General features: G+C 44.7%; 1 protein-coding gene across 7 annotated transcripts; it reads right to left on the bottom strand.

Moving 5' to 3' along the window:
- Nucleotides 1-11,669: 11,669 nt before the first annotated feature.
- Nucleotides 11,670-51,585, bottom strand: KIAA0040 (KIAA0040 ortholog). 7 transcript variants are annotated; one of them, XM_010590993.3, is made up of 4 exons: nt 51,353-51,585; nt 51,129-51,210; nt 34,823-34,892; nt 11,670-12,469 (listed from the first exon to the last, which is right to left on the bottom strand). In XM_010590993.3, the coding sequence occupies exon 4, from the start codon at nt 12,334-12,336 to the stop codon at nt 12,037-12,039; it is 300 nt and encodes a 99-aa protein (XP_010589295.1). In that variant the 5' UTR covers nt 12,337-12,469; nt 34,823-34,892; nt 51,129-51,210; nt 51,353-51,585; the 3' UTR covers nt 11,670-12,036. The 7 variants fall into 7 exon arrangements, with proteins under 7 accessions (XP_010589295.1, XP_064132678.1, XP_023405018.1 ...); XM_064276608.1 differs by lacking the exon at nt 51,129-51,210 and adding an exon at nt 21,565-21,645; XM_023549250.2 differs by lacking the exon at nt 51,353-51,585 and adding an exon at nt 21,565-21,645 and having other exon boundaries at nt 51,129-51,317.
- Nucleotides 51,586-71,670: the final 20,085 nt, after the last annotated feature.

Genomic DNA, 71,670 nt, shown 5'->3' with positions numbered 1-71,670 from the left:
CCATGAGTCTGGGGCTGACTCGATAGCAGTGAACAACGACAACACGGTTTTCAGCTCTCTGTCCCCTCTCCCCAGCACATATACGGGGAGCAATGCCACAATAACTGCTGGATCTGATAATCAGTGATCTGAATGAATATGGTCTCAGTGTTGGGACTGAGCATTGAAAGCACATGCTTGAATCGTGTCCACTGATTCCACAAGAGTGTATGGTCTGCCTGCTCCGTACCAGGTCGTGTGTAGGCACTGGGGAAACAAGTCACAGAGGTGAACTCACAGGGGTGAGCAAGCCAGACCTTGTCTTGTGCTTTCATTCATTTACTCACTCACTCATTCATTCAACAAATACTGATTATGCCATATTCTGTGCTGGTTTCTAAATTTAACCACTGGTGCTGTAGAAAAAGAACAAAACAATATTCCTGCCCTTCTGCTTACACTCTAGTGCTGGAGACGGACAATAAACAAGTAAACAAACATAATTTCAAGGAGTGATAAGTGCAGAGGAAGAAATATAAAGTCGGGTGAAGGGATGGAGGGTGTTGACTGGCGGTGGAAGTGGGGTACAGTGTTTTATAAAGGGGGGCTTACAAAGATCTCTCTGAGGAGGGGATATTTATGCAGAGACCCACCAGGTTTCTTCTAGTCGTGCTCCAACTTCCCTCCAGGACCCTCTTCCCTTCTGCTGTGTTCCTTGACCCTGTTGGCATGTTGAGTACTCACCTTGCTGACTCAAGCCTTGTGCCTCCTTTGCAAAATGGATCAAAACCGAAAGTGTGATTCAGAGCCAGGCATGGTGGATGGTGGGCAATGCTTTTCAATTTATAATCTGCTGGTTAAACGTGCTGGTTAAAACCAGATTGCTGGGTCGCACCCCCAGACCAGCTGATTGAGTAGGTCTGGGCTGGGGGCTGCTGCCAGACTGCAAGCTACTATTTGAGTAGCTCTGGTGTATTCAGGGGTAGAATTCTTGCCTTCCATTCTGGAGACCTGGGTTCTATTCCCAGCCAGTGCTCCTCATGTGCAGCCAACCAGCCATCCATCAGTGGAGGCTTGTGTGTTGCTGTGATGCTGAACAGGTTTCAGTGGAGCTTCCAGACTAAGACAGACTAGGAAGAAAGGCCTGGTAGTCTACTTCCAAAAATCAGCCAATGAAAACCCTGTGGATCACAGTGGTCTGATCTGCAACCAGTCATGGGGAGAGTGCATTTTGTTTTGTTGCACATGGGATCGCCATGAATAGGGGGCCATCTCAACGGCAGCTAACAACAACAACATAACAACAACAACAGCTCTGGTGTAGAGGGCCATGGTAGGCCTTTTAGCTCTGGGTGAGTCCGTTATGGCAGCAGTTTATAAAGTACATCCTGCTGCGTTCACAGACCCTGGCATTTTTCTACCGCTGGCCAAGAAGCGGACTTGTGGGAAACTGGAGCTATTCCTCACATTCTTTTGCCTGTAGGACCAGTTCTGCCCTGAAGGTGGCGGAGACAACCTTAGCTGACCCTTCAAGGATTCTATTGGAGGCAGTGCAGAGGCTGGGGAAGCTCGTTTTTAAAGAGTGTTTGTCTGAGGAAAACATTCCAGCCCTAAACTCCGTGCCTAACCTCATTTTAACGTGACCAGGGCTGACGGCTACCACTCTGGTAGCTGAATATAGGCTCAAGGAATGGGGTTTCTGGGTAGACCTGCTTTTGAGAGAGGGCCAAACATTTTTCTTGGAGCCAGGCTAGGAGCCATCAGACTTTTGAAGCTTACAGGGGCAATTCAAAATTCATACCCTTTAGGACAAACCAAACAAAAGCCATCATAGGCGGGCAGGCTGTGTGCCAGGCACTAGGGGTGGAAGGGAGAAGTAGCTCAAGAATTTGATAAAGTTCCCAAGGCTTTGCCTGTTATGTGCAAGACACTAGCAACTAGTAATGGAACAGAACACAGCCCTGGCCCTTGGGAAGCACAGTGTGGTGGGGAGACAGTGTGGGAACCAACCATGACAGCACACGGGGAGAGGGAGCCCATGCGGTGTGGACTGAGTGTTGGGAACAGAGCGGGGTGACTAATCCTGCCTGGGGGCCTGGAAGCGTCAGTGGGATAAGACTGGCGTTAGGTCTGGAAGGATAAGTCTGAGTTTGCCAGGGGAGGAACACAAGGCATAGGGTGAGGGTAGGACATCTCGGGTCAAGTAAGCTCCAGGGCCATGGTGCGGAAGTGTGGAACGTGGTGTATTTGAGGGAGAGACAGTGCTTGCTTAGTGAGGTGAGGTATGCATGATGGCAGTCAAGTTGGAGCATGTGGCTCCCAGGCCTCACTATCCATCAGACACAACTAGAAGCTTTATGTGGTTGCCTGGCTCCACCGCCAGAGACTGATTTAATTGGCCTCAGCTGGGTCCTGTGTGGCCATGGTTTTTAAAGCTCCCTGGTGATTCTAATTCAGGTGATGCAGCCGGGGTTGAGAAGCACTGCTAAGATGGAAGAACTTGGACAGTGAACACACAGAAGCTTTTAGACTTGGAGAGACATGGTGTGGCTAGAATTCTGGGAACACTAGTCTGGTAGCAGTACAGACAATGGGAGGGCGCTGGGGGAAGTTTGGGGGAAAGAATAGAAATTCACAAAGTTAAGGTCTATTTTGATAGTTCAAGACAAAGTGACTTCCTTGGCTTGTCGTGGGGAAGGGGAGGAGGGCACAGACTAAAGAGATATTTAGGAGGAAGAATTGACAGACGTGGAGGAGGATGCATGGTGAAAGCAAGGAGAGTCCTTTTATGGCAGGGTACAACTGCTTGTTTTTGATTACAGCTTCCCCAGGGAATAAAACCAACAAAAACAAACTCCTTGCCATCGTCAATTCCACCTCATAGTGACCCTATAGGACAGGGTAGAACTACCCTATCAGGTTTCCAAAGAGCGCCTGGTGGATTCAAACTGCTGACCTTTCGGTTAGCAGCTGTAGCTCTTAACCGCTATGCCACCAGGGTTTCCTCTCGGGGAATAAGGCCCCAGATTTATGTTTGCCAGATGAAGTCAAGAGCTCTGCTTTTTAATCTGGAATCTCAGGGACTCAAGGATTATCAAAGTTAGACAAGTTGAAGAAGCCAGAGAGAAAACAAAGAATGACTCAAAGAATTGTGATCGAGAATTTGCCATAAAAGAAAAGGACCATGTGTGGTGTGTGGAAAGAGTGCGGGTGGACAGGGAAACGTGCCAAGAGAGGTGCAACAAGGCAGAAGGAAAAGTAAATATAAACACTGAAAAGTTCTTGGCAAGCTTAGTCATTAGCTGGAGAAAGTTCTTTGCTACAAAAAATTTCCAAGTCATTACCTTAAGCCAAGAGAGGATCAGGAGCTCAAAGGAGTGCCAGAGGCCCCGCTGTACCCATCCAGGCCAGCAGATGGCAGTGTTGTCCTACCAGGAACCTCTCACTGCAACCCCACTTTTCTCTCCTCCACTAGGGGGGAGTTCTGCAGAGCCCGCACTTGTCGTCCTTGCTGCGTAACATTGTCTGGAAGGTCAGCCGGTGGGGTTCAGCTCATCACCCAGCCTGTGCTTGGTGGGTGTTCAGGCAGTTGTTGCTGGAGGAATGCACCATCCCCAGACCTGGTGTACAGGGCTGGATGGTGAGATGCGGGGTGGTGGGAGATGCTGGCAGGAGGAAATGTGAAGGGGCACCCCTGGAAGGGATTTCAGGTAGCTTCTGATTTGCAACTGAATTCTCTTCCCAAAGTCCTTCTGCTAGTTGGTTGTTTCCATGGGGGAACCAGAGAGAAGTTGGGATCCAAGGATAGCCCATAAAAGCCTGTTTATTCTATAACTCACTGCTGTCAAGTTGATTACGACTCACTGCGACCCTATAGGACAGAGGAGCCCATAGGGTTTCCAAGGCTGTAATGTTTGTGGAAACAGACTGCCACACCCGCCACATCTTCCTCTCACGGAGCAGCTGGTGAGTTTTAACCACTGACCTTTAGGTTAGCAGAGGAGTGCTTAACCACTGCACCACAAGGGCTCCTTGTTTATTCTATAATATAAAGTGAAGTGCACTTATAATGACAAAAATAGAAAACGATATTGCAAAACTGTAATTAAAATGAGGCTACAAAATGGAATGAAAACAGTTCTGTATTTTGGTAAGTGAGAAAAATTAGGTTTAATTAGAGATCTAAGGAGTATGAGTTGGAATCGACTCTACAGCAGCAGTTACAGGTTTCAGGAGGCAAAGTAAACCCTGGTGGCGTAGTGGTTAAGTGTTATGGCTGCTAATCAAAGGGTCGGCAGTTCGAATCTGCCTGGTGCTCCTTGGAAACTCTGCCCTATAGGGTCACTATGAGTCAGGGTCAACTCGATGGCACTGGGTTTGGTTTTCAGTTTTTTTAAGGAGGCAAAGGAGGCTTGCCGTGGGGCATCCAAAGAAGCCATCTGGGCATTTTAAAGGCTTATTGGCAGAGCCCTTGATTGTGTTCAACACGTTTCCGACTCAAAGGAAGTGCTCCTGCAAGTTCAACAGTCTTTGAGGAGCCAAAATCAGCCGATTGGCCTGCGTCAGGATGGCTTGTGAGTACAAGGAGCACTGGAGTAAGAGTCTGAGACTTCGGTTTCTGGGTAAGCTGGCTTAACCTCTCTGGCCTTCATTTTCTTCATTTATAAAATAGGATTGACATTAATCTCTGATTTACTCACTGTACCGATTGTGCAAGAATCAAATGAAGTAATGAAAGATACTGCTCAAACTTTTTGGTTTTTTTCCCTCGATAGAGGTGTATCTCTAGCCAACTCTAAGGTATATTTGCTACGACTGGCCACCAACAAGGACCCCTGGTCAATTAAGTTTGGAAAAATCCCGATTTAAGCAGAGCTCAGCTAGTTTCTTTATAATAGTACCTTTTAAAACCTGTAGAGTGATACAAGCGTTGTGGAACCCAAGGGGGAGAGGGGAGTCCTGGACATATTGCCCAATAAGCCAGGTAAGCACAGGCTTAATTGTGGCAAAACCCAGGTGAACATGCGCACTACAGATTAGTAAGCAAACACAATTAAGCCCTCGCCTACCTTGCTTGCCGTAAACTGGTGCCTACCGTACTCACTGGTTAATCTACTCTGAGGGGAGCCATATGCAGTGAATCACTGATTTTCAAACTCGTTTGACCACAGGACACTTTCGTTTTCTGAGTATCTACACAGCATTTGTAAACGGCTGGTTCAGGGATCATGTACATCTGCTTAGCATATGTTGGGAGAGCAAGCTGTCAGCCCCACCCTAGACTTCACACGTCAGACAGGGTAAGGGAGAGGACCTGGGACTCTGCACTTTTAAGAAACACTCTAATGATTCTTTTTTCCCTCTCTTTTTAAAACACATTTATTTAACATATAGTATGTGCCAGGGGGAAGCCCTGATGACACAGTGGTTAAAGCGCTCGGCTGCTAACCACAAGGTCGATAGTTCGAATCCACCAGCCCGCTCCATGGGAGAAAGATGTGGCAGTCTGCTTCTGCACAGATTACAGTCTTGGAAACCATACGGGGGTAGTTCTACTTTATAGGGTCTCCATGAGCTGGAATCGACCCAACGGCAATGGGTTTGGTTTTTTTGGTTTGGATATGCCAGACTCCATGCTAGGTACCAGAAGACAGAGTGGTGGGTAAGGCAGTTACAGTTCTAGCCTCATAAAGGCTAATTCCCGTGGAGGTGGAGGTGGGGGTGGAGTGCTGTTAATACAGGAAAATCAGGAATTACAATATGGTCTGATCTGGCTGCGATGGGGAAGACTTGTTGTTAGGGAACCTTTCCCGTGGGCAATGATGCAAACTATGGAACACTTCACCCAAAACACGTAACAACAATTACAACTTAGATTCCTCCTCTGTCAAATAAGCACAGGAATCCTGCTTCTGACAGATTTGTGAGTATCACGTAAAACTCAGTGATTCTTGTGTACACTTAGAGAACCAGTGATCTAGCTGGATTGGTGTTCTAAGGAAATTATTATTCTAAGGGGAAAAAGATGTTGACTAAAAGCTGTCTTTCCTGATTTGGCCACCTGGTGGCACTGTACCAAACCCCTTGCCTTTGAGTCAGTTCTGACTCATGGCAACCCCACGTGTTACAGAGTAAACTGAGCTCTGTAAGGTTTTCTTGGCTGTAATCTTTATGGAAGCAAATCACCAGACACATTGGATTCATACTTTGTATGTGACCTTTCTAGCCATAGTCTTGTAACTCTCACCCAGGTGGTTAGGTGGGACTGTGTGGTAATTGTGGCCCACCAAGGGGGTTGGTCAGTTTTGCCTTAAAAGAGAGCCAACTCCGGAGCACAGAGGAGAAGCCCAACACCAAGAAAGGACAGACCAGTGAGAGAGACCCTGTAACAGACCCTGCAGCAGGAGACAATGTGTTGGGCTTTCAGCCCATGGAGAAAGCAAGCTAGTGCTTCTGGGCAGAGACTGAGGGCCAAGGAGAGGCATGCCTGCGAGCATGGCTGGGAAGAGGCTATCCTGTTGGAAGAAGAGTATCTTGAGTGTTCCTAAGCCTGAATTGTAACTGTGATTTCTCTAATAAACCCTGTAATTATGAGTGTGGCCTGTGAGTTCTGTGTGGCCATTGCAATGAATTATCGAACTCAGCAGAGAAGTAGAGAGTGCTGTGGGAGAGACGGTTGGCGTCAGAATTGGTAAAGATGACGGAGAGAGGAGGCATGTCAGACCCCCGCCTCATAGGAATCAGCCTTGGGCTGTTGATTTTGAGTCTCCTTCCCCCTCGTGATTTGGAGGTCAGACACTGCCCCTACGCTGTTTATATACCAGATCTTTCTTCCCAGAAGCCCTGGGTGGATTCTAACTTCCAACTTTTCAGTTAGCAGCCGAGAGCATTAACTGCACCACTCAAGGACTCCTTTTACCTTGTAGGCTGTACAGCATCCCTGAGTGGTGCCTGCCAGCAGCCCTGTCCACGTTCTCCAGCCTCTGCTTTTCCAGTTTCTTCCCTCTGTGCACAGCTCCCAGGTCTGCCCTGGTGCCAGCCTCCCACACTTGCAGCAACCTCTGAGGAAGCAATGACCACACCATATTGTGTTTGCTTGTCTGTCCCACATCCAGGCTGAGTCCCTCCAGGACAATTTTTTGTCCTTGGCATCCAGGGGGAAAAAAATCCACTGCCATTGAGTCTTTTCCAACTCATAGTGACCCTATAGGACAGAGGAGAAATGCCCCGTTGGGTTTCCAAAGAGTAGCTAGTAGATTCAAACTGCCAACCTTTTGGTTAGCAGCCAAGCTCTTAACCATTGTACCACCCGGGCACATAGTAGGTAGTAAATGTTTGTGGGAAAAATAGCTTTAAGAAGGGGTTAGATGCATGCATGGCCCTTCCTGAATGAAGCATCACTGTCGGGTTACCTTGGTGTTTGAAAACATCCCCTTGAACCTTAGACAGAGACAGAAAGTGGTGTTAAAGGGACTTTTTTTTTTTTTTTTTTTCAGTTTTGTAACCCTGTGACTGAACTTGGGAATAATAAGAAGGGCAAAGGGCAAGGGGGCCAGCACAGAGTGCCCTGGTGAGTTGAGAATGTTGGTGGTGTCGTTCAAATCCATGTTCAAACTCTAAGGTCAGGTCGAGGCTGGGCGGGTAGGGCTGACAGCGCTTAGCCCTGGCTTCCCCGCAGGTGTGCAGCAGCTGCTCCTTCCAGATGGTTTCCTAGGCAACAGTCCCTCCTCTGTACTGGAAAGTTTGGGAATGACCTGGAGGAATGAACAGGGAGCTGAATGAAGAGTCTCTGCTCTCTGGTTGTGTGGTGATGGGAGCAAGGAATAAACTGAAACTACTGAAGCAGCAGCCTGTCTTGGGCGAGACAAAGACAAAGGGTGAGTCTGTGCTACAGGCCTCTCTTTCCAAGCCCTGGTTAAACCTCTTGCCATGGAGTCTCTTCCAACTCATGGCAACCCACGTGGGTCAGAGCAGAACTGCACTCCACAGGGTTGTCAGCAGCTGATTTTTTAAAAAGTAGATTTTCAAGTGCCTGTGTGGACTCAAACCTTCAACCTTTTGGTTAACAGCTGAGAGCGTTAGTTGTCTGCACCACCCTGGGACTCCTAAGTCCTGATTAAAATGCAGTGAACACAGTGTTTTGCTAATGTGTTTGACCACTCCCCGCCATAAGCTTCTAGATCTATTTTGTTGAGTATGGTAGCCAGTAACCACATGGGGCTATTAAGTACTTGGAATATGGTGTAACTGAGCTATCGGACCTTTTAATTTAATTTAAACGGCTACATGTGGCTAATGGTACCATATTGGACAGTGCTGATAGAGCACTGCACTTCTATCCTCCAAGTTCTAGTGGACGGCGCCGCTCTCCAGTTCCTGCTTTAATAGAAAACATGGCCTCCTCAAGGGAGGAAGCAGGAGTATCCACCATGTTTCATTTCATAATCAATGCAAAGCTATGGCAGACTTGCAAAAAGAGCCACCCTTACTTACACACACACACACACACGTATATGTGTATCTACAGCCATCCCTGGTGGCCACTACTGAGGCCTTTGATCCCTCCCCTTCCCAGCCACAGATTTAACTCAGAGGTCTATTTTTATTTAGTTTTTGCTAATTTTCTCCTTTTTCCTTTAAGGACACATTGATTGACCTCATTGAAAGGAAAGTTCTCTAAGTGTTGCCAAGGAACATCAGTGTGTTTTCCTGCAGCTGGGACCTCTGCGGGTGTCTGGTCTCTGAGGGTGTCTGTTCCAGGCAGTAGAGAGCTGCATTTTGCTCCTCTGGCCTGTGGCTTGGCCAGGGTAAAGGTGGTGACTGAGCAGGGCTGGGCCTTTATGTCCTGCAGGGAGCCACTTCGTCTGTTATTTGTGAGTGACATCCAAGAGGGTAATACCTAAAGTCACAAAAGTAACTGTTGGACCCCTGTAAGTAAGAAGACCAAGCATGGCTTTTCATTTTATTTAAATAAGTTTTTCTTTTGAAAGTGTTTGAATTTTACAGAAAAAGAAAAATACTGACAAATACTATACAACTTTGACCATTTATATTCTTGAAAAGTTGACTTTCCTTTTTCTATATTGCTTGTCCTCCAACCCCTTCCCCCCTCCCCCCCCCAAAAAAAAACTAACCCATTGAGCAATGGGGAAGACCTCCGCTGGCCCTGTCTGCTGAGTGTGGCTGAATCTGTTCAGAAGAGACCCTGGCCTGGGAGGCCTCAGCCCCACATCTGTGCTGGCTTAGGAGGCCCCTTTTCAACGAATCCCCCTTTTGCCCCCATCAGATTAGACCCTTCCTGATGAGCTAAGGCAGTATCCAGTCCTGAGGGGGCAGGGGCTGGAAAGGAGGAATAAAAATGGTGAGGAATAAAGGGATGGAATTGGGGTGAGGCAGAGAGAAGAGGGAATAAGAGAAGAATAAAGCACAAGGGGAGAGAGATGAGAATTAAGTGAGAAGGAGGCAGTGGGCACCAATAGTTACTGCCTTAGGCTCCATTCATGCATCCATTTATTCAACCAAAACTTGAGAGAGCTCATCAAGTGCCTGGCACTGTTCGAGGTGCTTCAGTAGCGGTCATAGGGGAGGTTGGGGTGGGGAAGAGATAAGCCCTATCCAGGCTTTGGGTCTTCTGGGTCCCAAGCTATGGAAGCAACGGAGAAGGGGGTTTTTGGGTGTTTCATGCCTGGAGCTAGAACAAGACCAAGGAGACAGCAGGGACACTGTATCAGGAGACAGAGGCCTTGTCATGGCAGTGACAACTGACTGCTGTCTTAATTCAAACTAGCAGCCAGTTGCCATGGCAACTGTGTTCCTTGTGCAGTCCCTGATCCCGGTGATCCACTCTCCTAGATCACGTCTGACATCCAGTCTCAGCTGTCAGCCTCCACATCTCCCCCAAGTCATCCATTTCAGGGAGGCTGAGGGCTGGAGACAGAAGGACAGCTCATTCTGGTGGGCAGGGTAGAGGGTGGGGAGGTACGTGTGTTTGGTGTGGGAGACAACTAGCCACCCACTGGCGTGAAGGGGACACCCAGCTGCTCCATGACAACTCTATGTGACAAGGGTACAGAGAATCAGAGAGTGCTTCTTTCTCTGTCTGAGGGGTCTATGGATGAGGGACCTGAGTGCTCAGGGAATTTAGGGCCACTTAGGGTTTGAGAGTGAATGGTGACTGGTTCTAAAACATATCTAGGCCTGAACTATCATTTACAGGGTCACCTGTTGGAAGACTCTGGTACAACCACCACCATCAGGTACCCACCCTCCGCAGGCCTGGAGGACACCTGGAGGGCAGATGGGTACCAGGTGGTCCAATTTAGCAAACACAATGCATCCTTCCATTAAAACAACCTTATAAAATTTCATTTTTTGTGTTACTATAAATATCATAGGTTAGCTATATTATTAATTAAATACCAATTTAGCCACCATTTATAACAGCTTCCACTGGAAAATATTTCGAGAGAGTGACCCAGCAGATTTGCAAATGAACTTTCTGAGCACAAACCGCTCCCAAGCTGGGAACTGTCCATCTTTTATAATATTGTCAATACAATCAAAATACCAACCAGCTCATCATATAAGCAGATTAACCCCATCTCCCAACCTCAGCCCCGTGGAGAGAAGCTCTCCTCAACTCACTGCAGACCTAGTTTATATGTCCTTGCATACCTTAGTACACACCTGCCAACTTGAACCTTGGTACTGTGTGCACTCGTTTGCATAATTTAATACCTAAGTCTCATCCATTGCAGCAATTCTTGGGCTCACTGAGAAGGAGAAGGTCACTTGGGGGAACCGGCAAGATATTATAAGTTTACCTTTGACATCATTTCATACCCAACGGAATCCATAGACAGTTATGAGTACCTACTGTGTACAAGGCAGTGGCCTGAGCTTCAAGATAAATATCAGTAGGCCTCCATATAGCTTCACGCTACTTTCACTTAAACTGTTACGCCTGCATGCCACCTACAACATACTCTGCACCCGTTACGTCCTCATGAGAACATTTCCAGTGTGCCTTCTGTGACCTTTACCAGTGATTGTCTGAATTCCTTCCCCCTGAAACCCTTTGATTATACAGGAGATACCCAGCTCAGGTGTAGCACCTTCTTATTCTTTCCATCTGTAAAACATACATGACACACGTTCACAATTGCTATCTGCTGAAGTCAATGAGTGGGTTTCCATAGCTCTCTAGCAGTTACTACCAAAAGCTGTTGATTACTTCCTGATTACTTCTTAGGGCAGGATCTCAAAGACAGGTTCTAGACTATGTGAGATACCTATCGGTGGTAATGAGGACCTTGTCATGAGATGCAAGAAAAATAGCTTTCAATTAATTTTGATCCATCAGACTTTAAGCTTTTTGGCACAAGTGAGGGGGTGAGAAGCACAGGAACTTTGTGTGTCTGTATAAATATACCCAGAGGTGGGGACTGTACTAGGTGGCTGAAATGTCCAAATAAGAGTTTTTCCAGTAAAATGTTATGTACGGAAGGAATAGGAAAGCACACATTTCTAACCTGAGTGGTGTATAGAACTGACAGTGCACAGAGGCCTTGCCTGTTTTTATAATTGTGTTTATGTGCCCGGATCTGGCCAGGCCTTCCCATGAAACATTTTTTGCAAGAGTGGATAATGTATTGTCTTACACAGTGCCTTGCACAAAGTAGACAAGTAGACATTCAATGACAATTTGGTGAGCAGAATATACTTGCCCATGTACCTGTTACCTGAATGTGTATGTGCACATATGCACACACACTTGGGAGCCATATCAAGACCCATGGATGGATGTTCTTTGTGCTTTTGCATATGGGGTATGCTGGAGGCAGATAGAAGGCATACCTGGAACTGCTGTAAAGAGCATTGCCATCGGACATATAGCTGCCAAGACAGTGCCCAAGAATTGTCCATGTGCTCCTCTGGGAGTGCTACTCAGTCTGAGTTTTGTTCCTTGGTTTAATAGTAACTCTGTGGGCATGAGAGTGTCACTTCAAGGACTCCTTCTTCCTACCCTGTGTGGTTGGAAGGAGGCTTAGCCTCTAGCTAGACAGGCAGTGATGGCCTCTTCTCCATCTGGAGAAGCTTGGGCTGAGCAGAGATCCAGAGGTCTTCTTCATCCTTCTTCTTCTTCTTCTTTTTCTTCTTCTTGTTCTGCTCTGGCTGTTGTCCCCTCTTGCCTGGCCGGCTCCAGCAGCAATGGCAACAAATAAAGATGAGTGTGAGGACCACCAATAATGGCAGTCCCAGGAGGACCCCCAGGCAGATGGTGTTGAAAATACCCTCTTGGTGTTTGGTAGAAATGATGTCCCAGATGGCGCTGAAGAAGGAGCTAATTTTCTCCATGTTGCTTGGCTAGACTGGAGCTAGAGGACCCTCTCAGCTCACCAGCAAGTTCTGGGCTCAAGAGGGCACAGTCTTGACCACTTGTAACTTATTCCTCTTCTGACTTTGGGTTTGGACATGCCACTGATAACACCTGAAGAGACCAAAACAGACAATGTAAGAGAAATGCAGTGGGAATGGTCTATAACTTTTAGTAACATTATAGATTTTAGGCTTAGGAAAGGGGAAAGGAGTTGAAGATTTTCACAGAGTTCACTGATATTATATTGAGCTCAATACATAAGACAAATGCATATATTTAGTCAATAAGCCTTAACTAATTCTTACTATGCACACAAACCATATTAGGCTCAGTATATAAAGATTATAGTATATCTGATCTGGCACATAGTAGGTGCTCAGTAATTACTGGATAGATGAGTCAACATGTGTAGTCAAGTTTCTGGTCAGGGCTGGCTCCCTGGACACTCTGTAACAGCAGTTCTCAATCTTTGCTGCAGTTCACTTGACAGATGTTGAACACCCAGTCCCCACAGGATAGCTCTGTACCTACCCTTCTATGAACACAACTGGCCACTATCAACACTTATTAAAGCCTAAACACAAGATTTATATTCCCCCATGCATCTGTCAGTTTGTTGTACTGTGGGGGCTTGCGTGTTACTGTGATGCTGGAAGCTATGCCACCAGTATTCAAATACCAGCAGGGTAACCCCAGTTTCAGCTGAGCTGCCAGACTAAGACAGACTAGGAAGAAGGACCCAGTGGTCTATTTCTGTAAAGAATTAGCCAGTAAAAACCTCAGGAAAGGTGTGTATCAGGGTTGTATCCTTTAACCATACTTATTCAATCTGTTTGCTAAGCAAATCTGGGAAGCTGGACTACACAAAGAAGAATGGGGCATTAGGATTGAAGGAAGACTCATTAACAACCTGTGATATGCAGATGACACAACCTTTCAGTGTGGATTACACCTTAACACGAAGAAAACAAAAATCCTCACAGCTGGACCAACAAGCAACATCATGATAAATGTTTCAAAGACTGAAGTTGTCAAGAATTTCATTTTACTTGGATCCACAATCAACACCCATGGAAGCAGCAGTCCAGAAATCAAAAGACACATTGCATTGGGCAAACCTGCTGCGAAAGACCTCTTTAAATAAAGTGTTGAAAAACAAAGATGTCACATTGAAGACCCAAGCCTGACCCAAGCCGTGGTATTTTCTGTTTTTAATTGCCTCATATGCATGTGAAGGCTGGATGATGAATAAGAAAGGCCGAAAAAGAACTGATGCCTTTGAATTGTGGTGTTGGAGAAGCATATTGAATATATTATGGACTGCCTAAAGAAAGAACAAATCTGTCTTGGAAGAAGTATGACCAGAATGTTCCTTAGAAGCAAGGACGGCGAGACTTCATCTCACATACTTTGGACATGTTGTCAAGAGGGATCAGACCCTGGAGAAGGACATCAAGCTTGGTAAAGTAGAAGGTCAGTGAAAAAGAAGAAGACCCTTAATGAAATGGATTGACACAGTGGCTGCCAACAATGGGCTTAAGCATGACAATGATTGTGAGGATGGCGCAGGACTGGGCAGTGTTTCGTTCTGTTGTACATAGGATTGCTGAGTTGGAACTGACTTGACAGCACCTAACAACAAGATGAATGTCTTTCTGCCTTTGGTAGGGGACCTGGATCTCTCCCAGTCTAAGAGGTCATCAGTCCTTATCCTGCCCCCCCTCCTGCCTTCTTTAATGACTTCATGCTCTCTTCCCTGGTCCATATCTCCTCCCCTCCTTGCACCCCACTCCTGTGCCTAGTGCTTTGGCAAGACCTCCTAGGCCTTGAGGTGTCCCATCCTCCTGAGGCTGGGGCACCAGGGAAGATCATTTTTGCTGATTATGTCTGCCTTCTACCTTCCTTTCCCTGATCACCCTCATCTCCGCTTTCCATCTCCCCATCAAATACTCCCAAATCTCCTTCCCTGCCTGTTCCCTCACCCATCCTTTCTTCTCAGTGGGAAAAGAGTCTTGTAGGCTGCTCAGCGATGGAGCTTCAGAACTACTGGGCTGGGATCCCTGGGTGCCGCGCTCATCCTATCTTGAGCTCAGATTATCTCTGGGGCCATTTTCCTGTTTTCTTATACAGAGAGGCGCCTCTCTCTCTTGGTACTCCTCAACCTTTTCACATATATCCGAAGACTCAGCTTTCAGGCAGAAAGGTCTGAGAGGCCGAGTTCAGTTCTAGAATCCACAGTGTCTTGCATCTGAATAAGAATTTGAGGACAGGGTGGTTCAGGGAAATTTAGGAGACCTTCCTGGTACAAGACATTGCCCTGGACCCAGAGATCAAGGAGTCATTGATTTTCATACTGGGGACTTTCAAGATCACTCCATCCAACTCTCTCACTTAAAGATGAAGAATCTGAGGCTCAGAGCAGTGAAGTGACATATCTACGGTGACACCGAACTATGATAAAACCAGATCTCTGGACAAAGGTCCAGTGCTCTTCCAAGGCTGTTGAGCAACTGGAGGTTGATAATGATGTTACTTTGTATTCATATTGCACTTGATACTTTCCTAATCACTTACCTGTGCATTATATCTTATAAATGAGCAATAGGATGGTGCAGTGTCTATGGAGGGGGGCACTGGAGGAGCTGATCCCAAATTCAAGGTTAGCTCAGGATTTGTTCTGCTGCTTTGCACTGGAATGCAAAAGTGGAGCTCCTCTAGGTGGTATGTTATACATGATACCTGTCATGGATTGAATTGAGTCCTCCAAATATGTGTCGTAAATCCTAACCTCTATGCCTGTGGTTATAATCCCATCTGGGAATGGTTTGTCTTTGTTATGTTAACAAGGTAGGATGAGTGTAGGGTGTATATTGAGTCAGTCTTTTGGGGATATCAAAGAGATTAAACAAGTCAGCAGAGCAGAGATGGGGGAAGAGAGATGCCAAGCCACATGAAGATTGCCCAGGAGCAGAAACTGAAGAGACAAGGAACTTCCCCCAGGAGATGAAAGAGAGGGAAAGCCTTCCCCTAGAGCCCCCGAATTCAGACTTCTAGCCTCCTAAACTGTGAGATAATAAATTTCTGTTTGTTAAAGCCATCTACTTGTGGTATTTCTGTTATAGTAGCACTAGATAACTAAGGGAGTACCCCAGGAGTACTGTCCTTGGAGATCTAGGTCCTTGGATATCACACGTTATAAATGTCTCATGTATCGAATGTCCATGGGCCTATCCAAGCCTTACCTTACCTCACCTCAGTCCTGATCCACTGGTATGCCTAGAAGTCGTGGGCCCCACCTCCTAGGAAATTATTTATATAATTTGTGCAATTATATAAATTGTCACCTACTACTATGCCATTTGGCCCATGGAACATGAATTAATACTACAGGATGACAATAATAATTTTTAGCTAACTTTTGCTATGTACTTATCATATGCCAGGCACCGTTCTAGGCACTTTATATATAGTAATACATTTAATCTTCATTACAATTTTGGGAAGTAGGGGCAGTTATTCCACCCCGCCTTCTATAGCTAAATTAGGCACAGGCCACAAGGTGAGTGAGTGGCAGGCCCAGTCCTACTGATTCTGGGGAGTCTGGCCCCAGCTCCCCAAGGGCTGATTGAGCCCTTTGCTGGTGTTGCTCTGTGGCCTCCTATTCCTTTGTCTGGAATGAACCTATCTTTGGCAAGTAGCCTAAGATTTACAGAATCTTAACAATACTTGGCTATTCCCCAGATTGACTTAAGCGTTACCTAGTCTACTATAGCAAAGGAGTGCCTGGGTGGTAGGAATGGTTAAGTACTCAGCTGCTAACCCAAAAGTTAGAGGTTGGAGTCTATCCAGAAACATGGAAGAAAGGTGTGGTGCTCTACTTTCAAAAAATCGGCCATTGAAAACCCTATGCAGCACAGTTCTACTCTGACACACGTGGGGTTGCTATGAGTTGGGATCAACTCAATGGCAATCGGTTTACTGTAGCAAAGACTGGAAAGAGATTTATTTCTCATTGTTAGATACTTCAGAAATGCATGAAGATACACAAAATGAAAACCGAGTTCTGCCTAAGTGGAGGTTTATAGAAAGCATATAACTGCCCGGACTTAAATTCAACATGCTACAAAGAAAACATTTGGAGAAGTCACATGCCCTGGTGGAACCCTCTCAGGACCTGGGAACGTGGCACGACATAGACCTTCCCATCTGCGTCAAGCTCACCTGTGTCTTTAGAGAGAAAAACAACTCTTCGGCCCACCATTAGTCCCCAGCCTGGCCACACCACTGCCTGTCTCCTGCTCACACCACTCCTCTCATTTCTGGATTTTCTTTCTCCCTTTGCCATGGTTTTTGCTTTCACTGCAGCTTTGTGTGGCCCAGTATTTTTCTGGCCCAATTAGAGGGATTTTTCTGCCCTACTGTGGGAAGACTGTTGATTTTCTCTAATTTGATTCTGTTGTTAGTTGCTGCCGAAACGGCTCCAACTCGTGGCGACATTATGTATAACAGAATGAAACACTGCCCAGTCCTGCACCATCTTTGTGATTGTTGGTATGTCTGAGTCCACTGCTGTGGCTATTGTGTTCATCTGTCTCATTGGGGGCTACCCTCATTTTCTCTGACCCACTACTTTACCAAGCATGATATCTTTTTCTAGTGATTGTTCTTTACTGACGACATGTCCAAAGTAAGAGAGTAATTTCATCTACCAGAAACTTTCCTGGGGCCAAATGCTCCTTACACAGTATTTCTGTGATTCAAATTCACCGCCACATTTGCTGACAAACTATTCTGTGCCAGGTGCTGTGCTGGTCCCTGTGGGGAGCAGAAGTGCATTAGGCACCTCCATGTGAGGCCAGTCAGGGAGGGAGAGGAAAGACATCAGGCCCTTGGAGGGTATTAGAGCAGTTTTCATGAGGTAGGCCGCTTGAGGGGGATCTCAAAAGATGAGTAGCGTTTTGATAGAGAAACATGGGTAACAAGGATGTTCAGAAGAGACAAACAAACAAAAAAATAAACTAAAACAAAACAAAGTGACTTTCATTAAAAAAAAAAAAATTTAGACATTCCAGAGAAACTTCTAGAACATGTGTGGGGAACAGGGGTTCCTCTGGTGAGCCTGGGGCTCAGGGTGGGAGAGGCAAGCACTGAAAGAAAAGCTAGAAAGGTAGATTGTGGCCAGGGTAGAAAGAACCTTCATAGGGTTTGTGTTTTTATTTGGGGGTTTTATGAATAGGAGAATGTTGTGATCAGAGCTGCTCTTTAGGAAGAGATAACAGGATATGAAAATTCTGTGAGTTGTTTTAAGTGTTGTTCATCCATTTAACAAACACTTATTGAGCACCTAATATATGCCATGCACTGACATGGTCACTGACATCATGGAGCCTCCTACATTCCAGAAGAGTTATTTTTACTGAGGGATCATGTCATAAAAGACAAATATGCTGAGCAATTCCAATTCAGATTGCTTAGTTGGCTGAAATAGAAGCAAGCATTTGAATTACGTGTTTATCTCAATGTTCCAGGCCCCCCTGATCCTCCCAATTTTTGTCTCAAACTTGTCCATCCCATGGCACCTAAAATAGCCTTTGAATAAAGAGATTGCTCTTCAAACTAAAGCTAAGTTAATAATTTACTTCTGGATTCCTACAAGTACCTGTTTCAGTCTGCTCTCCCTACAGCCAAAAAGAATGTTCATTAACATTTGGGAGCCCAATCTGGGGAAAATTCGATTAAAATGTATTCTTTATATGTTTTTTTAATCTAAGAATTCTCTTCTAGGCCCCCTAGGTTACTTGCTGAGCTCTGTTAATCCATAGCATTTCATTAGTATTTATGAGCCTTGCATCGTTAGCATTTCCAGGAAACAATCAAATATCTCCTTGGTGGTAGGAATTAAAAGTCAGGGCTTCCATAGAATGTTTTACAGAAGGACCTACAATTCATGCCCTAGAAATGTACTCTGGGGGACCCTATCTTTTGTTGGCTCTCAAAGTATTGCTGACACTCTGAAAAATAATTCATCTATTCTTATAAAACGAACAATAGGTGATTCTTGCCTTCCATGAGGGAGACTCAGGTTCGATTCCTGGCCAATGCGCCTCATGCGCTGCTACCACCTGTCCATCAGTGAAGGCAAGTGCGTTGCTGTGATGCTGAACAGGTTTCAGTGGAGCGTCCAGCTAAGACAGACTAAGAAGAAAAGTCTGGTGATCCGCTTCAAAAAACCAGCCAATGAAAGCCCTATGAATCACAACGGTCCAATCTGTGACTGGGTAGGTACTATCTCATGCTCTTGTGCACAAGTTGTCACGAGTTGGGGGCTAACTCCACGGCAGCTAACAGCAGCAGCCTTGACTGACTGTGGTTGTGGGGGTGGGTGGGAGGAGAGAGAAGAGGGGAAAGAGTTGCTTTCAATTTCCTTGAAATCAAATATTTTTCATCTTTATACCCTTTATAGTATCCAGTGGGGGGGAGAGTCACTCATGCATTCTCATGCATTCTTCCTTTCAACACAGTTCTATCTGTCAGTGTACTTAGTGTTGACAGGGGACAGTGATCCTGGAGCCAGAAGACCTGCGTTTGAGCCCTGGCTCCACCACTCAAAGCCATGTGACCTCGGGTGAGTTCTTGAACCTCAGCTACGAAAGTGAAGTTAATAAATATCCCTCAAAATGATGTTGTGAGGATTAAAAGAGCTCAATATATTTAATGCATTTTATAAACTGCAAAATACTATACAAACATAATCTATAAGAAATAGTGATTTATCTCCAAATAACAACAGACTAATTTTAGCCTTGGGCTTTTTTTCCCTATCCCTTACCTCCAAGACCAAACCTCACTGCCAAAAACCATACTACCCCATTAAAATTAAAAGGGCTTCACTTCTGTTATTTTGGCTGGTCTACAGGACTATGGCTTTAATTCTAGACTCTGACATCTGGCAACACTGATGGGGAACATCAGATGGTATCTGGAAGACTGTTGAGCTATCAGGTGAGACCTGAAGAGAGAGACTGGTCGTCTGTCAGCTCCCCTCCAGGCTTTGGGGCCCCTGCAAATGTATAAGGACAGGCCAGTCTACAAGGAGATCTGGTCCACTTCCTGAGAGCCAATACGATTGCTCCAAGAGTGCCCCAAGAAGGTGTGGGGGATTCCACTTTGCATCAGCTTCACATCGTTCCTGCTTATTAGATAAAATAATCATGTAAAGCCTTTAGCGCAGTGCCCGCCAGATAGTAAATGCCTTCAAGAAATGTTAATGATAACGATCATGATGGCACCCAATTAAAACCCTTGAGAACAACCCCACAATGACCTTCAAATCTATAGCCATCTCATGGGGAGTGAGGTGAGGTAGGAGTTTCAGGTCTCTGTCAGAACCTTGAAAAGAGTCCTCTGCTGCAGCCTCAGACTCCTGCATGTATGTGTAGGGGAGAAGGCCTCCCCTCCGGGTCTTGCCTCAAATGCTTCAATTAAGGTTTCTACCTTGTGTTGTGGTTATCACTGTGTTCAATTTACCTCTTCTACCCAAGGTTCCTGGAGTCCCTGGCTGGTGCAAATGGTTAATGTGCTTGGCTGCTGTCATGGATTAACTTCTGTCCCCCGCAAATGTCTGTCAACCTGGTTAGGCCATGATTCCCAGTACTGTGTGGTTGTCCTCCATTTTGTGATTGGAATTTTATGTTAAAGAAGATTAAGGTTGGATTGTAACACCCTTACTAAAGTTGGATCCTGATCCAATGTAAAGGGAGTTTCCCTAGGGTGTGGCCTGCACCATCTTTTATCTTACAAGAGATAAAAGGAAAGGGAAGCAAGCAGAGAGGTGGGACCTCATACCATCAAGAAAGTAGTGCTGGGAGCAGAGCATGTCCTTTGGACCTGAGGTTGCTGCAGGGAGAAGCTCCTAGGCCAAGGGAAGATTGATGACAAGGACCTTCCTCCAGAGCCACTAGAGAAAGCCTTTCCCTGGAGCTGACACCCTGATTTTGGACTTGTAGCCTACTAGACTGTGAGAGAATAAATTTGTCTTTGTAACAAAATCCATCCACTTGTGGTATTTCTGTTACAGCAGCACTAGATGACCAAGACAGCTGCTAACCGAAAGGTTGGAGGTTTGAGTCCATACAGAACATCTCTAAGAAAGGCCTGACAGTCAACCTCCAAAAAGTCAGCCATTGAAAACCCTATGGAGCACAGTTCTACTCTGACACACATGGGATTGCCATGAGTTGGAATTGATTCAATGGCCACTGGTTTTGGAGTCCCTGTATGGTGTAAGTGGTAAATGTGCCCAGCTGCTAACCAAAAGGTTGGTTGTTTGAGTCCACCAAGAGGAGTCTTGGAAGAAAAGCCTAGAGATCTACTTCCAAAAAAAAATCAACTGTTGAAAATCCTATGGAGCACAGTTCTGCTCTGACACACATGGGGTCATCATAAGTTGGAATCAACTCAACAGCAACTAGTACCTGGCTTCCCAAGTGACAGCAGGACAGAGAGCTGGCCAGAGTGGCTGCTTGAGAGTTGCCCATGGAGTTGGTTAAAGACAGGTACCTGGGTCCCTCCCTTGTAAATCCCGATTCAGTAGGTCTGGTGTGAGGGGGAGGACAGGCATCTATGTTTTTAACAAACAGTACAAGTGTTTCTGGACAAGTGTCAGGTTTGAGAACTACTGTATAAAGATGTTGAGCAGTGACCCTTATCTGGTGCATCTCTGTGTCCCCCACTTCTAGGAGCACAGGAACCGTGTATTGAATGAAGGATTGCCTTGTGGGGGAGGGAGGTGGAGGAGCTTATCTGCGTGCACAGCAGCATGCAGCCTGCTGTGGGGGACCTCTTTGGTTACTTCTTGCTCTTTGGGGTTACTTCTTGCTGTTGTTGTATAGTCAGGGCATCTGGGCTAGAACTGTTTTCCTCGCAGTCACAATTCAATGTAATAAGCATTCACTGAGCACCCACCAAGTATGCAGCCCCGTGCATTCAGACTTTAATGTGGCTCAGAAGTCTAGTGAGGAGGAGAGACAAACATGTCCGAAGTACAGTGTGATGAATCCTGTGGGTCTAGTTCTGCATAAAGAGATAGGGGAGCAACACGGAGGAAGGAGCGAGATGCTGCCTGGAGAGGATGAAGGGAGAGTGAGTAAAAGGAAATGGCAATCAAGATGGGCGTCTGCTCAGTCATTTGCTCAATGTCTACTTACTGAGCACCTATTACTGGTTGAAGGAGTCCTACTGGAGCAACAGTTAAGGGCTTGGTGGTGGTTCGAATCCATCCAGTGGTTCTGCAGGAGAAAGAGCCGGTGATCTGCTTCCGTAAAGATTATAGCCTAGGAATCTCCGTGGGGCAGCTCTTATTCTGTCGCATGGAGTCGCTATGAGTCAGAATTGGCTCGATAGCACCTAACTACAATCACTGGTCGGGAGCTGTGCTGGGCTCTGGGCATTCAGTGGAAACACAGCAGACCAGATCCCTGTCCTTGTGGTGCTCAAAGTCTATCTAGTGTGGGAAGCCAGTGTTCATCAGAGAACCACACAGACCGGGTAAAGGTACAATTACGGTGAATGCTATCAATGAGAGGCCTGTGATGCTGGGACAGTGGGCAAGAGGCAAAGGTGACCCATCAGGAGCACAGGGCAGGCCCTGAGGTAAGGTTGACTTAGCCAAGAGTTAAAGCAGAACAGTGAACACAGTCAGGGTGTCTGAAAGTCCTGAAACATAGGCTATACTTATTTTAATGCATTTTTGAGGAATGCACTTGATGTGCTCTTCTTTAACTCTTACTTTTTCAGGTGAAGTATCTTTAAATGTAAAGCAATGAGTTCAGTTGTTATTATACAAACCAAACCAAACCAAACCAAACCCGCTGCTGTCGAGTCAATTCCGACTCATAGCGACCCTATAGAGCAGAGTAGAACTTCCCCATAGAGTTTCCAAGGAGCGCCTGGCAGATTCGAACTGCTGACCTTTTGGTTAGCAGCTGTCGCACTTAACCATTATGCCACCAGCGTTTCCGTTATCATACAATGTCTCCCAAAAGTCTGGAAACACGAGAGAATGATGCACTTATTTTCCTGTTTTTCAGATGAACAACTGGACCCGTTGATTCTGAAAAGAACCTGAAAGGACAGTGTGACTGAACACAGCAGCAGCTGCTACCAGTGGGGTGACAGTGGGGTGACATGAGGCTTGCCAAGCAGGCGACCCACACCCATAAGGCCTTCTAAGCCACATTCAAGTCCGATCAGTACTGTAAGAGCCATGGGTTTTAAGCAGGGAGAAGGCATGACCGAACGTGTGTTCCACAAAGATAGCGCTCACTGAGGTATGAGAGAACAGGTAGGAGAGGGCAGGAGCAGGAAGAGACCATTACAGCTGTTTAGGGAGCATGGCAGCTGAGACGAGGGTGATGGTGTTGGTGGTCTGACTTAGGCGTTCTTCAGTGAATGGGGAGTGAGGACAGGGAGAGGAGAACTCTCAGGCAGAGAGACATGGGGTAGTGCCCTGCGCTGTCTCTGCTTTCCTTCTTCTATCCCTAGTCTCATCTGAGGTCTTTGACTCTGACGTAGCCTAGAAAAACCCTATGGGGCAGTTCTACTCTGTCTAGTGGGGTTGCTATGAGTCACAATAGACTAGAAGGCACCTAAAAACAACTAAGTATATAAATACATATAAATTTTTATATAAATATATATATAAATTTTTTTTTTCTAAAATAGGACTTCCATCAAATAGTCTCTCTAAGAACCTGGGTGGTGCAATGTTTAAAGCGCTCAGCTGCTACCTGAAAGGTCGGCGGTTCGAACCTACCAGTGGCTTTGCAGTAGAAAAGATCTGGTGATCTGCTCCCTTAAAGATTAAAACAACAACAAAAACCATTGCCATTGAGTCGATTTTAACTCATAGCAATCCTATAGGTCAGAGTAGAACTTCCCCATAGCATTTCCAAGGGTATAAATCTTTACAGAGGCAGACTGCCACATCTTTCTCCCACGGAGCAGCAGGTGGGTTTGAACTGTCAATCTTTTGGTTAGCACCTCAGTGCTTAACCACTTTGCCACCAGGGCTCCTTTCCATAAAGATAACAGCCTAGGGATCCCTATGGGGCGGTTCTACTCTGTTGTACATGGTTGCTATGAATTGGAATTGACTTGATGGCACACAACACACACACACACACACACACACGCACACACGCACGTATATTTTTTTCTAAAATAGGAATTCCATCAAACAGTCTCTACCTGACTTCCCACCATCTCTCCTGGGGGTTTAAAGCAAACATCTTATTCAGCCCCAGGCCTCTACACCCTGACTGCCCAAACCTTGCCCCAGTTCTGAAACCACCCTACCGTCCTTGGAAAATTCCTATGGTTACGAAAATGTCACACACTTCAGAAGCCAAGGCTCCCTGGGAGCGTGGGACCGGAGTGGAACCTCAGTCAGTAGCTATTAACTCTGCTGCTCTGAATATCTATTTTCTTGACAGTTCTCACCTTGCTAACCTGGCATGCTCAGATGGCCTCTAACAGACGTAAGTACTGTTTTGTACAAAAATGGTCAGATCACAGCAAATATTCTGCTTGTAGAACATTATGTTTATAACCTAAACCTGGCTTTAGCCATGATGATTAGATAGCTATATTTTCCCCAATTTAATTAATTGCTTTAGATAACTAGTCCTAATATAAAGTTGGATGCCCCTGTTCCCTAAGTATGCATATATGCTATGTAACTGGATATTGCGTATTAGAGGAACCTCAACAAAATAGATAGTATTCCTCCCCCAGAATTGATGTTATAATTATGGTTGAATTTTTGAACAAAAGCACAAATAGATTATTGATATAGCAACAATTAAGGCAGCATGGTTATTAAAAATAATGAAATGATGCTTTATCGCATGTACATTCAGAATTGGAAGAACTCTGGGATGCGTCATCAGGTCGAAATCTTTCACTTTCAGATGAGGAACCTTGGACCAGAAGAGGCTGTGACTTGCTGGGCAATTGGTGGAATCAGGGCCAGAACCAATGTCTTCCGAGTCCCAGTGTACCCTCCTGCCAGGTCTCCCCAGCAAAAGTCCTTAAAAATAAGCATTGAGGCAGCATTTGGCAAGATGTCCACCAAATCCTCTTCCTGAACACAGGCTAGACTACCGTCTTCAGTCCCCTTACATCTATGTGGGGCCCTGTGACTGATTCTGAGCAATGGAATGTGGGTCTAGCTCCTGAAATCTCCATAAGATCCTCCATGTTCTCTCCCTGTTTGCTCACTGGCTGGCCAGATGCAAAGAACCCAGGGAAGGGCTCCAAGGACTGTGGGATGGCAGAGGTGGAAGGCATTCCTGAATGTCTACGTGGTCAGCACCCTGCTGACCACAGTGAATGGTGAAATGAATGGGGAATAAATCTTTGTCAGGTGAAGCCACCGAGATTCAGGAATTACTTGTTAGAGCAGCTAGCCTATCCTGACCAATGTTGTTCTTGCTGGGTGCCAGCGAGTCAATTCTGACTCATAGTGACCCTAGAGGACAGAGTAGAACTGCTCCATAGGGTTTCCAAGGCTGTGATCTTTGTGGGAGCAAATTGCCAGGTCTTTTCTCCAGTGGAGCTGCTGGGTGGGTTTGAACTGCCAGCCTTTTGGTTAGCAGCCAAGAGCTTAACCGTTGTGCCAACGGGGTTAATTGCAAGTGACAAAAACACTAACAACAAACATGCGATGAGCTCCACAACTCTCCCAAAGTGCAGCTGTGACCCTGGAGGTGTTGAGCTTAGTGCTTGAGAGTGGTGGTACTGGGACCATGTGTCCTGGCCTGCCACTCACGAGTTGTATTACACTGGGCAGGTTACTTAACCTCTCTCTCTGGGACTCAGTTTTCTCATCTGTAAAACGGAATTGGTAATAATAGGGTATTTTAAGAATTAAATGAGTCAGTAGATGCAGAGTGCCTCAGAGCGGAGCTGGGCAATAAATGTGAGCCTGGATAATCTGACCCCCAACAAATAGGCCGGCCAAAATAAAGACCCCTTGACTCCTCAGCTAATGATGATTTTGTTTGCCTTTTTAGAATATGGGACAGTTCTGGGGCCATGACTTTGATTCTATAGATCTCCTTTAAAAGACTTTTTCTTCCCTTTCTCTAGTTTTCCTATGGTAATGAGACTCTTTCTAAATTATTCTACTCGTCATTCTTTTTTAAAACAACCACTGCAGGATTAAAATCTTTGTAGGTATCACACAGGAGCAGAATTATGAGGTTTGGATACAGTCTCTTCATACTCTTTTTGTGGATCCCACATTTTTGGGGGGAGTGGGCACAAGCTTCCTTCCTCACCCCCACAGCAAACTGTCCTTTTGTTTCCTCCCTCCCTCCCTTCTTTAATTCCAGCAATGCATTTAATGAGCTCCTAGTGTGTGTCAGGAGCCCTGGTGGTAAAGTGGTTAAGAGCTCAGCTACGATCCAAAAGGTTGGCAGTTCAAATCCACCAGCTGCTCCTTGGAAACCGTATGGGGCAATTCTACTCTGTCCTATAGAGTCGCTGTGAGTTGGAATTGACTTGACAGCAATGGATTTTTTTTTTTTTTTAGTGTCAAGCCCTGTCCTAGGCTCTATGGATATAGTTATAAATAAGACAGACACGGTACAGCTGCTTACTTTCTACGGGGATTAGATAAGAAACAAGTGAAATAAAAAATAAACCAAGGTATGCCGTTGGTGCTCTACTGGAAATAAATGGAGTGGCCCCCCAAAAAAAAATTTTTTTTTTTTTTTTTCTCTTAGGAGGTGACTTTGAACTGATGAGGGATAACGAAGAACCAGTTGTGCACAGACCTAAGGGAAGGGCATTATAGGTAGTGGGAACAGCAAGTACAATGTGGGAAAGGGCTTGACATGATCTAGGATCAGAAGCAGGCCAGTGTGGCTGGAGTATAGTGAGCACTGAAGGTTAAGCAGGGTTTAAACTATGTAGCTCTGGGTGGTGTGGGTATACAGGTTGAGAAGTGGGGAGGCAAAGAAAGAGTCCTGAGAAGTATAGGTGTACTCCTGTTCATTGTTACCACATTTGTCCAAGCCCTTAAACTCGTCTCTGGTTTTTTCTTCCTCTAACCCATCTTTCTAAAACCTGAATGTGATTATGCACTCCTGTTTAGCCCCTCTTTGGCTCTCCATCACTTATATGATAATCACAGCTTCTTAGCAAGAAGACCAAGTTGCTGTTGATCTTGTCCCTTGTCCCTCCTATCATCCTAGCCTCACCTTCCACCACCACCCTCATCACCACCCTTTCCTTGAGTTCCCACAAAACTTTCTGCTCTCTCCCATTTTCATCTTTTGGAATGCCTCCTCACCTTCTTCTCTTGTCCCATTCACTGGGAGAACTTGTCCTTCAAGCCTCCTCTGTGAGCTCTTCTGTGCTCCCCAATTACCTACCACAGCCTTTATCTCATTGTATTGTAATGATTTGTTTTCTTGGAAAAATTTAAAGACTACAGAAAAGTACAAAGAGTAATGTGTGTTTCTTCTCTCTCTAAAACTTTCTCTTGTACTTGTTGAAATGTTTTTCTCTCACTCACTACAAACTCCTCAAGGGCTGTGATTCAACTTGTCTGTATAACCTGAAGTCCTAGCTTTGTGCCTATCACATAATAACCCTTAGCCATTGAATCGATTCTGACTCATAGCGACCTGTAGGACAGAGTAGAACTGCCCCATACGGTTTCCAAGGAGTGCCTGGTGGATTTGAACTGCCATAGCTCTTAACCAGTATACCACAGGGTTTCCTTATCACACCAATAGGTCCTAATAAATATTTGATGAATGAATGAATTCTTTCAATTGAACTAGGCAGAAGACTCTTCATCTTTAGCTCTCCTCTTTGCTTCACCCCCATCTTTACCCCATCAGCAGGTTCCATTGGCTCTGTCTCCAAAAGCCACCCACTTCTCTCCATTTCCATTGCTAAGGTCACCCACGTCTCTCCATTTCCATGGCTAGGTCACCATTGTCTCTCACCTGGGTTACTGTAGTAGCTTCCTAATCAGTCTCTCCGGTTTTTTGCTTCCCCTGTTGCAGCCTGTTCTCCAGATTACTATTTCACCCCTCCCCCACCTTCTCCTCATGGCTTCTCATCAACTGCAGAGTGAAATCTAAACTCCTTACCACATCCCTCAAGTCCCTCCATCATCTGGTGCCTGCCTCTTTCTCTGACCTCAGCTCATACCCCTTTCTCTCTCATGCACTGTGCCCTGGCCACACTCTGGGACTGTTCACTCCCTCAGGATCTTGCTTGTCCCTTAGTCTAGTACACTTGTTTTCAGATCTTGGCATAACGGACTACTTCATAACATTTAGGTCTCAGCTGAAATGTTTTCTCATTCAAGGGGAACCACAAATGTTACCTCACCAAGAGGCCTTTCCTAACCAAGTAAGCTGAAGTAGCCTGACCCCAGTTATCTTCTACCACACCATGTGCTTGCTGCCCTTGCAGTACTTCCCATTCTGAAATTTCTCATTCATGTATGATGTGCTTGTCACTTTCGGTTTTAATTGCCTGCTTTTCTCCACTAGAATATAAATTCTGTGAGAACAGAGCCCTTACTTATTCTGTTTCCTCGGAGTCTGGCAAGTAGCTAAATGAATGAATGAAGTCACACAAGTTAAGCCAAGGGCCCTCAAAGAAACAAAATCTTGAATAAATATTAATCCATCATCCAGGTCATTGGGGAGAAAGAGCAGTGGCAACGAAGGATATAGAAAAGTGACCATTGTTGGCATATGTGGTTGGACTTTGATGACAATGACCTGCTCATTTAGCCCAGGGTCCATCCAGGTCCTCCAGCCACCTAACTCATTTAAGGAGGAAATAATGATCAAGAAAACCCCGTATCACTTAAAGCAGCAGTGGGTGGAGGAGTGTGCTTTATCAGCTTCTAAATAATCACCTACCTTCCTTCTGCTCAGTTATACAAAGCCCACTGTAGCTGGGACTTTCTGGTAATAAGGGATCCTTTCCTAATTACTATAGGCTCTATTTCAGCTTCAGCAGAAAAGAAAATTAAAAGGCTCAGTTTCACTCCAGGTTCAAATGAGTCAATCTTTCAATCAATCAAGGATTAATTAAGGTGTGCTAGGAAATATATATATATTTTTTTAGGAAATATAGGGGAGGTAAAAGACACGCTTTCCCTTCTTGAAGATGACACCAGGGAAATAATCGGAGAATAATTTCAGAACAATGAAGAGAGTTTAAAAGGTTTTCATTTGGGTTTTCTTTGACTTTCTATTATGGAAAGCATCTCTGGCCCTTTTCTTTTCCTCCTCTATTCTCATCCTTAATCACATGGTCTCCTCCTCTGTACTGCAGAGTCTAAGACTCATCAGTCCATTTCAACTCACCCTTAGGATTAGTCATTAGACATTGTGTCCCCTTGGTTTCCTGAGAATTCCAACTACGGTTGACTGCAGATAGTATCTCCAGTCTGTTAGTAAGTCAACAACTTCCTCATATTTACCTCGCTGAGATTATCAAGGACATTTCCTAACTTTTCTTCTCATAAACCAGAAAACCTGAAGTCAAGAATTTTGCCTCCTCCACTAACATGGGGTGGGGTTTGGCAAACTTTACTTAAGCACTTTGAGTTCAGTTTTCTCTTCTGCACACAGAGCTATTAGCCCCTTTTTCAGAGGGCTAGGTGTTTTATACACTGTGCTACATTATTTTATCCTCAGTACTTAGCACAGGGCCTGGGCCAGGAGTATTTGCTGAATGGATGAATGAATGAATGAATGAATGAATGAATGCATTGCTGGGAGGATTAAATGAGATAATGTGTGAAAAGCATGTAGCATAAATACACTTCACACAGTGGGTGCCTTGAAAATGATAAAGCACTGTATTTCTTCTTAGTATATTTTCATATTGTGTAGTAGGTGAAAACATCTATTTATTAAAGAATTTTTTCGTTCTATAGGGTCGCTATAGTCGGAATGGACTCGACGGCACTGGGTTTGGTTTTGGTTTGGTAGCCAGAGTTTGATTTTTCACTGAACGGGTTTAAAGTGTGAGTTACCCAGCTCCTAGGATATCAGGGCAGACACAATTGCCTCTCCCCTGCTTTCTTGCTAACTTTATTTCCATTTATTCCCAGTGACTTCTCCCTCTTTCAGCCCTCCTGACCTCCAGGACTTAGTTTCTTAGGGAAGCCTTGTTTTGTTCATTGCTATCAACTTTCTCCTCTTCATTTCAGCTAGAATGCTCACTTGTTTTCCTTTGCTTGGCCTCTTTTGACTTAGATACGTTAAGAGGCCAAAGTCACAAAACAAAGAGTTGGCAAAATGTCTTACTGCCTTTCATAGGAACAGGGAGTGATCTGTTGAATCAAAAAGCCACCATTTGTTGAGTTCTTACAAAGTGTGCAACTCTGTGTGATAACCAAGACTATACAGGCACAGTCTCATTCAACAACTCAGAAGGTACGCCTTTCAGTGCAGTGGTTAAGCATTTGGCTGCTAATCAAAAGGCGGCAGTTTGAATCCACCAGCTGCTCCTTGGAAACCCTATGGGGCAGTTCTGCTCTGTCCTATAGTGTTGCTACAAGTTGGAATCGACTTGACGGCTATAGGTTAATACAGATGGCAGGAGCCCTGGAGGCAAAATGGTTAAAGTGCTCAGCTGCTAAATGAAAGGTTGGTGGTTTGAACCCAGCAGCCGCTCCACTGGAGAAAGATGTGGCAGTCTGCTTCCATAAAGATTAAAAACCCACTGCCATGGAGTTGATTCTGACCCATAGCGACCCTATAGGACAGCAGAACTGCCCCATAGAGTTTCCAAGGAATGCCTGGAGAATTTGAACTGTCGAATTCTTGGTTAGCAGCCATAGCACTTAGCCAGTATGCCACCAGGTTTCTAAACCCTACGGGGCAGTTCCACTCTGTCCTATAGGGTTGCTATGAGTCAGAATCAACTTAAGAGCAGGGGTTTGGTTTGAGACACAGATAAGGAAACTGAGGCTACCAGAGATTACATAATTTGCTCAAGGCTATGGAGCTTTTTTATGGGGCTACTAAAATACAGAAGGAGGTTTGAATCCAGACCTGTCTGAGTCAAAAGATCCTGCTGTAACCACTGTGCCACATAGCTGCTATTCTTGGGAGCCTGAGGATTTCAGTCTCTGGACTTTCTCTTCAAGGATGATGGAATGGTCACCCAATCATGTATCCATGATATATTTGAAAGCTTGCCATGTGTGCCACACTCTGTGGATTCACTCTTGATTAACTATCTTCTGTGTAGCCATGTAAATCCTATTAAAATGTGACCACCCTGAGGTCACAGAAGATATCTGAGTTAACCAAGAGTGTATTTACAGGGTGTGGTCCTGTCACATGGGGTTGCTATGAGTCAAAAATGACTGGATGGCATCTAATGACAACAACAGCAGACTTGTAAGAATAGAAGTGTGACAAAATATCACATATGACAACAGTCTCAACAAAGGGTGTCAAAGTCCAAAGGTCTAAAACTCCTTTGAGTTGGTACAGAGCACAATGGCTGTCCACAAGATACATTTAGCCCATGGCACTTTTTTATTATCTCCTCTGATTTCATAAAAAATTCTCAGTTTTAAATCTTCTTATGATTTGGCCACGCTAACCACATAGCCACAATCTATTGGAACTCTAGGGGGCCTGTATATTCTCTGTTCCCCCGATCCCACAGCCCAAACCTTACCAAGACCTGCCACAGATCTGGACCCTGGAGGCACTTTGAGCTTCTAGCTCCTGTCACTATGAGTCAGAATGGACTTGATGGCAACAGGTTGGTTGGTTTTAGGGGTAGGGACTACATAACTGTTTTCTAAATGCTATAATCTATGGAAACCCTGGTGGCCTAGTGGTTAAGAGCTACAGCTGCTAACCAAAGGTTGGTAGTTTGAATCCACTGGGCATTCCTTGGAAACCTTGTGGGGCAGTTCTATTCTGTCCTTTAGGGTCGCTATCATGGCAATGGGTTTGGTGGGTTTTTTTTTTTTGTAATCTATGTAGGGTAGAGCTATGCAAGGGCTTGGAAAATAGAAACAAGGGCAAAGGGCAAGACTTTCTTTGGAGCTGTAGCCTCTGGTTTGATTAATTGACCCTGGTCTTGGGTTAATCAGTCAAATGATAAGGATGAGGAATGTTTGCAAGAGGAATTAATAGGCACTCAAATGTCCCCAGACGCACTATAAAAGGCTGGCAAGAGGCGCACAGTGGACAGAATATTCAGCTAGGAGCCAGAGGACCCAGTATTAGCCCCAGTGCAGCAGCTCTCCAGCCTCTTGACCTCAGGGCAAACGGTTAAGCTTTCTGACCCTTTCCTCATCTGAGAGAGGAGGCTATTGCCTTCCCAGATATCTCCTCAAGATTGTTGTGAAGGGCAGACGAGACCTGTGAAAGTACATTGAGAAGTGAACACTGCAATCTAAATGCAAGGTAGTGGTATTTTAGGGTATTATATTAAAAAACTGAATGAAGGCTAAAATTAAAACATTGAACTTCTCTTACAGATCACCCTCCTGGCCCCTCCTCTCCCCTCCCCTGTCCTTTACGAATCATAGCCATGAGGTACTACTTTTCCAGAATTTAAGGTCGCACACCCTGAAGCCACGCACACCTGTTTGTCGTTTCTATACATCAGTTCTGACCAGATCCTGGTAACAGTGCTAATAAAACCTGTAGCCATGGTTACAGAGAAATAAATGGGCTACACAGTTCTGATTCTCATCCTTCAATACTTCAAAAAGATTTTGGAGCCAATGTTTGTGGGTGTGGTAAAGCACCTAGGTAGAATTTTGTTTTTGGAAAGCGTGAGTTGAGGCTCTGAAGTCATCTGTGTTACAGGCGGTTGGGGTGGGGCCATGCCAGTTTGGTTGGACAAATAAAGTGAAAGCCCTGCCTCTGGCTGACTCTCATAACTGATGTTTTAGCTTTCAAACGTCATATCCTCTTGAAAGTAAAGAGTGGTTTTTGAAAAAGTGGAGGACAACCAAGCACTTGTGTAACTCAAGGTCTCCCACACAGGTGGTAATTAAAAAATAAATCCTAAGGTTAAAGTTGCATAATTCTCTTCAATACTAGAGAAGGGAATGCAGAGCTCTGCAAACTTTGCAGCCATAATTGAACACCTTATTTATTTTCCCTCAGTGGCAGTGGGGGAGAGGCGAATAGGCCGGAATAGTTCAAAACTAATGGTGTGGCAAAAATACACAATTATGCAACTCCAAAGCAATACGGATACAGTTTCTATTTTCCTTCCCATTTCCTCCTTTCATTTAATGTGAACAAAAGTTCAGGGCAATGAAAAGCCAAAAGTTACCTGGCGAAGGCTTAAAATGTAAAGACCAAATCAGACAGGGAGTGAACAGAAATGTTCTCATTCCCACAGTAAGTCAGCCCTGCGGAATGCACCACGTGGAATATTTCGGATTCACCAGGCTTCGGGCCGCAGGCTTTGTCCGGAGGTCGAGCCATGCAGAGAGGCTCTCGGCCGGAGCATGAACTTTCCCTTCCTATCTGCATGGGTTTAAATCTGCATCCCCAACATTGCATGGGGAGCCCTGGTGGTGCAGTGGTTTAGAGCTGCTAACCAAAAGGCTAGCAGTCCAAATCCACCAGCGGCTCCTTGGAAACCCTACGAGGCAGTCCTACTCTGTCCTGTAGGGTCACTATGAGTCAGAATGGACCTGAAGGCAACGGGTTTGGTGTTTTGTTTTCTTTTTTTTTTTGAACGTTGCCTGGAGCTTTTTTTCTTTTCTTTTTTTTTTTTTTGCAGTTTTGATAAATAATAGTCTGTGAATGCAGAGGACATATATGAGTGAGCTAAAATATTTATTGAGCACCCACCCAGTGCAGACAAGCAGGTTGTTTTGTCTCAGCAGCCCCTTTCTTTGACACAGATGACATTTTCTCAGCAAATGCAGCGTTAGGTGCCTCTGTGCAGATAGATTGCTGCCCCTAAGCTCGTCCTATAGAGACATTCTGGAATTGTCATTGGCTTTACACATCCCTGATCTCAGCGCATCTGCCCTTGCCCCCAAACATCTTCCTCTCCACCCCTGAGATGTCCTTCCCAAGGAGGCCACAGGTAATTGCAAATACGTGATTTGTAGTATAGGGGAAAAAGAAATTGTTTAAGTAGGGAGTTGTAGGGGAGTATCCTATAGATGGAGCCCCTGGTTAATGCACTCGGCTGTTAACTGAAAGGTTGGAGGTTTGAATCCACCCGGAGATGCCTCAGAAGAAAGGCCGAGAGATCTACTTCTGAAAAATCAGCCACTGAAAACCCTATGGAGCACAGTTCTACTCTGACACAGGTGGAGTCTCCATGAGTTGAAACTGACTCAACAGCAACTGGTTGGGGGCAGTGGTGGTTCAATGGTAGAATTATTGCCTTCCATATAGGAGACCCAGGTTCAATTCCTGGCCAATGTACCTCATGTACCCACCACCCATCTATCAGGGGAGGCTTGCATGCTGCTATGATGTTGAGCAGGTTCCAGTGGCACTTCCAGACTAAGATGGGCTAGGAAGACAAGCCTGGAAATCTATTTCTGAAAATCAGCCAGTGAAAACCCTATGGATCACAATGGTCTGATTTGCAACCAATCATGGGGGTGGTGCAGGGCTGGGTAGCGTTTTGGTTCATTGTACATGGGGTTGCCATGAGTCGAAGTCCAACTTGATGGCAGTTAACAACTACAACAATTCTGTAGATACTGCACACACACACACACACACACACACACACCCTTCCCTCAGTATGTTCCCTTCCACCCCACCCCACCCCACCCCATCCCTTCCCCCTTGTGCCAGGAGACCTCAAGGCTTTACAGAAACCATTTGGGAGCATATCGGGACTTGAGAGGTAGGTGGGGTGGTGGCACAGGCCAGGGAACTCTGACCTTGTCTTCCAGCTCTCCCCACAGTGTGGTCTCAGGGCTGGGCTCTCTGCAGCCTTGGGCCATTAGGCTTTATCTCCCATGAACAGCTCAGAAGTTTTTTTTTTTTTTAATCAGATTAAACCTTAAGGTCTTGAAGGAGTAGGACACTGGCCTGGTGGGAATGCTTTGACAGAGTACTTCGGTCTGGATGTGTGGTCTTGCCCCTGACAGTTAGAAGGCAGGAAAGGCTCCTGGGGATGGGAGCTGGCTTGGAGCAGTGAGAGAAGGAGCTGGTGTCTTTGCAGTGCCTGACAGGGGAAGGCAGTGGTTTCCAAGCTGTGCTGCTTGGTGGACAGCCTATGGGGCTCCAGTCTCCTGTTCTGGCTTTGACGCTATCTTTTTTGTTTGTTTACATTCTTGTAAGTTCTCATATGAGATGAATTAAAAGGTAGTTAAAGACAGTTGGAAATCCACAAGTGCGGGGGCAGCTCACAGGCAGTTTTATGAGAAGCGGTTCAAATCCTTGCCCCGTGACTTACTCTGCGTCCTTGGGAAAGTCACTCAGCTGCTTTGGGTCTCAGTTTCTTCATCTCCAAAGTAGGGAATAATCTGGAAGAACATAAGAAAATGATAGTATGCGTTGCCTCTATGGAAGGAAACTGGGGCAGGGCTGGAAGGGAGACTGGCTTTTTACTCCATGCCCTTCGGTAATATTTTGAATGTTAGATTGTGTGCATATACTTTCTAAAGTAAATAAACAAGTAAATAAGTGGAAGCGAATACCTGTCTCACAGGGTCCTTATGTCAAAGCAGATAACGTATGTGAATGTGCTCCTCGGCTGTTGCCGTTGTTAGGTACCATCAAGTCGGCTACCACTCATGGCCACCTCATGTCTAACAGAAGGAATCACTGCCCAGTTCCTCACTATCTTCATGATTGTTGCTATGTTTGAGTCTACTGTTTTGGCTGTTGTATCAACCCATTTCATTGAGGGTTTCCCTCATTTTCACTGACCCTCTACTTTACCAAACATGATGTCCTTTTCTTTAGATTGGTCTTTCCTGATGGCATGTTCAAAGTAAGCAAGCAAGCCAAAGCCTTGACATCCTTGCTTCTAAGGAGCATTCTGATTGTATTTCTTCTGAGACTGATTTGTTTTCCTGATTTAATATTCTTTGCCAGGCTGTTGGGTGTTAGAAACTATACAAATATTTTGTCATAACTGGTATTTTCTAGACAGATATAGGGTATGGCAGAAAGCAAAGGCAAAGTGGCTTGAAATTCTTGGGAAATTTGCTCCCATGCTGGAAAGTCTTCTTGCCTCCAACCCAGAATGAATGATGGACACCCCCTTCTCAGGGGGGATTCTTTTACCTGGCCTTGCAGTGGGGCTGAGGCCCACCTGCCAACTCAGTGCTGGGTAGCCTGGATCCTCCGTGTACCCAAATGACCACAGGTTTCCAAAGGAGCATGTCCACCCTGCTGAGCAAGTTGTGACAAGTACTTTCCATCCATTGCCAGGGGGCCTGGGGCCATGATGCTTGGTGTGAGCACAGGGAGTGTTGCCTGCATTTGAGTGACACCCCCAGGGGAGATTGTTGTATAGACCTCTGTGAGCTTCCCTTAGGCTGTTTCCTGAGTCACTGTAATAAAAATAATGCTGCAAGCATGTTGTTCTTTATACACGAAGAGGCTAACAGGACTAATAGCAATGATTTGCATCAACAAAATATGCCACTTGAATGATTTTTCCTGAAATTGCATCTGGATTTAATTTCAGGAAGTGTTAGTTAACTATCTACTATACGATCAAAATGATGCTGAGGCAAAAACAAAGAGAAGTAAAGGAACTGGCTCCTATCCTAAAAGGGTTCCTTAACAAAGCCCAGAACAGTGGAAATCCTGCTCTGCTAGAACCTCGCAAGCCTCGGGTTCCTCATATGTAAGAGAGGAAGACAACGACACCAACTTCACTCACCATCCACTCTTGTGAGGAGACTCAAATAAGAATATACCTGAGAGCATTTATAAACTGAAAATGCTTTGCCAAACTTGATTTTCAGAGATAATAATAGTAGTTAAGTGCTAAGCTGAATATGAGAATGTGCTGAAATGAATGCAGTGTTAGCAGGAGAGAAATCAACAAGGGCTGAAGTTTTAAGGGGGAACCACATGGAGGAGACGAGGTTATGCTGGCCCCTGTGCTGGACGTTATGGCCTGGAGAGGCTGGTTGTCCTCATGGGTGAAGGAGGAAGGTGGGTGAACTACTGGGACAGGACAGCTGAGGCAGGCACAGAAGCTGCATGTCCGTGATCTGGACTGGGAGGGCAGCGGAGGTTCCTTCTGAAGAAGAGTGGGAAATGAGGTTGTACAGGCAAGGCTGGTGACATTACAGAGGGCCTTGAGGGCCTAGAGTCCCTGGGTGGTGCAAACGGTTAAAATACTTGACTACTAATCAAAAGGTTGGAGGTTCAAGTCTACCCAGAGGTACTTAAGAAGAAAGGCCTGGCAATCCACTTCTGAAAAACCAGCCATTGAAAACCCTGTGGAGCACAGTTCTACTCCGACACACGTGGGATCATCATGGGTCAGAATCAGCTCCATGGCCACGAGGAACTGGGATTGAAGGCTTAACACAGGTTTGGTGGAACGGGCCCAGGAAGGCCCTGGGGCTGGTGAGCAGAGGACCTCTAATGGGATCAGTGCTTCAGCCGCTGCATCCTCTTACCTGAGACCTCTCACAACCGAAAGTCCGCCTTTGGCCAGAGCTCGGGATTATGCGGGATTAAGCCTTCACCCCTGGGCTCACTGGCAGTCTGCCCTAACTAGCTGGGCTCAGTACATAATCACAGGTATTACAAAAAAGAAAAAAAAAATATTAATAGCATACTTTCTTCCTTCAACAAAATCTGATTATGAGTTGAAATGAAATATCACCACACCAGTCAGAAAGGAACTGCTATTTATTTCATGATCCCTTGGCAATGGGGTGGGGTGGGGGAATAAATACACTGACGCGATCACTTATCTAGTCTTCCCACTGATACCCAATGGGCTTTGCTGATTGATGACTGGGGAAAATCCTATCACAGACCTTGCACTTCTAAGTCATTTTAATTTTTTAAATACTCTCACAAACATTTCTTCATTCAATCCACTGGAATGTGGGGAGGGGAGGGGTTTTGTTTCTTGTCCTATTTCACAGATGAAGAAACCAAAGAGCAGAAAGCCTGAGCGTCTTCTTCAAGCTTATAAAGCTGGTTACTGGCCAAGGGAGGACAAAGTTCTAGTTTTCCAGCTGCCCAGTGTGGTGCTCTTTTTTTTTTTTTCCTCCAATTTTATTGTGCCTTAGGTGAAGTTTACAGCTCAAGCTAATTTCTCATTCAAAAATTTATACACACATTGTTTTGTGACATTGGTTGTAATCCTCACAATGTGACTGCATACCCTCCCTTTCTACCCTGGGTTTCCTGTGTCCATTTGTCCAGTTCCTGTCCCTTCCTGCCTTCTTACCTTGCTTTTGGGCAGGACTTGCCCATTTGGTCTCAGGAATTTGAATTGAATTAAGAAGCATAGGAAGCACGTTCCTTCCGTGTGCTATTGTTTGTTTTATAGGCCTATGGTCCTCCTTTGGCTATACTAACTGCTAAAAAGAAACAAGAGGGGAAACAATGGCAACCCACTGCTTTGAAACTCTCTTGACAGTTTAAAAAGCCTTCTGTTCCTCAAACTCTGAGATTTGTAGCTTCTCTCTTGCTTTGGGGCCTCAGACAATGTTTTCTATCTGGAACCCATAACTCTTTTCCAACCTTACCCACAACCACCACCACTGAATCTACTTGCCTCCATTTATCCTCTAAGTCTTGCCTGAAATATCGTTCCCCTTGGATACTTTCCTTGACCCTGTTAAAGTTTAGGGCCCCTGCTCTGTGTCCCTCACTGTATCTATGCCGTTACCACAGCCCTTAATCTGCTTTAGGGTTAATTGTTGATTTAATCATCTTCCTAGAAGGAATCCACTCCCATCACTGCATCCCCAGCATCTGAAACATATTTTGCCCTTGGAAAGTACTTGATTGAATTAATAAATGAACATTTTTATAGCTGAGGAAACTGAGGATCACTGAAATTAAATAACTTGCCCACGGTCTCACAGGTAATGATAGTGTGGCAATTCTAGGCCAAATTAAATACCCAGCGCTTGTTCCACTCCACGTGCTGGTTTGTAGGTTCATATACAGCATTATGATCAGATAGAAGAAGGCACTTAGGGGAAAAACATTCATCAACTGGAATGTCAACGTTCTGGGTTTGGAGAGCTCTTTCCACCTGGGCAGTGTGCTCTGATGCCAGATATTCTTGGGAATTTTTTTTTTTTCTACAGTGCAGGCACACCCTGCAGGCTCCTTTTGGTGACTGGCTACTTTTGAATCTCCAGTGAGGATGTCAGTGCCACGAAACAGAAATGGAGCAGCCAAGAGGCCTGACTCCCAAAGATTGTGGGCGTCAAATGGGGTGCCATATTGAAAATGAAGATTACATCATTTGAAAGTGAGACTATCCCTGTGGTGGAAAGCCCTGTGTTTGGCTGTGTTCCTGACATTTCGGTGTCATGAGGTGATATCATTTCATTTGGTAGTTTCCTGTTATGAAGCAAATTGAGTAGAGTATGTGTGTGTCTTATTTCCTCACCATTATCATCATTAGCTGGAATGCCCTTTCCCAGCTTTTTACTTCTTTCACGGAGCTTGGGTTGTTCACACAATGGAGGCTGTGTGAGATGGCCAAGTATTGCCATCTCAGTTCTCTGCAGTTCGGCAGCCGACAATATAATTCAATTCAAATTTATTGAGCATTTCCTATGTACAGGAGGAACCTCTGTCTTTTCTAGGCTTTCTCAGATAATACTACCTAGAGAGAAGTAGAAAGTCGGCCTGCTGTCTAGGTAAGGCATTAAAAATTGAACTACAGGTACAGCCTGTGAACTCAAGGAATTTATTTTTTGCTGGGGAAATGGCTGTGCATAGGAGAAGTATTATAAAGCATGACTAGCTAAGTGTCCCAACGGGAATTCAAACAAAAGGTTGTGGAAGCAGAAAGGAGGATGCTGCCCCTTCTAAGGAGCAATCTAGGGAGGGCTTTGAGAATGTGTGATTGGAGTTGGCACCTACAAGGTGAATAGGGTGTTTAAAGGCAGCGAGGATGGGAAAGAAAGGGGATTCTATGCTGCTCAAGAAAGCACAGCTAGCTCATGAAAAGAGTCCAATCAAGGTGGCCCAGGCTCCAGCCAGGTCTGGAGGCTTCCAACCTCTCACTCCTACTCAGTAATGCCCCAACAGCTGGCCCCACTGACCCTCAGCCCTTCTTCTAGCTACTGGCTCTAATCCTCGCATCCCAGTGAGCTGCCCCTCGGGCTGGTGGGAATTCCTCAAGGTCATGGCCCCAAGGAGGGCCCTGGGAAACTTTTCTCTTGCTATACCTCATTACTGTGTTATGACCAGGAACAGGGCTAGGGGGTGACTGATGGCATGTTTGGCCCAAGGACATTCTTCATGTTTGACCATGAAAGCAGATTTATTGTGTTAAGGAAACGAGTGGACAGTGCACTTTCTGCCTGCACATCCCAAAACACACTTTAACCCTTTAAATATTTTTTAATTTGGTGAAATCCCGATTTCAAATCTGTAGTCACAAATCCCTGGGTAATGAAAGCCCAAACTGGTTGGCTCAAATTCAAAGGGATTTCAATTCCCTCTTCCTCTTGTGCTCTCTCTCTCTCTCTCTCTCACACACATACACACACGTTCAGTTAGCAACACTGCCAACATTTAGCACGAGGTTTAAAAAAAAAAAAAATTTTTTTTTTTTTTTTATGAAAACCAAATGAGATTTTTGTTCAAGAGGCAAACCTAAAGTCCTAAAGTCTGTCTGTCGGTCAGAGATTGCAAACAAGCAGTGGGCGAGGCAGATGTGGCCAGTGCGAGGATTTTGTTTGGTCTGCAGCCGAGTTTTGAAAGTTAGAATGTACAGCCTTGAGATGTGCTGTGAGCTTTCTCGTTTGCATGGTCACGGCCCCCGCGCTCTCACACTGCCTACATCATTCTTTTAGGCAAACCGAAACAATAAAAAACCAAACTTGGCTGGTATCAAGTCAATTCTGACTTATGATGACCCCATGTGTTACAGAATAAAACTGCTCCATACGGTTTTCTTGGCTATAATCTTTACAAAAGCAGACTGCCAAGCATTTATTCCACGACACTGCTGGGTGGGTCTGACCCACCAACCTTTAGGTTACTGTTTGAGTGCAAACTGTTTGCACCACCCAGGGACCAGCTGGGGTCAAAGCCTGACCCCACTACTCACTAGCTTTCTGACGCTGGAAAGTCCCTTTAGATCTCTCTGGCTCAGTTTCCTCAAATATAAAAAGGGGGTAAGACTAGACCTTCTGTCATAGACTGCTGTGGGAATTGAATGGGTTCACTCATCTGTATAATGTGGTTAAAACAGTGCCTGGCACAGAGTAAGTGTTCAACAAATGTTAGTTTTATCTGGCAGGCCCCTGTAGGTGTTTGCGCTTGTGCTCCCCGCTGTGATCTAATGGTGAGGAGCACAGGGTGCAAAAAGGACCACATGACAACTCCTGTGTGTATCATGGAAAGACACCTTTCATTATTATAGGCAGAGCCAGTGGAGATTGCTCTGGCCTGTAAAACTGTAGTGAAGATTGACCTGTGTACATCCCCCACCAGATAGGAAGAATTGGTGGCCTGGGTGCTTTTTCTAGAATCATGTGTTACATAGAAATGATGACAGTTGCAAATGTCTTTCCCTCTCCATCACCTCTCCTCCCTGACAGTGCGTGAGAGATTACTGCCCACTGGTAGTACAGATGCTGCTCCTGTCTGCTTTCCCACTAGACTGTGAGCTATTTGCCAGCTTTTCCTCTGTGTATCCCCAGTGTTGGCACATATTAGATGCTCAATAAATGCCTGTTGATTAACTAACTGGCTGGTTATAGTCCTGAGGGGTGGAAAAAAGCAGAGTAAAGAGGGTCTATGTGACACAGCTAGTGGGGCAGGGATGGTTCAGGTAAAATTCTTGCCTTCAGTGTAGGAGAAAAAAAAAAAAAAAAAAAAAAATTTTTTTTTTTTTTTTTTTTTGTAGGAGACCTGGGTTCAATTCCTGGCAAATGCACCTTGTGCACAGCCACCACCCATCTGTCAGTGGAGGCTTGCATGTTGCTATGATGCTATACAGGTTTCAGCAGAGCTTCCAGATTAAGATAGACTAGGAAGAAAGGCCTGGCAATCTACTTGCAAAAATCAGATAATAAAAGCCCTGTGGATTACAACAGCCTGATCTGCAACTGATCATGAGGATGGCACAGGGCCAGACAGCATGCATTTTTTTCACCATTGCACATGGGGTTACCATGAGTCAGGAGTCGATTCGATGGCAGCTAACAACAACATGTAGTTGCTATGTGTTACCGTAACAGGGCCAGTGACATACATTCATCACTGGCATCAAGAGCCCTAATATCTATACAAGCTTTGCATAGGCCTCTGCAGGGCCAGGTCATGGGGTGGAATAGCAGAGCAGGGCTATAGTGAGGTAAGCAAGGGTCAGGGTAAGGACTGGGGCCAGGGCAGAACAGGAAGGTCTTGCAGTGGGTGGAGTTTGACAGTTGGGGTTGCAGCCATCAGCAGCAGTTTATGGCTTAGCCAGCTGAGCAGACATCTGGAGAGCCAGCTGAGCAGGGATGAAGCAGGGGTCAGCCATGCCCAGAGCCTGGGCGGTGGGGGAAGAGATGGCGGCATTTGGGAGCAGAGATTCCAGAAAAGACTCTAATCCCAGGGAAGAGCCTGTTTTCTCACAGCTGTTACTGAGAGGGGCAGGACTTGCAGGGAGGTCTCGCCGTGTCCCTGCGGGTGGGATCTGTGCCTCTGGTTTTCTTTTAATTCCTCATAGCCCCTAACATAGTATCAGGCAAAGAGAGGTGTTTAAGGAATGTATTTGGAAAAATGTAGCCAGAGTCATGTTGGGGCAGCTTCTGCCTTCTAAAGCAAGGCTGTCAGGCCTCCTAAGAGGTTTTAATAATTCTTCTTTTGCAGAGCGGAGCCAAAGCTGACTAACAGAAAGTGAGCCATGGAACCAAGATCTCACCGAGTGGGGAAAAAGGGATGAGAATTCCCAGTTAGGGAGAGTCTAGACCCTCCCATGAAGCTGCAGATTCTTGCACCTGCTAAACCAAACCCAACCCCTTGCCACTGATTCGATTCCGACTCATAGCGACCCTGCAGGACAGAGTAGAACTGTCCCACAGGCTGTTCAAGGCTGTAATCTTTATGGAGGCAGGCTGACACATCTTTTTTTCCATAGAGCCACTGGTGGGTTTGAACTACGGACCTTTATGTTAGCAGCCAAGCCCTTAACCACTGTGTCACCATTGCTCCTTCTGCACCTGCTGGCTGGGGTGAATTGTTTCAGACACTGTAGAGTCGTGAGTTAGGAGTCCTTGAAACAACAATAAAATCTTGAGAGAAAATGGAGAAATTAGCTTTGGAAAGTAGTTTCCCAATTCATTTCTTAGGATCCTATGTAATTCTATATCCTGCCTGAGTATGGGAAGACCTCCACACAGTGCCATTCCCAGGGCCTCTGTGCCTCTCCCCACCCCTATTCCCCTCTGTCCTCTTGTCTCTCTCATGCACTCAGAGCCACTTCAGAAGTAGAGAGAAAACCAGAAAGCATTCTAGGCCTTTCCTCATCTCCTTCCCCTCACTGTGGCCTTCCACTCCTAGGCCACAACCTGCTTTGAAAGAGCCTATGAACTGAAATACAGGCCCCTGGCACTGGAACCCCATAGCAGTGTGAGAAGGGCTGGAAGTTCCTTCTGTGGAAGTATGTGTGTTTATTAACCAATGTTTAATGAGCAGCTACTATATGCTAGATACTCTGCACTGGAGAGACAGTAATGAAATGGTGGCGCCAAAGGGTGACGGGGGGGGGGGTGTCAAATCTTAGCCAGGGTCGCAAAGGTTTATCAGTAAAAAATAAAGATTTAGATTTCGTCTCCCAGAGCTGGGCTGAGCGTTCTCCCTGTGGATCCTACGAGTCCTTGTCTTTATACCTACCGCTGCATTTGTTATACTGTATTCAAACCACCTCTTTACCCATCTGCCCACCAAAATAGACCATAAGCTCCTGAGGAATAGAAAAGCCTTATTCATCACTGGTGGTGGCTATAGAGTTTCTTTATAGGACAGTGCCCTGGAGTCAGGAGAAGAGCATTTAGCCCTTGGCAGAGACCTCAGTTTCTCTCATCTGCAGAATAGGGATAATAGCAGTACCTATCTTGTTGAGTTGTCGTGAGGATTAAATGAGAGGATGTGGGTAAAGCGCTTAGTGCAACACCCAGCACACACACCGAACCAAACCAAACCTGCCGTGCTCAGCACATACCGAACCCAACCCTGCACAGCAGTTCTACTCTGTAACACAGCAGCTGTAACCCCATGTGTTGTATAGTAGAACTGCTCCATAGGGTTTTCTTGGCTGTAATCTTTACAGAAGCAGATTGCCAGGCATTTCTTCCGTGGCACCATTGGGTTGGTTCGAACTGCCAACTTTTAAGGTTAGTAGCTGAGCGCAAACCATTTATACCAACCAAGGAACTTAGCACACATACAGTTCTCCATTAATGTTAAGCTGTTGCTTCCTAGTAAACTACACCAAGGAGGCTTTATAGTTTACCCCAAATATTTTCTATCTCAAGCATCCAAATTACTCTGCATCACTAGGACAATGAGAGGCAGGACTGAATGTCTCTAAATGAAGAATCAGATCAAAGGCAACGACTAAGGGACCCAACAAGGGGAAGTATTCCACTTAATTTACAAATTATCTGCCACAAAGGACAATGAATTTATAAGTATCCCGATAAAAATACCAGAGGAGATAATGCAAAACTTCTTGAAAGCTAATAGATAGTAAATGGAAAAGAATGGTATAGTTTCATTAATAACCATGGAAGAAGTATAAAATGCCTTCATCTTTTTGGTGTGTTTTTATTCCTTTTCCCCAATAACGAATGTTGACTGAGTATATACCCAGTGGTTTAAGTATTATTTTGTCTCACCATTAACCCCACCTTGAAATAATAACATTTTTAAACTACTGAAATCTTATCTCTGGAAAATGTTTGTCAGGAGCATGGGACCTTCTTCCCCATAGGGCACATGCTGTGTGACTATGCCTCCTTTCCGTGTCCCACATAGCACGCCAGGGGAAGGGGGCGCAGTGCCTCCGTCTGGAGGTGCCACGACATTTCCATGGGCAGCTTTGGAAATCTATGCCATCCACCCACTGACAAAAAGTAAAACCCAGCTCTTTCCTCAGAAGGGTCAATAATGTCCTGGTGCAAAACTACAAAGAGCACATAGTTGGAAAACAGGCAGGGTCCTAAGCCGCCCTCAAGATCACTGCTTTCCTTCTGAACCAACGAAGGCTTTGGGCCATATTCAAATATCCCTCAGGGCAGGATCTGGGTTTCTAATTTGGGAAGTAGGAAAGCTCTGAGCAGGTTATGTCTGGGTGGTGGGGTGTACAAAAGGGCTCCCGTTTCCGAGTGGAGGCTTCATTATGGCGTGGGTCACCCATGTAATGAGCCTAGAGGTTTTAATCTAGGCCACTGCCGTGCTGTGCTGTGCTGGCAGCTACTACTCGGCAGATTGTGGGCCTTGGGCAGGAGGGAATATTTCAGGTCAGGCATGCAAGGTGGCAAAGAAGGGTGGGTGGAAGCCAGCAGTCATGTACAAAGATGGGGCTTGATAGATAGCTGGAGTCGCAGGGCTGGGCCTCGGAGGGGTCTGTGTGTTCTCGTGCAGCTTTGCCACTTCTCCCTAGCATGATGCTGAAAAACAAACTGTGATGCACTCATATAACAGTCTGGTGGGATGGGGGGCAGCAAAGGTTGTCATCTTTGTATGCCTCCAATTCTTAGCACCATCATTCAATGAACGGTTACTGAGAGGCTAGAATACACACTGGAGTCCCGGGGTGGTGCAAACATTTGAGTGCTCAGCTACTAATCAAAAAAGGTTAGTGGTTTGAATCTACCGAGAGCCTCCTCGGAAGAAAAGTCTGCCAATCTACTTTGGAAATGTCACAGCCACTGAGAACCCTATGCATAGTTCTACTCCACAACACACGGGGTTGCTGTGAGTCAGAATCAATAGCAACTGTTATTTTTTCTTTTTTAATTTGCACACACACTAAAAATTCATGGGCGTGAAGAAAAGTTGGATGGACATTTGTTTCTAGTCCCAGACCCTGACCACTGGGAAGGTCACTTTGACCTCAGCGTTAGTTCCTGGGTGGTTTCAGGACAGTGTATGAGTAACTACCTGGAGCTTCCAGGTTATGGACAGGACCTTGAGTGTATGATGACCACAGGCAGAGGGGCTTTTGAGAACTGGCACTTTGTCCCATTGGTGGGACGGCATAAGAATCTAAGATTAGAAACCACAGCAGAAGGACACAAACTCAGTATCTATGCAGGTTGGGAAGGGAATAAGTAGGTGCCTGACTCACCCTGTAGCACTCTCTTCTCTTATATACAGTGACCACTATCACACGTCATTTAGGTTAAGACGCAGCATGTCCACTGTGTGTCATTCTGTTCCCATAATACTAAAGCAAATGGAATTTTCCAATTCCCACTGCTTTTTTCCCACTTCCCAACCCCCAGTCTCTATACCCCTTTCTAAACCTATGTGCCCTCAACTCTTTCCCCTCACAGGACAATTTGATGACTACAAGTACTTAGAGCATGCAACTACCCTTATTGCCATTATTCAGGTATTTTTCTCTCTTCTGCCAATTTTCTTTTGTGACTCTCCTGGAAGACAAAAAGAAATTGTTGACGGGCTGATAGGCTTTCCTTAAGACTATCTGAAGAAATCAGTATTGTATCAGAGGAGAGTAAAAGTCAACCAAAAAAACATCCTAACAGGAAGAAATAAGAGACAGTACGAACGAGTGCAAGTCTGCGGTGGCTTAACAAACACAATCTTCCCTTTTGAACAAAAAATGCAGTCATGGTTTTCTTTCATTTCTTAGCAACGAACTCCATGTTGCAGCTTGCTAACAATCGTGGGAGCAAGTCTCTTCCCAGGGGCATGGCTTGGTTTGGACACTGCCCTGGTCCCCTGGGAATTGCCCCTCAGAAAGGAATCTTGTTTGTGTGAGGTTCTTTTTGGAATTTAGCAACCCTTTCTCAGCCTTCACTAAATGTCCACTCACGTCCTCAGTTGATGCTCTGTTTAGATGGCTCAGGCTGATAGGGGGGAAAAGCCAGAAAGCTGAGCTGGGTTGTGTCCCTGGGGAGAACCTTCAAAGAATTTGCTGTAGATTTTCCTTGTGCTGCTTTGAGAAGAAAAAAAGCCTATCTTGACACTGTCTTTATCTCTTACTGTGCCTGTGACAAGTCTGATGAGCTCCTATTTTTCACCTGGAGACTTTCTCGTCCATTGGGAAGTTATGTATCAATATCCCCCGTGTAATACTGACTTGTCCACTGGTCTCTAACCCACATTCTTATCTCTGAGGTGAAACAGTTTTCACGATAAGTTTGATGGAACACTGACAAGGATTTAGTTAACGAAGGCACCAGATGCTGTTTCCCTTCTCGAGAGGTCCTTGGGAAATCTTAAGAAAAGTTTAAAGTTTGAGGTTGAGGAAAGAGAAGGGATGGGAAATGGTATGGAGATTGCCTTAAAGGTTGAGATCTGACTGCGTCTCTCCAGCTTCTGTCTCTGGTTTGTCCAGAGGCCACTTGGGGAAGATTCAGCCTTCAAGTGCATGGTCTTTTCAGTTTTACCTCTATGCCAGCACTGGAGTTCCTGGGTATGTTCCTGTGTGTGAGGGGCATAGGGTGCAGGTCATAGAGACCATAAATAGTATCTGCTATGCCTGAATGGAGAGAAGGAGCTCAGATTCTGGCCCCTCCATGAACCAGCTCTGTGACGGGGCACACACCTCACCTCTCTGATCCTTAGTTTGCTCATCTGTAAAGTGAGGGGGTGGGGCTGGCTCACCTCTAAAGTATCTTTCCATTTGAAGTCTCTGATCTGTGGTAACTTCCTTTTCTTCATCAACAACAAACAGCCCTGATTACAAGTCTGTTCACTTGAAAGTTTTGATGCTGCCATAAAATTCAAGTTTCACTGGGTTGTCAGGCATCCCAGGTTGGGGCAAAGGAAACCACAAATAAATCCAAGTCAGCAACTGATGCACTGATTTTGGGTCACTGGTGATATAATCAGCACCTTGGTGAGAATTAGAAAAAAATCACCCCCCTAGAGTGGCCCATGGCCTAGGGGGCAGAATACAGGCTGGCTTCCAGCCCCTGTGAGCTCCCAGGAGTCCTTGTGCAGTGCACAATCGGCATAAACATTCTTTGGGCGCTCACCGCTTTGGCTAAGGACTAAGAAAAAGAAGAGGGAGAATTGATAGACGTCACTGATATGATGGAAGGGGATTTTGATAATTACCACCTTAAGGAGATACAATTAAAAAGCTTCAAGTCTGGGCCTAAGATGCTGCCCAGATCTTATACAGTTCATCTGATTTTGTTACCTTCAAGAAGCGTGACCAGTAATTAACAATAAAACCCCTCACATTTTTACAGAGCCTTACAATTTATATAGCACATTAAAACATACTTTTTCTTTCCCTCTGATTCTAACCATCACCCTAGTGAAGAATAATTAGCCCCATTTTAGATATAAAGGAACTGAAGCTGAGATTCAATGACATTTTCAAGGTCAGCAAATAAGCAGTCAAGCCAGGAATTGAACCCATGTCTGTCTAGCTCCAAGTTCAAGGTTTTTTTCTTTCACACCAGAGACACCAAGCTCCAGATCTGGGCATTGGCATTCAGCCTTAAGAATTACTATGTAAGTTTGAGCAGGTCATCCCTCTTTTTAATGAAGGCAGGCCTCTCCCACACAGGTGAAGTAACTAAAGACTTGGGGGTTAAGTTTTAGAAACGTCTTCGCAGAGCTTACAGTGGAACTGAAGTATTCATTTTTTACATGGGGGAGGGAGTCTTGATTTTAAGGTTTCCCTCCCCTGTTTAGTTAAATGCATCTGTACTGCTTGTGTGACAAAACCCATGATCCTCTCCACCATTTTTAGGTATAACCTTGCAAGGCATCCTGGGAAAGCCTTTGAAGTCTAGAGAGAGTTATCTGGAAGTCACTGTACAATACGAAAACAGCATTTGTAGAACACTACTGACAAATCCAAGACTCTTCAGCATCCACGTAGTCTCACTGATAGCGCCATCACAAGCCTCTTGAATGGCCGACAACACCACCTTTATGTACAACACCTGGGATAGTTAAATTGGCGTAGCCTCCACTTCTCCCTGAGCTCCAGACCTGTATACTCAATTGCCTACCATATATCCCCACCTGGGCATTTCCTGGGCATGTCCTGCTTAAATGTCTAAAGTGGTAATTGCCTTCTTCCACAATTTGCTACCCCAGCCCCTTCTCCTCTTGTTTATACTATTTCTGTTGATGGCATCACAATGGACGCCCCTTCACTTTCCTCTCCCAGCTCAGCACTTTATAATCATCCTCCGTTCCATTCATTCCTCCTTTCCTATATATTCATTTGGTCACCAGGCACTTGATTTCACTTCCTAAACACTGCTAAAATCCATTCCCTTTCCTCAGCTCCCACTGCCACTATCTTAGCTTAGGTCCTCATTATCTGTTTCCCATCTCTCCACGATGGCTTCCAGCTGGTCATTAGTTCTCTCTCCAAACACGCATCCGAACACAAACACATTAACAAACAACCCCCATTAGAAGTCTGTTCACTTGAAAGTTTTGATGTTGGCATAAAATTCAAACTTCACTGAGTTGGAATATGTCAGGCTTTCCAGGTTGGGACAGAAGAAAACCACAAATACATCCAATATGGCTTCCCACTGCTACAGGAGGGAGCTCACTGGTCTTAACAGCACTATAGTAGCGCTGCTACTAATAGAATAGTAGTGTGATCCCCATGGGTTGCAGTTCCCCCAGCCTGCCATTAACTTTGCATGTGCTCATTCCTCTGCCTGAAATATCCTTTCCCTGGGAATTTCTAATCATTTTTTAAGACTCTGCTCTCATCCATCACTTCTGCAGTGATGACTTCCCAGATAATTCCTGGGGGAATTTATCCTGCCTACCTGTGTGATTGTACCTGTGTGATTGTTTCAGTGCCCCGTTGCTTCTACTGTGATGATATGCATTGTTCTGAACTGGAGCTGTTTCTGTACTGTCTCATTTACCAGGAACTGTCTCATTTTCTTTGGACTCTGAGCTCCTGGCATACTGCCTGGCACACAGTAGGTAGAATAAAAGTTGAATGGACAGGTGGATGGATGTGCCTCCCCTCTTTGATGAAATCAGTAACTTAGCTGGTTTAATCTTGACGGAAAAGGGCAGAAGTCATCCTTCTTGTTGATTCCACAAGCTAAATATTGACAAAGTATGGGGATCACAGAAACATTTGTTTTGCAATGCATCACTTTCCTAAAATTGTATCTGGGTTGGGGGTAGGGGATCAGAATACCAGATGTAACCAAGGGCTTAATCAGATTTTTACATAGGGCTCCTTCCCCAGCCCAGCAACGAAGAAACGGAAGGCACGCCAGACCAGGTGGTTGATGGGTCTGAGTCCATGGAAAAGCAGGCAAGACCCTTGCTGAATTCTTTAGGTGGAACTTGCAAACCATTTGTAAAAGGGTCGTGAACAAGATGTGTTCAGGCTATTTTTAAGTCCCGTTTGTTATAACTCAAGACTCTCCCATCATCCAGCAGGGCTTCAGAATGAGGGCTGCTTAAAATTAGCTTCAGGTTCTTATGAACTTCAGCTGAGTAAATGAAACACAACAACTTTGGAAGGGAAGGGAGGTGCTTCTGAGATGCTCAAGCGTTCTTTTCCTCCCCTTCCTCATTCAACAGAGTCAGTGGAGCGGTCCCACTAGGTAGCCTAGGTAGCGCAGCTCGCTGCTGCCAGCTTTTCTGCTAAACTAGGGCAAGCGCCGGTCCCTGGTTCAGTTTCCCTTTCGGTAAGGCAGGACGGAGGGGTGTGTGTTCCCGCAGCCAACGTCTATAGTTTACTTAACCCTATGATTACATAATGCATTTCTTGGAAGCTCTTCAAAATGCTAGGGAAACAGGTCCTCTTCAGTCTCCCATTCTACCTCATGGGTGGGTTAGGGGTCTGGAAGTGGGGCGGTCTAAAGATTCAAAGAAGTTAGGAAGCAATCTGTCACAGCAAATTTCCTGGAGGCTCTGAGAACAGCAGACAGGTCCTCACTCCGTCCCTGGCTCCGGGCCATATTTTTGCTTTGTCCAGTTCCTTAACCTCATTGAAGATTTGGCTTTAGAAACATCTAAGCCCATGCTACTTCTTGGAGGGTCTCAGGCGTTGACTTTTTCAGCAGCAAACAGAATGTTTATCTGTCCCTTCCAACGGCAGCTCTTGTCAACTGGAGTAAGAGAGCTCCACCCGCCCACCTCGAGGGACCCATACGGACTCCCTCCAGACGCAGATGTAGGGGAGGACGAATGAGAGTCCCCGCAAAAGAACGGAAGCAAATTTTAACTGAAGTTGGGAAGGGTCAATCGGCTATTTAGGAAAAAAACCCTTAAATTTCACTTACGTCTGGGGCTGGTCTCATCCTTCTAAATAGGGGAGTGGGGAGTCCATTCCAGAGGGCAGCTGAAAGTGTATTTAAAAAACGAAACAACAAAAAACTCTTGAAACTCACCTTTCTGTTCACGGAGTGCTTCCTCCAGGCGCGGCTGCCGAGTGATCTCCCCGGGGCTGTCTGCTCTGACACCGGCCCGAGTCTGGGGGCGAGGTCAAGGTTCCTTTTCTCTCGCCCCTCCCCTCCCACGGGCAGCCTGGTCCGGAGACGGGCGGCCGCGCCTCCGCCGAGGGGCAGTGGTAGCGCCCCGCGCCCGCCCGCCCGCCCGCCCGCGCCGCGCGTACCTGCCGCTCCCGCCGAGAAAGGCGCCCTCTGTGTTCTCTGCCCTCCCGCTGGCTGACGCCTTGCATTTTTGAGGTTTCACTCCAACTCCGTCCTGCCCCTGATGTCACAGACACAACTTCCTGATTGAGACTGGGCTTGTTCTCCCGCTCCCTGGGCTCGGCCCAAGCTTCCTCTCCGGAGCAAACAGACCGCGGTGCCCTTGGGCTTCTTGGGCACCCACGCCCAGACGCGCGCCCTCTCTCCTGGTCTTCCCGTCAGTTACGCCTCCGCCCACCCCCGCCATTGCACCTTCGAGCCCCTCGGTCCCGGAACATGCCTGCTTCAGAACACAGCCGCTCTTCTCGCCTGTGGAGCGCTTCCCCGGCTTCTTTCACAGACGTACGCATGTTCCCAGGGATGTGAGACAACTGGGGAGAAACCTGCTTAAGTAAAAACAGGCCAGCGCTGCCTAATGGAGCAGCCTCCTTGGAAAAGGGGTGGGTGGGGGGCGTCGGAGAGGGAAATGATGGGGCAGGTTGGGTGAAGGCTGTAGAAGCCTTACCTGGACAAACGAAAAAGACAGCTTGGCGAGTCAACGCAGTGTGCTCCGTCCAGTGGGCGCAATACCTCAGCAAAGTCCTTGGGGCTGCTCACTGAGGGAGTTAACCGAAAGCCTATGCACCACCAGGAGCTGTCAGAAGCAGAGATGGCAGAGAAAACAGCCTTCGAAAAGTTCCCAGGGGTTCTCCCCTCTTATTGGTTGTCGTTTGCTTTCTATTCACTTTTTATTTGGGTCTCCTGAGCCGAATTCCAATCACCTGGAACGCTAGAAAATGAAAAGGCCTGTGCCACTGTTGAATCCTGGACTTCAAACCAAAGGTGACCCAGGGCAGGGAGCTTGTTCACTGTTTTCAAAGGTACCGTGGGTGGGGAGTGCCGGAGATGCCAGGACCTGGCTGTGGCTCTAGGGGCCCTCCAGAGTGAAGGGAGGTCCTTCCATGCCAGGTGCACAAATACCCAACTAAGCCTAAGCTGGGATTTGTCATCCACAGAGTGCTCCTGAAAGCTGGTGTCCTTTGGCCTCTGTGTGTGGGTATTAAAATGACCAGTGTAGCCAACTGTTATGACATAGAAACAAGAGATCCCTTTTTGTTTGTGCAGGAGAAACTAAATGGCTCTGAGTTGAAAAGCCAAAGAGTAACCCAGCACCCCAAGTAGAAAGGCCAAGAAGAGTTAGGGAAAGAAAATAAAAATGCTTTTGCCAGTGGTGGGCAATTAGATGAGACTGCCTTCCCCAAAATTCAGGTGGAGTCAACTCAGTCTGGATTTGAACAAGAAGGGAAGGGGTCCTAGAAGCAGGTGGGCTAACAAGTAGTCAAGCAGGGCCATAAGGGAATGGAAGAAAATAGGGCTCAAAAGAGGATGCAGAGTTCTTAGGGAAAAGAAGGCCTAGACATGGGCTCCAGCAGTTGTTTCAGAGTACTCAGACTGAGGGGCCTCTGTAGTAGATATGTTTACCAAACTGGGAAAAGCTCAATCTGTAATGACATTTTGAACCTGCAGTTGTCTACCTATATACAGTTGATTCTCCTAAAATTCCTGGAACCTGAAGCCTGAGTATAGAGTCTAACAGAACATTGAGCAAGACCAGTCAGGAGGGCTGGTAGTAAATCCTTGACTGTTGGCCTGAGAATTTGAGAATGCAGGTCTCCTTCCATGTTAAGGAAGTATACCAGATGCTGTGCCAGGAGGTTTACCCACAATATATCTTCAGTCTTTCACAACGCACTTCCAAGATGTAGTAGTATCCTTGTTTCACAGATGAAGAAACGGTTTCAGAGAAGTTAAATAACTCCCTCAAGGTCCCACAGCTAATAAATGGTGAAGCCTAGATGTGAGTTCAAGTCCTTCTAATCCCCAAATCCACCCTTTTACCACTATATCATCTAGTATAGGAGGAAATTGTCTTCTGTGAGGGAATTCCACACTTAGGCAGTAGTAATCAGGATTGGAATGAGGCTTATTGGGGGAAGGCTACAGAAAATACCGTACTTTCCTGGAAATCTAAAGCAACATTACAGATTGGCTCTGACCAAGGTGACAATTATTTAGGCTTGTTTTTACCAGGAAACAGGAAGAAACTAAATGAGAGAAACTGAGACAATCAACTGGAACTCAGGGCTTCATGGACATGGCTGTCAGATGGTAGAAAGAAAATCTAAGGCCCATGGATGAGGGGGTACCTCTGTAATATCTCAGTAAGTGAGGAAAGCCTAGTGCTGAAAAACCAACAGCTTCTGTGGCAGGGAAACCACATAAGTTACACCTAGGCAAGATGGCGGACTTGCTCACAAAGATTGCCAAGTCTGCTGACGTCTGTTGAGGGATTAACAGTACGAGGAACATACAATTAAGGGAGAAAAAAAGGATGTTCTCACTCTGGGTGGATGATGATGATTCCCTTATAAAAAAGCAGGTTAGAGCACCCACATACTATTTCATTCTCTTGGCAGTGAAAACCCAACTTCAATAAACTCATGAATGGCCCCAGGCAACCACAGCGCTGTTACATTTTACTTAATCCTCATTCTTTTTCATGTTTTCAGTGAGGATATTTGAAGGTGGCCAAATTTTTAAGAGGTTAGTGAGTTCTAAAAGGAATGAAACAGAGCATTAATATCTAATAAAAAAAAAAAAAGGAGAAGAAACCAAATTAAACAGATTTGTGAACTGAGACTGGAAATTTGAACCTTTTTTTAAGTGACCACCCCCCACTAACTTTAGCTCCAGCTGAATTTCTAGTTTCATTATCAGTATGTTGAGGGACAAAATGTATTGTTTCCCTCCAAGAATATTGTGCAAATCAATGCGGTACTGTCAAGGATTGAATTGTGTCCCCCAAAATATGTGTCAACTTGGTTAGGCCAGGATTCCCAGTATTGTGTGGTTGTCCTCCATTTTGTGATTGTAATTTTATGTTAAAGAAGATGAGGGTGAGATTGTAACACCCTTGCTAAGGTCACATCCCTGATCCAACATAAAGGGAGTTTCCCTTCGGTGTGGCCTGCACTACTTTTTATCTTACAAGAGATAAAAGGAAAGGGAAGCAAGCAGAGAATGGGGACCTCATACCACCAATAAAGAAGCACTGGGAGCAGAGTGAATCCTTTGGACCCGGGGTTCCTGCGCAGACAAGCTCCTAGTCCAAGGGAAGATTGATGACACAGACCTACCTCCAGAGGCAATAGAGAAAGCCTTCCCCTGGAGCTGACACCCTGAATTTGGACTTGTAGCCTGCTAGACTATGAGAGAATAAATTTTTCTTTGTTAAAGCCATCCACTTGTGGTATTTCTGTTATAGCAGCACTGGATGACTAAGACAGGTACTAAGTATAGAAACTTAGCCTGCTTTGAGGGTGAGGACTGACTACACTTGCTTCTCTTTCTTGGTAAGGCCCTGTTTCTGACAGGCACCCTTGTAGTGTACCAATCTACTGTCTGCTGCTGGAGACAGTTTCCCATCAGTTTACAAACTGTGAGTTCAGAAGCCATGTCTAATATAATATGGTTGCACCTGGGACCCCCCAAAACTCGGTTGCCGTAGAGTTGATTCTGACTCATAGCGACCCTATAGGACAGAGTAGAATTGCCCCATAGGGTTTCCAAGGTTGGTGGATTTGAACTGCCAACATTTTGGTTAGCAGTTGAGCTCTTAACCACTGCGCCACCAGGTCTCCACCCAGGACAGTGCTGCACAGAAATGGGCATATTTTTTAGGTATGGAAAATATTAAATTGAGAACATTATCTCACCTAAAACTGTGGTATGTTCTTGCCTGCAACACCATATAGGGGCCTAGAAGGATTAAACAGGGCTAGAGGAAGTCCCTTACTGGCAACCTGACTGATCTGAGGAACCCATGGCCAGAGGGCAGCTGACAAGGGGAAGGTCGTGAGGAGGATATGATTAGCCAATAAACAGTGTGGGGAAGATGGGCACAGACTTGTTCATCGGATCCTGAAATATAGCAGCAGTATCTTGGAATCACGACTGAGGCACGTTCGGGACAAGTAAGTGCAAATACTACTTACATAGCAGGTAATGAATTTATAGAATGGATTATTTTCCAGACTTGGCACAAGTTTGCAACTTAATTCTGGAAGAGTTTGGACAGACGTGTGAATAGCAGAGCCATAAAGGAAAACTGCAGGAAGCTGAGATATACTGGATGTGATTGGGAGCTCAGGGTGGCCCAACAGGCCATTATACAGTGTGTTGTTATAGTTATCAGCTGCTGTCAAGTTGGCCCCTGACTCATGGCGAGTCCGAGCACAATGGAACGCAACACTGCCTGGTCCTGTGCTGTCCTGATGATCAGTTACAGATGGGACTGTTGTGATCCATAGGGGTTTCACTGGCTGATTTTCCAGGTAGATTGATCTACCTGGAGACCAGAGTCCTGGCTTGAATAGAGCATGGATTTGAGCCAATGGGTAAGGTGAACACTACTACCTCCTGCTTCTACAGTTTGTGTGGCCTTTGCCTCATGAAGGAAGCACAATCTTGCTCGTTTTGCCCTTGCCAAGTACTTTCTACAGATGCTGTCCTTTTTCTTTTTTAGTTTCATGCATGTTCAGTTTTAGCAGGTTATCTAAAAACAGTTTTTCAGGTTAATTGTAGCCATTCTAAGAAAGTATTTCTTCTAGCCCCTTCCCCCAACAGCCCATTTAAAATGCATCGCTTTTTTGACTTCTCACTTCTAAACAGATTCTGAGAGCCTGTTTGCATACCAGTTATTATATTTATCTTTTGCAATTAGATTTCTGTTTAGACTTTCCCTCCTAAACTATCTAATTCAGACAAATTAATTATGAAAGTTCCTCTAAAAAGGGTCCCGAGGATATGCTTTTCTTGGGAGCTTTTTTTTTTTTTTAATAATTTTTATTAAGCTTTAAGCAAACGTTTACAAATCAAGTCAGTCTATCACATACAAGCTTATATACACCTTACTCCATACTCCCACTTACTCTCCCCCTAATGAGTCAGCCTGCTCCCTGCTTCCAGTCTCTCCTTTCGTGACAATTTTGCCAGTTTCTAACCCTCTCTACCCTCCTATCTCCCCTCCAGACAGGAGATGCCAACACAGTCTCAAGTGTCCACCTGATACAAGTAGCTCACTCTTCGTCAGCATCTCTCTCCAACCCATTGTCCAGTCCCTTTCATGTCTGATGAGTTGTCTTCGGGAATGGTTCCTGTCCTGGGCCAACAGAAGGTTTGGGGACCATGACCGCTGGGATTCCTCTAGTCTCAGTCAGACCATTGAGTCTGGTCTTTTTATGAGAATTTGGGGTCTGCATCCCACTGATCTCCTGCTCCCTCAGGGGTTCTCTGCTGTGCTCCCTGTCAGGGCAGTCATCGGTTGTGGCCGGGCACCATCTAGTTCTTCTGGTCTCAGGATGATGTAAGTCTCTGGTTCATGTGGCTCTTTTTGTCTCTTGGGCTCATAGTTATCGTGTGACCTTGGTGTTCTTCATTTTCCTTTGATCCAGGTGGGTTGAAACCAACTGACGCATCTTAGATGGCCGCTTGTTAGCATTTAAGACCCCAGATGCCACATTTCAAAGTGGGATGCAGAATGTTTTCATAATAGAATTATTTTGCCAATTGACTTAGAAGTTTGGGAGCTCTTTTTAATGCAACACACAAATTGTCTCCAATGCTGCATCCAGGATGCCAGGAAAAACTCTTTTATGGCTGAGGCTCCAAATCCTGGCATCGGGGGAAGTTTAGGAAACTCTTGGATGTCTCCTCTAATAAGCCACATGTCTCCCCCTCACACATACACGTCAGTCCCCTTGATGAGGCCGGTGCTTCATCTAAGTTCTCACTCCTCTGAGCTCTAGCAGTAGAGCGATTTGGTGTAAGAGCCCCACCACGCCCACCCCTTCCAGAAGTGGGGCTGTGACGGTTTTTTGCTGGCTTGGGAAGCCTGTTGTTTATACCTTTGGTGCATGAAGGGGCTCGGTTTCCATTTTCCGCATCTGGCTCGTGGCCTGCACCCCCTCCCTGAGTTGTGTCTTTAAAGCTATTTTTACAGCACTATTGCTGGTTGTTGTAAACTGGCCGGCACTACTGTTCAGAGCTCTTTGTTGGGCTTCAACATTGGCTTTGTTCTTAACATAAACAGTGAGCCTCTTCCATTTTTCTGGCGGCGGTCTGAGGGCAGAAGGCTGGAGAGCCCCAAAGAGTTCTCATTTCGCCTCTCTTTGTGACTCGCCTTGTCTTCTGCTCCTCTCTTAGGGATGAGTTTACTTATTCATTTATTGAACAGCCCATTGTGTGGGTTTCATATAGCATTTGTACACACCAGGTAAAACATTTCTGGTCACTTAGTCAGAGAGACTCCTGGGAAACCCCAGCTTGCCCTGCCCAGCACATTGATTCTGGCGCAAGCTTTTGTGAAGGCTGAAATTGTTCATTCCTCTTGCCCTGAAGGCCCACAAAGTAGCTATGGCTTTGAAATTTGCTCCTTAACTTGTTCAGTGACTAAAGACATCAACAGTGCCATAACCTAGCTTTCTTTCCCTAGGCTAGCTCTTTCATAACAGGTAAAAAGAAGAACTGGCAAACATCCTGAAATACATACCAAGTTGTAGAAATACACCCACACTCTCTGTTTTAACTACCATTGACTTGCAGTTTTCTATGTACCAGGCGCTGTGCTAAATACTTTATACATACTGTCTTTACATTTCTAACATCACTGTTGTTGTTGTTAGGTGCTGTCCAGTTGGTTCTGATTCATGGCGACCCCGCGCACAACACAACGAAACACTACCTGGTCCTGTGCCATCCTTGCAATCATTATCTTTGCCCATTGTTGCAGCCACTGTGTCAATCCATTTTGTTGAGGATTTTCATCTGTTTCGCTGACTCTTTACTTCACCAAACATGATGTCCTTCTCCAGGACTGGTCCCTCCTGACGACATGTCCAGAGTAAGTAAGATGAAGCCTTACTATCCTTGCCTCTAAGGAGCATTCTGGCTGTATTTCTTTCAAGGCAGATTTGTGGGTCTTCTGGAAGTCCATGGTATATTCAATATTCTTCACCAACAGCATAATTTAAAGGAATCAATTCTTTGTCCGTCTTCCTTATTCATTGTCTAGCTTTGGCATGCATATGAGGTGATTGAAAACACCATGGCTTGAGTCAGGCACACCTTAGTCCTCAAAGTGACATCTTTGCTTTTCGACACTTGAAAGAGGTCTTTTGTAGCACATTTGCCCGATGCAATGTGTCTTTTGGTTTCTTTTTTTTTTAACGGTACTTTAGATGAAGGTTTACAGAACAAACTAGTTTCTCATTAAACAGTACACATATTGTTTTATGACATTGGTTAACAACCCCACGACAACACTCTCCCTTCTCAACCTTGGATCCCCTATTACCAGCTTTCCTGTCCCGTCCTGCCTTCTAGTCCTTGTCCCCGGGCTGGTGTGCTCCTTTAGTGTCATTTTGTTTTATGGGCCTGTCTAACCTTTGGCTGAAGGGCGAACCTCAGGAGTGACTTCATTACTGACCTGAAAGGGTGTCCAGGGGCCATACTCTCAGGATTTCTCCAGTTTCTGTCAGGTCTTTCTTTTTGAGTTAGAATTTTGTTCTACATTTTTCTCCAGCTCTGTTTGGAACCCTCTATTGTGGTCTCTGTCAGAGCAGTGAGTGGTGATAGCTGGGCACCATCTAGCTGTACTGGACTTAGTCTGGTGGAGGCCATGGTAGATGTGATCCATTAGTCCTTTGGACTAATCTTTCCATTGTGTCTTTAGTTTTCTTCACTATTCCTTGCTCCGGAAGGGGTGAGACCAGTGGAGTATCCTAGATGGCTGCTCACAGGCTTTTAAGACCCCAGATGCTACTCGCCAAAGTCAAACGTAGAACATTTCCTTTATCAACTATGTTATGCCAATTGAACTAGATGTTCTCCGAGACCATGGTCCCCACAGCCCTCAGCTCAGCAATCTGTTACCTCAGCCAGTTTGGATGTATCTATGGAGCTCCCATGACCTTGCCTGTACAAGTTGTGCTGGCTTCCCGAGTATTGTGTACTGTCACCCTTCACCAAAGTTACCACTTACCTGTTGTCTATTTAGTGTTTTTCCATCCCCATCCCTCCCTTCCCTGTAACCATCAGAGATTGTTTCTTTTTGTATGTAAACCTGTTCATGAGTTTTTACAGTAGTGGTCATACAATATTTGCCCTTTTGTGATTGACTTATTTCACTCAGCATAATGTCCTTCAGTTTCATCCATGTTATGATGTGATTCACAGATTCATCGTTGTTCTTTATCTTTGCATAACACTCCATTGTGTGTGTGTACCACAGTTTGATTATCCATTCATCTGTTGATGGGCATCTAGGTTGTTTCCATCTTTTTGCTATTGTGAATAATGCTGCAATGAACATGGGTGTTCTTATGTCTATTCGTGTGACTACTTATTTTTCTAGGATATATTCCTAGGAGTGGAATTGCTGGATCCTATGGTATTTCTATTTCTAGCTTTCTAAGGAAGTGCTATATCATTTTCCAAAATGGTTGTATCATTTTACATTCCCACCAGCAACGTATAAGAGTTCTGATCTCTCCGCAGCCGCTCCAACATTTGTTATTTCCTGTTTTTTTTTTTATATATATGCCAGTAATGCTGGGGTGAGATGGTATCTCATTGTGGTTTTGATTTGCATTTCTCTAATGGCTAGTGATCGCGAGTATTTCCTCTGTTGGCCACTTGAATGTATTCTTTGGTGAAGTGTCTGTTCATATCCTTTGCCCATTTTTTAATTTTACTGTTTTTCTTTTTGTTGTAGAGGTGTTGGATTTTCTTGTAGATTTTAGAGATTAGACCTTTGTCTGATTTGTCATAGCCAAAATTTTTTTCCCAGTCTGTAGGTTCTCTTTTTACTCTTTTGGTGAAGTCTTTCGATGAGCGTAAGTGTTTAATTTTTAGAAGACCCCAGTTACCTAGCTGATCTCCTGGAGTTTGTTTGTTGTTGGTTGTGGTTTGTATCCTGTTAATGCCGTGTATTAGGGCCTCTAGCGTTGATCCTATTTTTTCTTCTATGAACTTCATAGTTTTTAGGCGTCTTCTGATTTCTTGACTGCTGCTTTCACGGGTGTTGATTGTTGATCCAAGTAAAATGAAATCCTTGACCACTTCAATCTTTTCCTCCTTTGTTGTGATGTTCCTTTTTGGTTCAGTTGTCAGGATTTTTGTTTTCTTTATGTTGAGGTGTAATCCATACTGAAAGATTGTATCACCTGCATATGGCAAGTTGTTAATGAGTCTTCTACCAATCCTAATGCCCCATTCTTCTTCATGTAGTCCAGCTTCTAGGATTATTTGCTCAGCATATGGATTAAATAGGTATGGTGAAAGGATACAATACTGATGCACACCTCTCCTGACTTTAAACCATGCAGTATCCCCTTGTTCTGTTCAAATGACTGCCTCTTGATCTATGTACAGGTACCTCATGAGCACAATTAAGTGTTCTAGAATTCCCATTCTTCACAATGTTATCCGTAATTTATTATGATACACACAGTTGGACGTCTTTGCATAGTCAATAAAACACAGGTAAACATCTTTCTGGTATTGTCTGCTTTCAGCCAGGATCCATCTGACATCAGCAATGATATTCTTTGTTCCACATACTCTTCTGAATCCGGCTTGAATTTCTGGAAGTTCCTTGTGGATATACTGCTATAGCTGCTTTTGAATGATCTCCAGCAAAATTTTACTTGCATGTGATATTAATGATATTGTTTGGATCACCTTTCTTGGGAATAGGCATAAATATGGATGTTCTCCAGTCAGTTGGCCAGGTAGCTGTCTTCCAAATTTCTTGGCATAGATGAGTGAGTGCTTCCAGTGTTGCATTCATTTGTTGAAGCATCTCAGTTGGTATTCCATCTATTCCTGAAGCCTTATTTTTTGCCAATGCCTTCTGTGCAGCTTGGAGTTCTTCCTTTATTGCCGTCAGTTCCCGATTATATGCTACTTTCTGAAATGGTTGAATGTTGACCAATTCTTTTTGATATAGTTACTCTCTGTATTCCTTCTGTATTTTTTTGATGCTTCCTGCATTGTTCAATTTTTTGCCCGTAGAATTCTTCAATATTGTAACTCAAAGCCTGAATTTTTTCTTCAGTTCCGTCAGCTTGAGAAATGCTGAGTGTATTCTTCCCGTTTGCTTTTCTAACTCCAAGTCTTTGCAGATTTCATTATAATACTTTGTCTTCTTGCGCTGCTGTTTGAAATCTTCTACTTAGCTCTTTTACATCATCATTTCTTTCTTTCGCTTTAGCTACTCGCATTCAAGAGGCAAGTTTCAGAGTCTCTTCTGACATCCATTATGGCCTTTTCTTTCTTTTCTGTCTTTTTAATGACCTTTGTTTTCTTCAGGTATGATATCCTTGATGTCATCCCACAACTCACCTGGTCTTCGATCATTAGTGTTCATTGTTTCGAATCTATTTGTGAGATGGTCTCTAAATTGAGGTAGGATATACTCAGGGTTATACTTTGGCTGTCATGGATTTGTTCTAATTTTCTTCAACTTCAACTTGCATACGAGCAATTGATGACCTGTTCTGCAGTTGGCCCCTGGCCTTGTTCTGACTGATGATATTGAGTTTTCCATCGTCTGTTTTTGCAGACATAGTCAATTTGATTGCTGTGTATTTCATTTGACAAGGTCCAGGTGTATAGTTGCCATTTATGTTGAAGAAGTTGCTGGTTTTCCAAAATTCTATCATGAGATCTCTGGCGACTTTTCTATCACCGAGGCCATATTCTTCTTTGTTTCCAACATTTGCATTCCAGTTCTTGATTCCCTGTTTGACCAATTTCAGACTGCAGAATTTGTGAAAAATCTTCAATTTCTTCATCTTTGGCATTTGTATTTGGTGCATAAATTTGAATAACAGTCATATTAATTTGTCTTCCTTGTTGGTATATTGATATTATCCTATCATTGACAGAGCTGTAAGGGAAAGACCTTCAAATGTTCTTTTTGACAATAAATGTGACACCATTTCCCTCAATTTGTCATATCCGGCATTAGGCCACATAATTACCTGATTCAAAATGGCCAATAACAGTCCATTTCAGCTCCCTAATGCCTAGGATATTGATGTTTATGCATTCCATTTCATTTCTAACAACTTCCAATTTTCCTGTATTCATACTCTGTGCATTCCATATTCCAATTACTAATGGATGTTTGCAGCTGTTTCTTCTCATTGTGAGTTGTGCCACATCAGCAAATGAAGGTCCTGGAAGCTTTACTCCTCCGTGTCATTAAGGTTGACTCTACTATGAGGAGGCAGCTCTTCCCCAGTAGTGTTTTGAGTACTTTCCAACCTGAGGGGTTTATCTGGTGCTATATCAGCAGTGTTCCACTGCTATTCATAAGGTTTTCACTGGCCAATTTTCTTCAGAAGTAGATTGGCAGATCCTTCTTCCCAATATATTTTAGTCTGGAAGCTCCACTGAAACCTGTCCACCATGGATGACACTGCTGGTATTTGAAATACTGGTGGTATAGCTTCTAGCATCACAGCAACATGTAAGCCATCACAGTACGATAAACTGACAGATGAGTGGATGTTAACAACACTAAACCAAAAGAACTAAACCAAACTTGTTGCCATCAAGTTGATTCCAACTCATAGCGACCCTATAGGAAGAACAGAACTGCACCATAGGGTTTCCAAGGAGCAGCTGGTCGATTTGAACTGCCAACCCTTTGGTTAGCACCTGAGCTCTTAACCACTGCACCACCAGTATTCTGCTAACAACACTAGGAGGTACTATTATTATAACTATCTATTGGATGAGGAAACTGAGATTCAGAGAACTTAAAAATTTGTCAAAAGTTAGGTAGATGGCATGTCCTACTTAATACTACACATGTCTCCACCTCACACATATATGCCAATTTCAACAAATAGTTAGATGCACATTTATTCGGCACATATATGTTCACAGTACTATGTGGAGCATTAGATCTACAAAAATGAATAAGACTCTAGCCTCATAGAACTTACACTAGGGTGAGGTTTGAACCCAGGCCTTTCTGAAGTCATAGCTCCACTGCTACCCACCTAAATCAACTGGATAGGTTTGAGAAGCAGTCTCTGTGACCGCAGGTCAGGACCAAATTAGCCCAACAACAACAATTAATAATGCCTGATGATTACACGTCATATTCGTGATACAAAGATGTTCACATATATTTTTTAATTTGACCCCTTCCTCCAAACTCTCTTAGGTGGGCAGGCTATATGAGAAGTGGGGGTCTTGAGGAGGCTGGTTGTCCAAATCAAATGGCTACTAGTGGTATGACTGAACTAGTATTGGCATTCTGACTCCTAGTCCAGTGGCCTGTGCATTGCGATATGCAGGATGAGTAATACATTCCAGGAACATTTCCTGGTGGAGTATACACCGACTGGCCACCTGAAAAGTATCTAAAAGATAAACCTAAAGTTGATGAACTCAAGCAGAGTCTGGTTGTCAAACTTGGAGGAAATTCCTGCATTTGAGAAAACAAGTTACAAAAGTGCTTTTCCATTGAAGTATACCTAAAGGGTAGGGCACAAAATTGTTGCTCCAAGAAGACATTCCATTTATATCTTATAGCTTTACATATGTTTGACATATATTTGTGATATCTTCAGGGACAGAAACACCCCAATTTGAGAAGCATAGGATCAGGTGACATGTGAAACCACGTTAGAACTGTGCTCTAACCAAATGAGTTAATAAATACAACCTGTGGAATTTCATCCCTCCCTCCCTCCCTCCCTGCCTCCCTCCCTCCCTCCCTCCCTCCCTCCACCCATTATCTATCTCCAATGTGAAAAATTAGGGAAAGACTCAAAGCATGAAGGGCAAAAACAAAATATCAGCCATAATTCTGGTACTCAAAGACAACCTCTGTAACATTTTGGTATGGGCTATTCTAGTCTTTTAAAAGGAGATTACAATTTGTGTGTAGATAGTTGGATCACTGCGGATTTTGAACAACGGACTGACAGCTATCAAAGAAAGTCATTCTGGTGGTCTTTTGCAGGGTTGAGAGGGATGAGGAAAGACTGGGAGACTGGAGTCAGAAACTCCATCCTAGTAGGAGGCCATTATATATTCTAGCTCCTGCCTTTCAACTAGCTGACTAATTAGCCAACTAATGAACTAACTAAATGGTCCGGAGTACTGTAGAAGGGATTCCTATACTTGATGAGAGGTCAAGTTTAGCAGCCTGTATGATTTCTTCCAACTACAAATTCTAGAGTTTATATTGTTAGCTGTGGAAATTCATATTCAAATGAGTTATGATACCATCTTCTTTTTCTTATGATTCCATAGCAATTGATTTTTCTTGGGTAAATGTTATTGGGAGGGAGAAATCACCTATCTTTGTGGTATGGGGTTAACTTCTCATAAATGTTAGCCCTGAATTTTCTCCTGGCATATTATTATTTGAGAGCTGCCCTTATGTGAGGAACATTTAAGGAGAAACTCTTAACCCTACCCTATTTCTCCCTTCTTGGATCTTAATATGTCTCCTTGACTCCCAAAGATGGAGGCAGAAGATAGTCCTTTGTGTTTCCACAGGACTCTGTACTTTCCCATCACAGAGCCTGCTCCACAGTATTGAAATTGCTTTCTTACTGTGGACTGTAAGCTCTGTGTGAGCAGGATGGTGTCTGACAGATGAGAGGTGCTCGGTAATCATTTGTCAATGAATGAAGGCCCTCAGCCATAGGCCAGATCTGGGAAGTTTTAGATACCTTCTCTTGCTTTTTTTGATTAATAAAGGGCATGGCACCTTTCCTCATGCACTTATCTTGTTATTGTTGAGTCAATTTTGACTCATAGTGACCACATGTGACAGAGGAGAACTTCCCCAAAGGGTTTTCTTGGCTGTAATCTTTATGGGAGCAGATTGCCAGGTCTTTCTCCAAGGAACCACTGGGTAGATTGGAATCGTCAACACTTTGTTTAGCAGACAAGCTCTTAATCATAGTACCACCAGGACTTCTTATCTCCTTATGAGAACCCAAAGTATTGGGCTTCTTCCTCCCTCAGCACTGCTTAAACTTGTTAACCTAATGCTGTTGACTCTATTCTGACTCAGCAACCCTATAGGATAGAGTAGAACTATCCCATAGGGTTTCCAAGGAGCAGCTGGTGGATTCGAACTGCTAACCTTTTGGTTAGTAGCCGAATGCTTAACCACTGCTCCACCAGGGCTCCTCAGTACTGCTTAAACAAACCAAACCAAACCCAGTGCCGTCAAGTCAATTCCAACTCACAGCAACTCTACAGGACAGAGTAGAACTGCCCCATAGAGTTTCCAAGGAGCGCCTGGTGGATTCAAACTGCCGACCCTTTGGTTAGCAGCCGTAGCACTTAACCACTACGCCACCAGGGTTTCCCAGTACGGCTTAGGGGTCTGCAATTCTGTCTCCTCCCAAAGGACTGAAAGAATAGCTGGGACTATGCATGAGAACATAATTAAGGATGACGTGGGTCAGGTTTTGAAGGAGCAAGGCTAAAGAGGCACTTCTGAAATCAGGTTGTTGTTGTTAGTTGCCATCTGGTCGGCACTAACTCATGATGACCTTGTGTGTAACAGAATAAAATGTTACTGGATCCTTTGCCATCCTCCTGATGGTTGGTATGTTTGAATCCATTGTTGTGACTATTGTATCAGTCCATCTCTTTGAGGATTTCCCTTTGCGATGGCCTCCTTTTCATTGGCCCTTTACTTTATCAAACATGATATCCTTTTGTAGCAATTGGTCTTTCCCGATGATGTGTCCAAAATAAGCCAGTCAGAGTCACCACTAAATTGTCAGTTTGTTGTACTGTAGTGGCTTGCATGTTGCTATGCTGTTCAGTTTGTCATACTGTGTAGCTTGCATTTTGCTATGATTCTGGAAGCTATGCCACTGGTATTTCAAATACCAGCAGGGTCACCCATGGCGGGCAGGTTTCAGCAGAGCTTCCAGACTAAGACAGACTGGGAAGAAAGCCCTGGCAATGTACTTCTGAAAATTAGCCAGTGAAAACCCTGTGGATCACAACAGAATGTTGTCCGATATAGTGCCGGAAATCAGATTAGGTGTGCACTTTTCCTAAACCTGTTGTGACATTTGTAAGAAAAAGGCCTTCCTGCCCCTCCCCTGTGGTGGCCTCGGAACTCCCTTCTCTCAACATCCAGTCCTATTCCAGGCAAACAGAAAGAAGGATCTACAGCTCCTATTATTCTCCACATCCCATTGATTGTCTTTTCTCAAGTTCTGGATGCTGCCAGCTATCAGCTAGGCCTGGCCTTGAGAAAATGCTGCAGGCTCATCAAGAATTCTGGACGCTGGGTTTAGGCCTGGAAGATGCTGGCTCTGAGTTCCTGTGAGATTCACACAAGTTCCAACTTGAGCCTAAGTTAAGAGGAAAAAAATGTCTATATCTAAGAGCTTATCTTCCACTCCTCTAATGGAGTCACTAAGCAACACAGTTTTCAGTGGCTTGAAAAACCATGTGGGCCAAGATTATTTATTTCTATATATGGCCATAAAACAGTCCAGTCACAGACTGGCTTTCTGATTGACGCTGTCCAGTTTTTCCAGACCTGCAGGCTCCTGACACTTCCAGGCTGGACATTGGTTTCTGTGGCCTGCATGTAATTAGATTCAGCAATGGAAAATTTGGCTCCCAGCGGAACTGCCTCTAGTTTTCCTAGTCCCCCTAACCCTCCACCCGCCACTCTGCTCACTCAGAACGTGGCAGCTAAAAAGCAAAGAATGAAGCTCTCACAGCTGCAACCCTGCTAAAAATAGAAAGTTTGCTTATTTTTATGGTCATGAAGCCCTTTTCCTGCTGATGCCGTTGTTACAAGTGTAACTCCCAGGCAGGAAGGGGGCGTACTCTATGAGCTGGTCACTGGCCAAATGAATTCTATGTTGGGGGCTCAAATCTAGGCCCGTTATGGGCCAGAGGATTCAATGATCTGTTTTCTTTTCGTGAGCCTCTTTTTTTCTCCTCTCTTAGCTGACACCTGCTCTCCAGAGTTTGGTGGGGTTGGTATCTGTTTTTAGAAGATCTGCTTGAATGTACTTCCCTTTCAAAGACAGCTTTCCCTTATGTTATGATCTGTTCATAGGAGAGGTATGGGCAGAGGAAAAGACAGAGGAAAAAGACAAAGAGACCTGGGTTTTACTTTGTGTGACCTTGACCAAGTCATAACCTCTCTGAACTTTAGTTTTCTCATCCATAAAATGGGGATAATTTATAATGATATATGCCCAGAACTCAAGTGAAATAATGAGTATGAAATGACTTTGAGAAGTTCAAGATATCTGAAAGTGGATTGTTTTCTATTTTTGCTAAATCCTGTCTTCTCAAATATGTCGAGAAGGTGGAGAGTTCCTTTGTTTCAAAGGGCTCTTGAGTCTCCTCTCTCCCAAAAGGAGGAATAGAAGGCGAAGAGGAGAATGGTCCAGAAGGAGGTGTGTTTTGATCACATTTCCTTTGAGGTCTGCAGAAAACAAACACTGCAATACATGACAGATGATCTAAGCTAGAATAAAGAATCTGGATTTAAGATGTAGGAAATCGAGAAGGGAAATCGTTAACATCCTGTTAGCTTATTGTGGGCTTTGAGGCAGTGATTATACTGCACTGTGTCTTGTATCCCCTCTCATAATGTAGAGCAGTTGTTAATAGTTGTTCTTTCCAGCCAGAAAGGCTCTTCACTTACTCATCTGTCTAGATCACTCGACTTACACCACACACAGCGTTCTGGCATGCCATCACTGAGGCTTTCTCTATACTCTAGAATTCTTACAGCTGAGGGCATGGTTGTGTTGGATATTATCTGTGACTCACCCAGGGCAACTATTACCACTATGTTTGCTTGTGTACTGTGAAGAACCGTGGCTTACCCAGGGGTAGCCCTGGCACCTGGCTCACATTGGGTACCTGTAACCAACAGAATTCTTGGTTGTCAGCTGCAAAGAACCAACTTCAGCTGATTTAAGCAGAAAAGCAATTCGTTTAGAGTACTGCTCTTAACCTACTTTACTTGTTTAAAATTTAGGGTGTCTGTGACTTGAATGGAGAAAAAAATCATTTTTTATTTTTTGCCAATAGTCTCTAACTGAATTTTAGCATTTCCTTAAGTAATGAATGTAGACAAAAGATCAGTGCCTGTCTTTATCACCTTTGTTACAGACTTCATCAGCATTAAGAATCATTAATAATTTCACGTCACTTTTTGTTGTTGTAGACATTCCAAAATATTAGTTATGCTCATCATTACTTCCAAATAACCATAGTTATTAGACCTGCCACTAGATTTATTTAATGCATTAATTAAAAAACATATACTATGGTACCACACATTTGTTTTTTAAAAAAATGTTTTGAGTCTAGAGTCTTAAAAGCCTGTGAGCAGCCATCTAAGATACTCCACTGTTCTCACCCCTTCAGGAGCAAGGGAGAATGAAGAAAACTAAAGGTAGAAGGGAAAAATTAGTTAGTCCAAAAGACTCATGGACCACAACTACCATGTCCTCCACCAGGCTGAGTCCAGTAAAACCAGATGGTGCCCAGCTATCACCACTGACTGCTCTGATAAAGATCAAAATAGGGGGTCCTAGACAGAGCTGGAGAAAAACGTAGAACAGGATTCTAACTCACAAAAATAAAATAAAATAAAAAATAACAGACTTACTGGTCTGATAGAGACCGGAGAAACCCTGAGAGTATGGCCCCAGGATACCCTTTCAGCTCAGTAATGAAATCACCCCCAAGGCTCACCCTTCAGCCAAAGATTAGACAGGCCCATAAAACTAAACGAGACTAAAGGGTCACAACAGCCCAGGGGCAAAGACTAGAAGGCAGGAGGGGACAGGAAAGTTTGAGAAGGGAGAGTGTTGACAAATTGTGGGCTTGTTAACCAATGTCATAAAACAATATGTGTGCTAACTGTTTAATGAGGTACTAGTTTGTTCTGTAAACCTTCATCTAAATTACAATTAAAAATTTTTTTTTTGATAACTATATGTCAATATAATTCACTTTCTATGTATTTTATTTTATTCAGCTAAAAACATTCTTCATAGCCTTCCTAGGCTTTACCAGATCACCAAAAGTCTCCATGGCAAGTTAAGGGTTAAGAACTGCTTGACTTAAAGCATATCAAATAGCTCATAGCAGGACTGGTAATATAATTTATAGGACCCTGTGCAAAATGAAAATGGAGGGCCCCTTGCTGAAAGCAGAGCTTTAAACCAAGTGCAGCATCCTTCTAAGCCCAGGGCCCTGCGTGAGACTGTACAGGTTGCTCACTCATGAAGCTGGTTCTGGCTCATAGAATTTCAGAAAGACCAAAGGTCAGGCTCCAGGGCTATGCAGCCAGCAACAGTATCCAAATTGTGCTGCAGAACTGATATGATGAAGACCCAGTGCTGCTGCTGCTCGGCACAGGTACTGCATCTGTACCCATGTCATACCAATGGTAAGTGCTAGAAGCTGTCCCTGAGTCTGCTGCCATTGATAGCTCAGAAAGCTGGGTGGAGCTGTTCCTATTGCCAGAGTGGATTCTGTGTGAATCGTGCTTTTTTGTATCATAAGTTTCTAATTTTTAGCCGGGGCGAGGCACATTTCACTGGCGGAGCCTAGTTCATGGTCAATACTCCAGCTGAAAGGAGTCCAGCAAACAAATATCTATCGTCATTACCCTCCATAGAGGGAGACCGGTTCTGCCTCACAGACAGAGGGATTTCCCAAATATAGGAAGAAGGTTCAGATGCTAAATGACTGAAAAGCATGACAAATGTCCTCGACATTATCCATATACCCAATGTGTACCCCGATCATTTCTGAAGAAAGCCCACAGGCTGGCACAGAATATGTGGCTACCCTTAAGTAGAAGAGACTGTTGGGGAGGGACGATGTTACATACTGAGACATTTTAAAATTTTGAGACATTTGGATGATTTCCTCAAATAATAAGACAAAATATTAGGAATCAAAGTTATTCAAGAAAATTTATAATTTATGGGGGTAAAAAAAAAAAAAAGACAAAGGAATTTGGAACTTTTGCCAAATATTCTGTATCCACAAGATAAGAGGCTTCCAGGAAGAAGGGATGGGTTCTACACTGTCACACAATACAAGGGTCCAGTTAAATTAAGAGTTTCTTTGAAACAAAGGACAGAAAGTCAGTATGGATGTACTTAAAGTTGGGCCCCACCAAGAGGAGCAAGGGTTGCTCTAGAAATAGCAAACTTGAACTGCCAGGAGAATGAACAAATCTGTCTTGGAAGAAGTATAGCCAGAATGCTTCTTAGAAGCAAGGATGGCAAGACTTCATCTCACCTATTTTGGCCATGTTACAGGAGGGACCAGTGCCTGGAGAAGGACATCATGCTTGGTAAAGTATAGGGTCAGTGAGAAAGAGGAATACCCTTAACAAGATGGAGTGACACAGTGGCTGCAACAATGGGCTCAAACATAGCAACGATTGTGAGGATGGTGCAGGACCTGTCGGTGTTGTACATAGCGTTGCTGTGAGTCGGAACTGACTGGGTGGCACCTAACAAAAACAACAACAGTATGATTTGGAGTCCCTGGGTGGCTCCAATGGTTAAGCAATCTGCTACTAACTGAAAGGTTCGAAGCCACCGAGAGATCCCACAAAAGAAAGTTCTGGCAACCTGCTTCCAAAAGACTACAGCCATTGAAAACCCTATGGAGCACAGTTTTACTCTGAAACACATGGGGTCGCTATGAGTTGGAATTGACTTGGCAACAACTTTTTTTAGTATTATGATTTAGTCAGTAAATATTTGTTGTTGAATATAACCCTGTACATTCTAAGATCTTCTTCCTGCTGACTCTGTCAGCAAGGATTGTCCATTGAACTTCAGGCTCTTACTCATTCACCTGGGCAATGTGTGTGTGCTTGGTGAGAACACAGGTGGTAAGGAAGGAGAAAAGTTTCTTAAAAGGCTATGGTATAGGAGTTGAAAAGAACTTCCTTAGTTTGCTAGAGGGTATCTACGAAAAAACTTAGAGAAAATATCATATTAGTGGTAAAATATTTAATACATTTCCTCTGAGATTAGGTTTGAAAAAAAATGCCAGCTACAATCATTTCTATTCAACATTGTACTAAATATCCTAGCCAGTGCAATAAAGGAAGAAAAGAAATAAAAGTTGCAAGGATTTAAAAGAAAGAAATAAAGTGGTTATTATTTAC

The sequence above is a fragment of the Loxodonta africana genome, chromosome 25, assembly GCF_030014295.1.
Source record: "Loxodonta africana isolate mLoxAfr1 chromosome 25, mLoxAfr1.hap2, whole genome shotgun sequence".
Taxonomy (NCBI): domain Eukaryota; kingdom Metazoa; phylum Chordata; class Mammalia; order Proboscidea; family Elephantidae; genus Loxodonta; species Loxodonta africana.
The sequence above is the reverse complement of the archived record's forward strand: the minus strand, read 5'-3'. Positions and strand labels throughout refer to the sequence as shown.

Excerpts from the sequence above, each read along its gene's own strand:
- KIAA0040 (XM_010590993.3), bottom strand. The coding sequence starts at position 12,336 with ATGGAGAAAATTAGCTCCTTCTTCAGCGCCATCTGGGACATCATTTCT.